Source organism: Micromys minutus (assembly GCF_963924665.1).
Source record: "Micromys minutus genome assembly, chromosome: 4".
Classification (NCBI taxonomy): domain Eukaryota; kingdom Metazoa; phylum Chordata; class Mammalia; order Rodentia; family Muridae; genus Micromys; species Micromys minutus.
The window spans coordinates 75,802,680-75,874,768 of NC_137973.1; the positions used below are offsets into that span (position 1 = coordinate 75,802,680).

At 38.4% G+C, this 72,089-nt stretch overlaps 4 protein-coding genes across 4 annotated transcripts in view; all 4 read right to left on the reverse strand.

Annotated features, from left to right (window-relative positions):
* The window catches only part of LOC308419660 (calcium-activated chloride channel regulator 4A-like), a gene marked incomplete at both ends in the record, with an annotated part of 18,713 nt that extends 16,365 nt beyond the window's left edge, over positions 1-2,348 (reverse strand). The window contains one exon of the mRNA XM_080915395.1: positions 2,187-2,348. Within this exon, the coding sequence (XP_080771521.1) occupies positions 2,187-2,348 (162 nt within the window). The remainder of the gene's footprint in view (positions 1-2,186) is intronic.
* A 15,682-nt stretch (positions 2,349-18,030) lies between these two features.
* On the reverse strand, positions 18,031-41,855 carry LOC308419429 (calcium-activated chloride channel regulator 4A-like; the record flags this gene model as incomplete). The annotated part of the gene is made up of 14 exons (XM_080915155.1): positions 18,031-18,443; positions 18,756-18,989; positions 19,925-20,095; positions 21,926-22,193; positions 22,673-22,888; positions 24,095-24,201; positions 30,834-31,011; positions 31,738-31,965; positions 33,538-33,756; positions 35,597-35,774; positions 36,662-36,770; positions 37,830-37,977; positions 38,121-38,261; positions 41,694-41,855. 14 exons carry the CDS (start codon positions 41,853-41,855, stop codon positions 18,031-18,033), a joined length of 2,772 nt encoding a protein of 923 aa, XP_080771281.1.
* Positions 41,856-63,987: 22,132 nt separating this feature from the next.
* LOC308419433 (sialomucin core protein 24-like) lies at positions 63,988-65,111 on the reverse strand (the record flags this gene model as incomplete). The annotated part of the gene is made up of 1 exon (XM_080915159.1): positions 63,988-65,111. One exon carries the CDS (start codon positions 65,109-65,111, stop codon positions 64,530-64,532), a length of 582 nt encoding a protein of 193 aa, XP_080771285.1. The 3' UTR covers positions 63,988-64,529.
* Positions 65,112-71,931: 6,820 nt separating this feature from the next.
* The window catches only part of LOC308419430 (calcium-activated chloride channel regulator 4A-like), a gene marked incomplete at both ends in the record, with an annotated part of 18,204 nt that continues 18,046 nt past the window's right edge, over positions 71,932-72,089 (reverse strand). The window contains one exon of the mRNA XM_080915156.1: positions 71,932-72,089. This exon is cut by the window's right edge and continues 255 nt beyond it. Coding sequence (XP_080771282.1) covers positions 71,932-72,089 — 158 coding nt within the window.

The window sequence follows — 72,089 nt, forward strand, 5'->3', positions numbered from 1 at the left end:
TTTCATCTTTAGGTGTCTAATAATGGTTTCTCTACATTTTCTAACCAGAAATTCTATTGTATTTTTTCTAAATTCCTTCCCAGAATTCCCATAATGCTTTAGATTTTATAATGAAAAGCTGAAATATCGGAGTTTGCCAAAATGGTTAAGTTTCAAACTTAAAAGATACTTGAACACTAAATACAAAGGAAACTTGAAAATGGAGAACTGTTGTAAGATCCCAAGGAGTCTCAGATCAGGAGTGCTTGACTCACAATTAGACAATAAACCACTGTAATAACAAGAGGGTTATTCGAAGCCTGTGCTTGGGGTTCCAAGCATCACATGCAGGAAAGCCAAAGGCAGAAACCTGGGTAATAAGAGGTGCACTCTTTTACAGCCAAAAACCATGAATTGGGGTGGGGGTGGGGTTGTCTACTACTTTGGGCAGTTTGTTATGTTCCTATAATGGCTCATGTCTTTTTCTTTCTTTATCTTTTTAAAGATTGTTTGAGCAAGCTCAAGGTATCTTAATCAGTAACTGCCAGCAATTTGGCTCCTGAATTCTAATCAGTAATTGGCAGCCATTTGGCCCAACAGTTTTCTAGGTGGGGAGCGGGAAACCAGTGCTGGACATAGTCTGAGCCCTCTCTGCTTCTTTGTTCTTCTGAAATTAATTGGTAGAAATGGCTAAAGCAAAATGAGTTCCTCAGAACATCAGGCCATCAATTATTAGAGTTTTCCAAGATCATGGTGTATATTTGGATGACCTCAGGCCACAAAATTTCCTGCTCATAGAAGCCTTTGTAAGAGGCTAAGTGTCAAAACAAATTAAAACACACTAAACTGTACACATGTTGGCAAATGATTGAATTTCTACTTGTAATGTTTAAGAGAAGACTCCTGAGAATTCCTTTTTGTCTCTAAAAACAGTCTTATCAAATATTCATTTTCTGAATTCCATAGTTTGCAGCTCGACATTTATTTGTGAACACTAAGAATCTATCATTCAGAGTTTGCTCTTATAGGAAAAACATTTCTTGCTTTTAGACTTCAAAGGACATCAGGTAGTGACACCTCTGGGCTGATGGCTGGTTTACTGAGAACATGTGACACTGGAAGCCTAAGGAAACCACCAGGAGAGTTCAGTTCATGCCCATAGGAGATCAACAATGAACACTAGGACCCAGTGTAGTGACCCCAGAGCAAGCAGTAGAGGCTGAGGGACATGGACAATGATCATGTAGCTGGAATGCCAGGTTTTACTTGTATGTGCTGGGAGAGAGTTGACAAACAAAGTCCCAAGTTCAGTGTGTGGGCCTCTTCCTCTCTTTGTAACCACTTTGTGTAACCACCTCCTATACACACCGATTGTCTAGAATTTTTATCTTAGTACACATTTTACATCTCCCTCTGAATTCAGATTTCTATCTCTACTAACAGGATGTTACACAAACAATCCAGTTTAAAACTCCCTTGAGCCAGCTGTTCTAGGGACAGATCTTCCTTTAGCTTCCCTCCCCATCTGAGCAACTTTCTCTACACTTAGTTAAGCCGATGTTGTGCAGTGTGTCTTGCCTCTTAACATTTCCTCCCTACCTTCTCCTTCCTACACAAGATTAAATCAACAAGTGTGTTGTCTAAGAGACTGTACAAATATGTTCAGCATTGCTTTAATCACTCCTGAATCTCCATGTCCAATCCATATACAGCTCCTTCTGCACCTCTGTTCTACATTCATACATTGATCTGGTACATGTGAGCCTTGTGTGGCTTCAGGTAGTCAGCGTGGTCCTAGAATAGTCACCAGAGTGTACACAGCCTCCTCTAAGCTCTTTCATGAAGTCTCACTTCTCAGAAGGAAAGATGCCTTTCCTAGTGTAATAAGTAAATAAGTAAAATTTACTTAAAAATAAGTAAATTCCAAAAAACTGAGTGAGAATCCAACTTCTAAATGATAGACCAGGAAGCTGAAGGTCAGAAAGGTCTCTGCTTCATCTTTGATGTTACCGTGAGAGGATAGCATCTCTTCTAGAAACTCTAGAACATTCACCTAAAATATCATAGAGCCTCCATTTCCCTCCATGCCTTCCAAAACTGTTTTCAAACTTCTCAAAGTATTCAGACATTTCCATAGTAACTCTTATTATCACTAGTAACCTGTTTATTCTCCATTACCCAAATATTCTAAAGCCCATTTTTCTTACCTTTATCTGTTCAATTATTGTTCCATCTTCTGGCACTGCAGGGTCAATGGCAATGATAACGTCTTCATAACCATTCTCATTCAGCCTTACCAAGGAAGTGTCTGACCCCTGAAGCAGGTGCAGGACTAGGAAAAAAACAGCTCCCCTCCAGAACCCCATCATTCCTGCCTGGTCACCCAGAGGGCTTTCTCTCTCTGTTTTTCTTGCTAGGTCTCTCTGTATATATGCCCAACAACCCCTTGTTAGGTAAATGAAGGATGGTGACAGTGTAAAGGTCAATGTTCATGTAGAGAGAACACACAGCCAGGTTATACAATAGGTTTATTGTTTTGGTTATGGTCAAATTGATCAGGAAATTATAAAATACATAGCACCCTATGTTCTTGAGATATAATACCTTGGTCCCAATTTTTAGTTAATTTCCTAAGTCTACACACAGACTTGGTGATTTCTATATCACAGGGTCATAAAATAAAACCGCAATAAAATGTACAGTCTCTAAAGTCCTGCCTCCATTTTAAAGAGAAAATGAATTATTATTTATAATGTCTGTCATCTAAACATTAATGACATAAATAAAAGCCAAGTAAAATGAGCTTGAAATTCAAGACTATGAAGCATCTGATAAATTTAAGGAGATTTTATAAAGTCAAATTATTAGAGTAAACAAGCTAACTAGAGATGGTGATCTCTAGTATAAAGGAATATATATGTTTCTATATTATATTTTGCTGGTCACTGTTAAGGAAAAATAAACAATGGAAATTTTACTTAATCAAATTTGTTATTGGAATGAACACACACAATGCATTTTGTTTACTTTTACCATATCTACAGACAGGGCTCAGAGACTGGAGGAAAGTTAAGCCACTTAGATTTGTTCTTAAATGTTCGTTTTGACTGAGCCCATTTCTGAGAGCTAATGTGCTGTGCTTGAAAGACATGAGTGTTCTTGAAAGACAAAGTTTCACTTTCTGAATGCCCAATTCTTTCTCATCACTTCCCCCTCTCCCTCATCCTCATTAAATCTTTTATGTGAGAAGACTTCCTATAGCCTATGTTGGTCACTAACTTGATATGAATCTCAGGCTGCTTTTCAATTCCTGACCCTCCTGGCTCCTCCTAGGAGTGGGATTACAGGTGTGAACACCTGACCTCTTATTTTTCAAAGAGACAATAAAAGCAATATAAAATCAATGCCTGTCTTTGTAACATGAAGTCTCCTTATTGTGCTATGAAGTCTAAAGAAGGAGGTATTACTATCTCAGCCATGGGTATGTCTCACAGACAGACCTTGTGATAGAAATCCATGCCACATAGTCAAGTTGACACAAACATACTTCACACAACCACACATGCTCCAACATCATCTTTCTCAGACACCATAGTCAAACCCCCTTCTGACTGAGCTGGAATCGCCCCATTCACAACAATAGACCAAAGAATGTACTATGTTTTATATGTTGGTTTCCATTCAGAGAGCCCCTGAAGGCTGTGGGTTACATTTCCCTCCTCTGTTATCTCCTTCATGTCATTATGGTTGGAGCACTTTTATTATTCTCATAGTTTCTTAGTGTTCTCTGTCAATAGTCATGAATTTAAGATTATTGTTTTAAATGTTTATTAATCAATGTACTAATGAATCATTCAATTGAATGGACACTTACAGACACACTTCGACACAGGGTCATATAACATCATAGAGTTAAGGGCTTTGTCTTCTTCAAGTACTTAAGGTCTTGATAGGAGTCTTAGCCTCTGATAACTGTTTTGATTGCTTTACTTTTCATCTGAATGTACCATTGAACTTTATTTCAATCAAAGGACACTCCACTTGATTATTGTACAAGTGACGGTTGGGAATTTTATAGCCAACATTATCTGAAACCAATACATTAATTGCTACCTTTAGTGTCACACCATATAAGTTACCTGTAGCTATTTTTGACACTTTGAGAAATATTTTACATTTATATATTTATGCTTTGGTTCTACATGGGTAATTTTTGTGTTTCTGAGCATGGCTTAATGTGGTAATCTCTGATTCTATCAGTTTCCCCAAAATAACACGATTTCCTTCTTTTTTAAAATGGTCTATATGCCTCAATATTCCATCTATCTCATTTTCTCATTTGTTCATCTGCTGTGGCACCTGGAAACTTTTTTTCTCTCTTACAACTTTATTAAAAAAGAGAAATACATATACAGATTTTTAAAGGCATTTTGGCATAATGTTATATAAATACTTTTTGTCAGTACTTAATTCTTTTAGAGGTTTGATAGCATGCATTGAAACCCCACTAATTAGCATAAGCATGAAGCACATGTAGGACAGAACGTAACATGGAAACACTTTTATTGGTGAGTATAGATTAAGCATAATATTCTTTGAATACCAAAAATTGGCACAAGGCTATATTCTTAACTCTTGGATTATTAGTGATTTAAGGTCCAGGTGTATCACTCTCTGAGAGGGTGCTATACATTTTTTTCCTAAGAAGAACTGAGGGTTTCTTTTTCTTTTTCTTCTCCTCCCCCCTTTTTTTTGGCCTTTGTTTTTCTTGAGCTTCATATTGCCAGGGAGTTGTTTCTGGGGTATTCAGAGCTTTCTGAGCTTAGTATCCAATTATCAGTGACTCCATATTATGTCTGTTCTGTTGTGACTGGGTTACCTCACTCAGAATGATATTCTCTAGATGCATCCATTATCTTAGGAATTTCATAAAGTCATTGTTTCTAATAGCTGAGTAGTACTCCATTGTGTAAATATATCACAATTTTTGTATCCATTCATAAACTGAAGGACATCCAGATTCTTTGAAACTTCTGACTATTATAAATAGAACTGCTATGAACATTGTGGTGCATGTATCTTTGTTGTATGTTGGAGTATCTCTGGGGTATATGCCCAGGAGTGGAATAACTGGGTCTTCATGTAGGACTATGTCCAATTTTCTGAGGAAACGCCAGACTGGTTTCCAGAGTGGTTGTATCAGTTTACAACCCCATCAACAGTGGAGAAGTGTTCCTCTTTCTCCACATCCTCGCCAGCATCTGCTGTCATCTGAATTTTTGCTCTTAGTCATTCTGACTGGTGTGAGGTGGAATCTCAGGGTTGTTTTGATTTGCATTTCCCTGATGACTAGGGATGTCAAGCACTTCCTTAGATGCTTTCAGCCATTTGGTATTTCTCAATCAAGCATTTTTTTGTTTAGCTCTCTACCCCATTTTTTAGTAGGAATGTTTGATTCTTTGGCGTCTTGAGTTCTTAATATACCTTGGATATTAGACCTTTATCAGATGTGGGGCTGGTAATCTTTTACCAATCTGTTGGCTGCCATTTTGTTTTCTTGACAGTGTCCTTAGCCTTACAGAAACTCTGAAATCTCATTTATTCCCATTTCTCAATCTTTGACCTTAGAGCATGAGCCATTGGTGTTCTGTTCAGGAAATTTTCTTTTGTGCCTATGTGTTTTAAGGTTTTCCCTACTTTCTCATCTAATAGTTTCAGTGTACTTGGTTTAGTGTGGAGATCTTTGATCCACTTGACTTGAGCTTTGTGTAATAAGAAAGGCTCTACATTCATTCTTGTGCATGCTAAATACCAGTTGGACCAACACCATTTGTTGAAGAGGCTGTCCTTTTTCCATTCAAAATTTATAGCTCTCTTGCCAAAAACCAAATGACTATATATGTGAGGGCTTATTTCTGGATCTTCTATTCTGTTCCATTGATCAACGTGCCTATCTCTGTACCAGTAACATGCAGTTTTTAACACAATTGCCTTGTAATATAATTGAGGTCAGGAATGATGATTTCTGCAGATATTTTCTTGTTGTTGAGGATGGATTTCGATATTCTAGGTCATTCATTATTCCTGATAAATTTGGTCATTGTTCTTTCTAACTCTATGAAGAATTGGGTTAGAAATTTGATGGGGATTGCATTGAATCTGTAGATTGCTTTTGGTAAGATGGCCATTTTTACAATGTTGATCCTTCGAATCCATGAGCATGAGAGATTTTTCCATCTTCTGAGATCTTCCTCATTTTCCTTCTTCAGAAATTTGAAGTTCTTGTCATACAGGTCCTTCACTTGCTTAGTTAGAGTCACACCAAGGTATTTCATAGTTTGTGACTATTGTGAAGGGTATCTTTTCCCTAATTTCTTTCTTGGCAAGCTTGTCCTTTGAGGAAGGACTGATTTTCTTGAGTTAATTTTATATCCAGCCACTTTGCTGAACTTGTTTATCAGCTGTAAAAGTTCTCTGGTGGAATTCTTGGGGTCCTTTACATATACTATCATGTCATCTGCAAATAGTAATATTTTGACTTCTTCCTTTTTAATTGTGTCCTTTTTTCCCCTGTCTAATTGCTTGGGACAGGACTTCCAGTACTATGTTGATTAGTTAGGGGGAGAGTTGGCAGCCTTGTCTAGTCCCTGATTTTAGTGGGATTGCTTCAAGTTTCTCACCATTAAGTTTGATGTTACCTATTGGTTTGTTGTATATTGCTTTTATTATGTTTAGGTATGGGCCTTGGATTCCTGTTCTTTCCAAGACTTTTGACATGAAGGGGTATTGAATTTTTTCAAATACTTCCTCAGCATTTAGTGAGATGACCATGTGGTGTTTTTCTTTGAGTTTGTTTATGTGGTGGATTATGTTGATGGGTATCTGTATATTAAACCATCCCTGCATCCCAAGGATGAAGCCTACTTGATCATGGTGAATGATCATATTGATGTGTTCTTGATTTTGGTTTGCAAGGATTTTGTTGAGTATTTTTGCATCACTGTTCATAAGGAAGATTGGTCTGAAGTTCTCTTTCCTTGTAGGGTCTTTGTGTGGCTTAGGAATGAGAGTTATTGTGGCCTCAAAAAATGAGTTGGGTAGTGTTCCATATGACTCTATTTTGTGAAATAGTTTGGAGAGTATTGGTATTAGGTCGTCAATAAATGTCTGAAAGAATTTTGTACAGAACCCATTTGGACCTGGGCTTTTTTTAGTTGGGAGGTTTTTGATGACTGCTTCTATTTCTATAGCTGTTATGGGATTATTTAGATGGTTTACCGGGTACTGGATTAACTTTAGTTAATACCTGGTATCTGTCTAGGAATTCATCCATGTCCTCCAGATTTTCCAGCTTTGTTGAGTATAGGCTTTTGTAGTAGGATCTGATGATTTCTTGAATTTCCTTAGTTTCAGTTGTTATGTCTCCACTTTCCTTTCTGATTTTATTAATTTGGATACTCTCTCTTTGCCTTCTAGTTAGTCTGGCTAAGGGTTTATCAGTGAATCAGCTCTTGGTTTTGTTGATTTTTTGAATGTTTTTTTTTTCTTTCTATTTGTTCAATTTCTGCTCTCAGTTTGATTATTTCTTGCCATCTACTCCTCTTCGTTGTATCTGCTTCTTTTTGTTCTAGAGCTTTCAGCTGTGCTGTCAAGTTGCTAGTGTATGCTCTCTTTAGTTTCTTTTTTGGAGGCTTTCAGAGCTTTGAGTTTTCTTCTCCGTACTGCTTTCATTGCATCCCATAGTTTTGGGTATGTTGTGATTTCATTTTCACTAAATTCTAGAAAGCCTTAATTTCTTTGTTTATTTCTTCTTTGACCATCCTATCATTTAGTAGAGCAATGTTCAGCTTTCATGTGTATATGGCCTTTTTGTTGTCTTTGTTTTTTATTAAAGACCAGCCTTAGTTCATGGTAATCTGACAGGATGCATGGGAGTATTTCAATCTCCTTATATCTATTGAGGCTTGTTTTGTGACTGACTATATGGTCAATTTTGGAGAAGGTGCCATGAGGTGCTGAGAAGAAGGTATATTCTTTGTTTTAGGGTGAAATGTTATGTAGATGTCTATTAATTCCAATTGGTTCACAACCTCTGCTAGTTTCACTGCATCCTTGTTCAGTTTCTGTTTCCATGATCTGTCCATTGATGAGAGTGGAGTGTTGAAGTCTCCCACTATTATTGTATGTGGTGCAATGTATATTTTGAGCTTTAGTAAGGTTTCTTTTATGAATATGGTGCACTTGTATTTGGAGCATATATGTTAAGGATTGAGAGTTCCTCCTGATAAATTTCCTTGTAATGAGTAAAAAGTGTCCTTCTTTATCTTTTTTGATAACTTTTGGTTGAAAACTTACTTTATTCGATATTAGAATGGCTACTCCAGCTTGTTTCTTGGGGCCGTTTGTTTGGAAAGTTTTTTTTCCCAGCCTTTTACTCTGAGATAGTGTCAGTCTTTGTCTCTGAGATGAGTTTCCTGTATGCAGCAAAATGCTGGATTTTGTTTATGTATCCAGTCTGATATCCTATTTCTCTTTTTAGGTTTTCCACCTCCAGAGTTGTCTTTTTGTGCTTTCTTTATTGTTTCTATTTCCATTTTCAATTCCTGTATCTCTTTCTTGTGTTTTCTTGTAGTTCTTTCATTTCTTTGAGTGTTTTTCATGTTTCTTCTTTAAAAGCTTTTATTTGTTTATGGTTGTTCTATCATTTTTTTTTATGTGAGTTATTCATACTCTTCTAAAGATCTCCATCATCATTTTGAGGTGTGATTTCAGGTCTGAGTCTTCTTTTTCTGGAATTTTTGGCATTCCACTGCTTGCTGTGATGAGAGAGTTGGGTTCTGATATTGCCAGGTTTTCTTGGTTTCCACTGCTTATGTTCTTTTGTTTTCCTCTTGCCTCCTTGTTGTCTGTGATTATATATGGTCCTGTTGTCAGTGTTTGGTACCCGTTTCTCCCATGATCGTGAGGGCCCGCGGGTTCAGGAGAAAACTGCTTCTGAGCATTTGGCTTTTGGTGGGCAAACAGTGAGCCTGTTATCAGGGACTCAGCTCTGTCTCTGTGGGCTCAGATGTGGGAGCTCTTGTGAGGCTGTTCTGGAATCTCAGCCCTGTGCCCACAGGTCTTGAGTACCACTGACAGGGACCTGGCTCTCTCTCTATTCCACAATGGACCCTTTTTCCAATAGCATGGTACTTTCTGCTCTCTCAGGACTCCTGATGTGCTTTCCCTGGGCCTATGTGTCAGACTACCCTCTTGTCTGGGTGTGAGAGGGTTGTATAGATTTGAACTTTAATCACTGCCTTTCCCGGGAACACCCTGGCCCACTTCAAGGGTCTGTGTCTTACTGTGGGCCTGTGTTCCTAGACTTTAATCCAGGGCTTTTAGGTGGTTCCCGAGTCCCTGTGCCAGAGTTCTCGCTCCACTGAACCGGAGGGCCACGTTTTCCCGCATGTTCCACTTAGCCCTCTCTGTGCTTTGGTTACTCATGGCAAAGTCTCACCAGGCTGTGACCCTGGATCTCTGCTGTTCCAGGTGCCAAGGGGCCCGAGCATTTGGTCCTCCCCCACAGGCTTTCTGGATGGATACCGAGTCCCTGTGGCAGAGTTCTGGCTCTGCTGAACTGGAGGGCTGAGTTTTCCTCGTGCTCTGCCCAGCCCTCTCTGTGCTTTGGTTACTCATAGCACAGTATCCCTAGGCCTGTTTCCCTGGACCTCAGCTATTCTGGCTGCCTAGGGGCCCAGGCATTTGGTCTGCGCCCAAGGGCTCCCCAGGCAGATCACAAGTCTCTATGGCAGAGTTCCGGCTTCTCTGAACCTGAGGGCCACATTTTCTGCTTGCTCTGCCTAACCCTCTCTGCATTTTGGTTACTCACGGCACAGTATCACTAGGCCTGTGTCCCTGTATCTCTGCTGTTCAAGGTATCAAGGGGCCTGAACATTTAGTCGGCACCTGGACACTTGCTCCTGAACTTCTATCAATACTAATGTATAAATTACCGTGTTTGCATGTGTGTGATCAAAACACCTGGGAAACAACTTAAAGAATAGTCCCTCTGGTTCCCAGTTTTAAGGGTTTGGTGTATGATTGCTTTTTCCATGTTCTAGAGTAAAAATCAGCTGTAGGGAGGAGGGACAGACAAACAGGGATATAAGTAAAGTGGGCACCATTAATTTATTTCTGTTAACTGTGACTCATTGGTTGAGGTTCATGGGACTGGAGAAATGGTTTGTTGATTAAAAGCATTTGCTGCTCTTCCCGAGGTCCAATGTTCAGTTCCCAGCACCTACCTTGGGATGCTGTGTATAACCACAGTTCCAGAGAGTCAGATGCCTTTATCTGAAGTATACAAGCAACCTCCTACTCTAGATATATATTCAGGAACGCACATAAGCACATTCATTAGACAAATACAGACTGACCTTTGTTTTATCAAATGTCAGGCTGTGTCAGGGACAAGTTTCCATGCTGGGTAGTTTGAGTTCATATCTAGTGTCTAATAGTTTGAGCATTAAATCTCTGTGTATGATGAGCCTGTCCCTGGGAAACATTTTGGGTGCTAAAGTTTATGAGGTTTTGTTTTTTTTTTTTGTTGTGTTGTTGTTTTTCTTTTCAGATAAACTACCAGCCTTTTGTTTTATTAGATACGGAAGAAAGGTCTCATGAAGTGCATTGGCGTGCAAATTATCTTAGCCTTTGGGACCCATCTTTCTTCCCAGTATGCACAGGAGTCCCTCTTAAATACAGACATTCTCTCTGTGCAAAGCAGAGTCTGTGCTCCAGTGTCTCTCTGAAGAGTATTTTCCTTCTCTGATATTTACCTTGTTTGTGACTATAGCTCTGAATTCAAGACTATAAACAAATAGCTAATGTATGCACATACATTTTAACATGTATATATGTGGTATATTTAGATATTAAAATGTGTGGTTTGAGAGATATGAGAGAAATAAACTGAACTCTGGCAAGAGATAAGGAATTATGATTACAATTAAGGCATGCAAGTTGTATACTCTGTGTCTTGCAGCAATAGGAGGGGTGGTGTTAGATTAGTTGGCTATGGGGTCTAGGGTTCTAGTAGCAGAGGGAGGAGTTGGAACTTAATCCTAAAGGAGGTATTCAAGCAGAGGTGTGATAACATTTTAGGAAGACAAATTCTCTTAGGAAAACAATGTGAACTCCAATGTAGAGGTCTAGTGCTGGGTAGTAAATATCACCTGTGCAGTTCTTGTCAGATATACATAGAAAAAATGGAAATCAAAGAAAGGTTTGGACATAGAGATGTTGGTTTGTAATCGGAACAGGCAGGGAATGGATGTAAGAGGTATAGAGTCAGTTCTTGATGCTGAGAAAGACCATGCCTAAAGAAAAAAAAAACTCACAAATGTAAAACAACAAAAGCACAATGAAAATAAAGTTACATTGTCATAATTTGGCATGAAATAATGTCCTGTCAAAAAATTTGAAAACTAGACCTTATAAGATTCAAGTGAGGACTAATCTCAATCAGAGCCACTTTTCACACTTGTGGTTAATTAATCTTACACCCATCTCTAATCATTTACACATATATTTATATATGCACATATATAGATATACAGCAATTAATGGACTATCCCAAGTAAAACAACATTATCATAAAGCCCCAGAGCTAACAGTTAAGTGTTATCTGGCAAGATCTGTGTGATGCCATCAGCTTTATGAACTAGAGCCACAAACCCCCCATGATCGTGCAGTGTTTCTTAGACTGTTACATATAAAGAAAGGCCAGAGTCACCTACTCTCCACACACTATGTTTTGAGTGTGAAGACGTACAGATAGGAGATCAAACTGATATAGCTATTATGGAAATTGGTGTGGAGGTTCCTTAGAATCCTGGGATGGGGCTACCACACGACCCAGTGACGTCCCTTCTGGGCAGATATTCACAGAACTCCCATGTCCTGCTCTTGATGTTCCCACGTATTGATGGTCATAGTTGTTCTAGTCACAGTTCTTGGGAGATAGAAAGAGGCTGATATCATCGACTTGACGAGTGGATACTGAAAAAGTGGCATGTCTATACAGCTGAGATATGAAAGTATGAATTATGAATTCCACAGGTACATTGATGGAGCCGAAAAAAAAACATTCCCAGCTTTCTTTAAAATATGAGTTTCTGGGGATCAAACTTAGGTTCTCATGCTTGTTGGGCAATCTCTTCACTGACGAGGCTATCTAGCCAACCTTCTACTAATACCTTTCTTTCTGATGTTATTATATTTTTTAGATTTAAAATTTTTCTCATATCATTGCTTATAAGTGGAAATGAATGTAATATTGTCACTCATTCCTCTTGAATACTAGATGTTCAAAGTCACCTGTTTTTCCCACTCTGATTTGTAGAATTGGCTAAATTCTTTCTCTAAGATAAGCAGACCATTTACAAAGACAGTTTTGGTCTTTTGAACCCTTTTATTGGTCTAGACACTTTAGCATCTCCTGTAGAATCTTATAGAACAGACCGGAATGTTCCAAACAACCAAATTATCACTATTATAAGTAAAAATCCATATGGATGTTTAATAGGCTTTCAAAGTAATTTTAATAATTAGCCAGCATTGAGATTCATTAACTTGAGTGTAATTCCATAAGTGCCCATGCCTTCAGCCTGACCTGATTTCACTCCTGCCTTACACTTCCAGTTCCTTGACCACATCAAGCTCCTGCCATATTAGAAAAGGGGTACAGGAACACCCACATTTCAGGTTTTATTTCTTTTCTCTGGTCCATCTCTCAGATTGACTTTCTCCACAAGGCAGGGATCTTGCCTGCAGAGAGGTCCACACCTTCTTAGTGTGTCTAGTGCCCACTCCAGCTTCAGCAGATCTGACTAGGACACTGTCTGCAGTGACTCGGGCTTTGTGATCGATCTTGACCAACCTCTATGGTCAGCCTTCTCCAGCTCTGTAACCTGAACCTAACAGCTACAGATTACATCTCAGAGTGAAGCTGGGGAGACAGCCATGCTCTGAAGGGGAAGTGTGTGTGACCAAGGCATAGAACGCACATCACGGGGAGATGCAGTCTCTCTCTGGTTGTGCCTTCTGCATCTCTATACTTAGATAGAAAGTGGCTCCCAGCCTAATGGGACCGTTGGTGAGTTTCTCCCAGGCAGAGGTTCCTATGCCTCCTTTTACTTTATCTTATCCTTGAGATGTAAAATAAAGATCCAAAGACAAATTGTACTGCTGGGTACTGCCTTATATTCCTTGGGGGATCAGCCATATTCCCCATCCCACAAGCTTGTTTTTCTTACCTACTTAACCAATTCTATTAGTCCTGCAGTGTCAATCCATTTGGCACTCTTTGGGGTTTTTGTTGTTTAACAGCTTTTTCCCATTCCTCCATCCTGGTCTCATGTTTTTCCCATCCTACCACCTCCTGAACAGAATGGCAGACTGGACCCTCTTGCTCAGTCATTCAAATTTTACCTCAGAGAGGGCTTAGAAAACACACTGATAAATATTCTGGCTGTCCTCCAAGACAAACTCAGATATGGGACCTTTGCTCCTATGTAGGCTACACTTGGAAACATTATTTTTCTGAGAACATTATTAAGGGCACTTGATAAATTCTTTGCCATGACATACTGAAGAAATGACTTAACTGGACAGTGGTAAGGCAATGCTGGAGGGAATCTGATGTAAGTCAGATCGACTTCTATGCAAACTTTGAGCCTGGTAATAGAGTTAGTTTAAAAGCTCTTATAGAATCAACTTTGGCAGTGTCCATTACTAGAAACACAAGTACCTCTCAAAGTTAATGATAGTGTTAAGTTTGAAGTTTGTAATATACAGAAATGAGTATGAAAACACATCACCTCTATAATACAGCTGAATCTTACACACCTATTTGAAATATGCCCTGCCACATAGCAAAGTGTACTATATGACTTCACTTGGTGAACCCCATAAACAGGGACGTGTCCATGCTATTATATATGGACACAGTGACTACCTTTGTGAGACCCTGAAGAGACCAGGAATGTGGTTTCTGGAATGATTATTCCTTGCATTGGGATAAAAACATGTTATAAATGACCAGGGGCAAGGTTTCAGTTTAGTAAGTTCCAGAGAACAGATTAGACACAAAGTATCACACAGCACAATCATTCTCAGTTAGCACTCACCAACGGTCTGGTTTTGTGCCTCCATGAATGAGGTCGTCCAGAGTGTCCGATGCTCTCTCATCCAGTAAAGAGTTGGCTGTTGAGAATTTACTGTAGATTCAGCTCTTCGTGAACCATGACTGACCACCTCTCTATGTAACTAATGCTGAATGGAAAAGATAATCAATACTCTAAAATAACAGCTAGTGTTAAATTGTTTGCAGATAGTTTCAGAATGAAAACATCATGGTGAACTTGCTGTTGTTTAAAACTGAGGTGTTAGGGAGGTCTTCTCTGGGATTAAGAAAGGAGTCATTAAGATGGGGTAGATGGAGAAACAGTTGCAGAGATGCTCAGTGGGTTGCTGCTGTTGTTTGTATCAGGAACATTAGGGCAGGCAGGGGCTGCATTTCCAAGGTGAGAGGTAAGATTTTTGATGCTCTTGGACAAGTTTTCCTGTGTAACTTGAAACAGTGTGGTACTATAAAAAAGGGTTACAGGATGAACTCAACTGAAAGCATATGTTAGGTGGGAGAAGATATGTAAGGTTCAAATCAGCCTACATAGCACATAAGGGCTGGGTGGACAATTGAGAGGAAATAAGTCTAAGTTTGTTATTGCAGAAAAAACGAGGATAGTTCAGTTATCTGCTGTTTTCCCGTCTTTTTGAGGGGTGATTCAACATTCCTCTCCAAGAGGAATCATGTTTCCTCTTTGTGGCTTATGAGTCAAGTATCAGGTGGATACTGGTTCTTTGGTCAGCTAAGGGACTGATTTATTCCAACTGATACTCAAGAGAAAGATTAACAAATATTTATTGAGCTAAAAACAGAACTGACCTTTGAGACAAATCGGGAGAATTTGTCTTTATGATTCTGAGATACTCACTTACACAGTTCTTTCCAATTCTATCCCTTCTTCTGAAATGTCATGGTATTTTTCTTTCTGGGTGTTTACTTAAAATTTGCTGTGCAAAAGCACCACATTTTCTTGCCTGTTCATCTGCTGATGGAAATACAGGCCATAGCAAACAGTGCTGCAATAAACAAGTCTGTGCAGGAATCTCTGTGGTAGGACATAGAGTTTTTCTGGTGCATACCCTGGAGTGATTCACCTGGTTCATTTGGTCTTCATGTTTTAAATTTCCCAATGTCCATTCCCAGCAAGCTTGAGTGTAAGACCCTGAGGAGTCTTAGCTCAGGAGCGCGACCCACAGAGCACAATTAGACAATATACCACTGTCATAACAAGAGGTTTATTCAAGGCTGGTGCGTCGGGGTCCCGAGGCACTCATGCAGGAGAGGCGAAGATGGAACCCTGAGTAGCAAAAGGCGCACTCTTTTAAAGCTAAAAACTGCAAATTGGGGTGTGGGTGGGGTTGGTGCACTTGAGCAAGGTAAGGATATCTTAATCAGTAACTGCCAGCCACCTGGCCCAGCAGTTTCCTGGAGGGGAGGAGGCGTGGGTATTTGACTTAATCTGAGCCTGCTTTGCTTTTTTGTTCTTCAGAAATTAATTGGTAGGAATAACTAAAGCAAAAATGAGTTCCTCAGAGTAAAGGGAACTCTTTCTTCACATCTTCACCAGCATTTGGTGTTGTGTGAAGTAGGCCATATTTGCTTCAACTTGGTGTTATGGAAGGGTTGTAAGTCCGATGTGCAATGTAAATCTACTTTCCTCATCCCCCTTCTCTGTCTCCTTAGCTCTTTTCCATCAATATGCTTGGGACCCCAGGTGTGCCTCTGAGTGACAGAGTAACACGAACCTTTACCAGATCTTGCTTTCTTTTCCCTGAAAAAAGTCAATAGTCTATAGCTTCAACAATTCTCTAAGATGAATGAAATGTACACAGGTAGGTGGATTCCAAGAATAAAAGAGGTGTTTAGGTTAAATTGGAATATAAATAGGTGGTGTCTAATCTTTTTTTTTTTCCTTGAAAGTATCTTCTTGGACCAAAAATAAAGACACTTGCTGCCAGAAAAGCTGCTACAACGTCAAACAGAGGAGGTAGCAACCTGGTTTCCAGAAGCAGCTCAAGAAGGCAGAGACCCGTGCTGAGTCTGCTGAAAGATCAGTAGCCAAACTGGAGAAGACCATTGATGACTTGGAAGATAAACTGAAGTGCACCTAAGAGGAGCATCTCTGTACACAAAGGATGCTGGACCAGACCCTGCTGGACCTGCATGAGATGTAGACCTTTCACATCCCTGCCCTGCGGCTGCTTCTCCCTCTGACCTTGACTCCGACTGAGGCCAGCCTCCCTGAAGCTGACTTTAAAACTGAGGGCTGATTTTTTTTTTTTAAACTGAAGGGTGCTTTCCCTCCTGCTACCTCCTCTGCCCCCCCTTTTTTTTCACAAAACTGTGTCAGCCTCTTCCCAGACTTCAAGCTGGAGAGGCTTTGGAACAATATTTAAGGGAATGTGAGCACAACGCAGTGTCTTCAGTGCAGTTGTGATATGCACAGCGTGATATCTTTTTATCTTAGCAACCATTTTAACATGCCGAGCACTTCTGCAGCTTGGAGCAGCACATCTTAGCCCAATGGCTGCTGTCTCGCCATGGAGGGAAAACCCAGGAATGGGCCTGCCTTACTGAGAGGCAGCAGAGCCCAAGCAGGCTCCATTGTGGGAGACCTCAGTGTTGCTCAGCAAATCTTAGCCAAACAACAGGGGGATTCCAGGAAGTTAGCCAGAAACAAAAACCGTTCCGGGCTGTGAAGGTCCTCAGCTTTCATATCTTTGAACAACTTAACACTTAGTTTTTACTTTTTCCATCAGATGTGACCAAATAAGACGGTGAGACGTCTGAGATGCCCCCAGCTCCCAGGGCCTCGTGCATGTGAGGCAAGTGGGCTACGGTTCAGCCCTGAGCCCAGGCTTCTCTCAGCTCCACCCCTTTCCCAACTGCTCAAAAGCGGATCATGCTGCCCCTTAGTGTTGTGGTGACCTCTTAGTGTCCGCCTGTCCCCAAGGGGGAAAGAGAAGGAAAACTATCTGTGTGCCCTGATTTAGCCACAAAAGAGTCATCTCGTCGCCATACTCTGAAGCTGCTGTCTCTGAAGTGCCATCTCACTGGGCTTTAAATCAGTCAGGGCTGGAAAAATCGTTAATGGCTTATGTAACAAAAAAAACTTTAAAAAAAATTTAGGTTATTTTGAAATTTTGTTTATTGGGGGGTCGGGCTACCTTAGCCAACCCATTGGCTGTGATATACTGAATATTGACAAGTGACATTTTTAATAAAGAACCCATTCCTACATTAAAAAAAGACACTTGCTACCAAACATGACAACAGGAGATTGGTTCCTAGAACCTACATGATGAAAGAAAAGAACCATTCCCACAACTCATCTTCTGATCTGCACATACGTATATGTATGCATATGTATACACAGACATACATATACAGATAAATGCACACACACAAAAGGAAAGAAAAATAATTACAATGATATCTACCATATCCATGAATTAAAACAAGTATAACTTTCAATGAGAGAGTATGGAGTTCTGCCTTTCAAGTTACTATTATTCCATTAACTAATATTGGTAAAACCAAGAACAAATTTCTCTTTTTCCCTCTAAATGTTTATTTTTCTCTTTTATATTTTATCTTGGCTACTGAAATAGACACTTTGATTTCTTCCTGCAAAGTTGAAGTATCATTTCAGAAAATTTCTGCATCAGAAAAAAAAAATGCACAACTACAGATCAATTTCAAATACCAGTTTTATTAATGACTAGGACAAGTGAGTAAAATTATAAACATTAATATTGGTAGTTTTCCACAGAATGGGTGTGCTGAAAGTGTTATTTTAGATCTTTATGAAATCAATTCTGAGTTCATGATCACATGGGATATACTTTAACAACTCAGAAATTCCTTTTTATTCCTGGCTCTCTTCAAAATGTTGTTGCAGCTCCGGACGAGGACCTTTTCTTCTTTAAGACACACACAGTGGTACTTACAACAATGCAGACAAGCACCACAGCACCCAGCACGGACAGCACCACAGTAGAAACACTGACTCCGGACTGTGGACTTTCCTCTGGGACAGGCTCTGCCTGAGGGGTGAACAGTGCAACCTGTGCGATGTTGGACAGGCTGGAGCGCAAACCGCCTTTGTCCACACTTTCAATGGCAATGAATATGTAGGTTCCGTTTTCTTCTGAGACAATGTCTGGCTTAAAGGTAAAGGTTTCCTTGGAGTTGGCTTCTTTTGGTTTCAGGTTAGTTGTATTGACCTGAAGAGACTTATTAAAATTGTCTCTGAGGTCAATGATGTTTTCACTTGTTCTTATGATATACTGTTGAACTAAGAAAAACCTCATGTTAGTCACAGCATCATACCATATTAATTCTTTTCTACTTGTCCTCACAAATATTTAGTCATGCAATGCATGTTCACATCAAAGTCATTTTACTGTAAACGCTGAGTTCTGAATTTTAAACACAGTCATGCATGAAAAGCAAGACCTGTTTGGTAAACTATAAAACATCAGATCCCCAAATTCCTACTTGGCTGAGTCGTCGTTTGTAAGTGCTGTCCTTTAGCTGACCTATCTGCTCTTGTGTCACCCTGGACATCTCTCACTTATGTCAAACCCACTTGGGTCCTTGTTCTTACCTGTTCCAACATCAAAGTCATCTCCTGGTGCTGTCCATGTTAGACTGATCTCTTCCCCATCTAGTGTGGCTTGGAGGTCTGTAATTTGACTGGGTGGGTAATGATCAGGCAACGGACCAGTTGGAACATTGGACATCACAAAGGCCCCTCCAGATGCTGTCCTGCTGAAATTCTCCAGAACCGGCTGAGTATTGTCAGTTGTTTCAGGTCTGGGTGGGTTTGCTTGAATTTCTCCTGCATTTAAAGTTCTCTAGTTAAATCGAATGAAACTCTATACTGATTTTAGAACTCAGTCAGTAAGCTTCCAGATCCTTCCTGTCTTTCTTATCTTCTCTTTACATTCCTATAGTTGCATTTTTTATAATGTGCAAAAATCCATTTGTGGGGAAATCCTTCCTCCAGAATTTTTACCATGATGTCATCAAACAAACTGGACAGTCACTTGCTTTGAAATGAAAACTGCACTGAATGAGGATGTTATGTGATTTGCTTTATGAATTAACAAAACAAAATAAATCCAAAATAAAAAATTCTTGTATGAAACCTAGGCTAGCCTCAAATATACTTATGTAGCCAAGGATAACCTTATCCTGCTTTCTGCCTCTTTATCCTAATTTCTGATGAGATCACCATGCCTCCCTAACCTTTGCCTTAAGAAAAGTATTGTTTTATTTTTAAAGATAATTCTGACTAGAACTGTGTCTGAGGAAACCAACCCCAGTTCTTACCTTAACACTCTGATGGCTTCTGTCCCTCCATGACAAAAGTGCTAAGAAGTTACCATCTCACTCCATTGCTTAACTCCCCAACCCTCCTGATGAGGAGCAAGGTAAGCCAAACATAAAAACATTGAAACCAATGTATCTCAGAGGACAACTACCCCGCTGGCTGCACTTCTGTTGACAGCATAGTGGGGCATTTCCTTTGTCCTGAGCTGAAAGGTGGACACATTGTTGCTGATGGTTTAAGGATATTCCACTCTAACAAATACTAGCTGATTAGTTTTCATAGTTTGTTGATTCTGAGGCTTATATTGGGTCAAGGGAGAGACAATTGTATAAGAAATTGGGGGCGGGGAAGCTATCTTTTGAACTGTAAAATGTTTGCAGCCTCCACCCTATGAAATCATGAAAATGACTCACTGGGTTTCTGCACTGTGAGCCTCTTACCGTCCACTACCCAGCCTGGTATGTACGCCGCTCTGCTCGACGGATGGCGCGAACTTCTCCTGGCCGAGTTTGTTCCTCCATCTGCTCGGACTTTTAAGCTATACCTGCCATTATCCGAATAAGCTGTGAAGTACCTGGAGTAGACCCCATCATCCTTGAAAGCATCAGCCCCTTGACAAAAGCACAAAGAAGTGAGTCACAATCACTGTAACAGATGGAAGTTGGTGTGCATTGTCATACAGGCACGACCTTCCATATGCATAGTGTGTATCTGAGCTTACAGTTCCACATGTGCACGGAGGATACCTCATCGTTTTGCAGAACAACACACTATTGATTTGTGTACCCCTGAATCACTTTGGTCTGTGTATATCGGCATTCATATGATGTGTTTACCCACATGATAAGTGTTCATGTATCATAAACCCTTTATCTCCCTGTTCCCTACCACCTTATGCAGAGGCCATAAGTCTCTTCTAACCATTTCTCTTACAACAGACTTTCAGTCCATCAAATTAATCTTCCTGTGCTATCTTATGTTTATATATGTAAGGCTCTTTCTGAGGTAAATGAATCTTTATGTAAGATTTAATTGTCATCTTTTCTCATAAACAAGCAAATTAACTTTTTGCTTCATGATCATTAAATTTTGTTTCTTTCTCTTTTTGTTTTGTTTTTGCTCTCCCAATTAATTTTAATATAATCAATCGGGAACAAATTACTTTGCTCTTGGAATAAATATTTTGGAAAAAAATCTCAGAAATGTTACAACATGAGGCTATTTTTACAATGATGAGATTACGGGTCACCTAATAAATTTAAAACAGTGTCCCCATTCTACTCAGAAGAGAGAGCAACGTTCTTGCATCAGCTGCAACTGTGTTCTTCTAAAAGTCTGGTTTTTTTTTAGACATGCCAATTTCCCAGACTACCTAAGGAAGGACTTTGCAGTCTAGTTCAATCAGGTTCTTCACATGACTCCCCTGTACACAGAAGCACGCAGTGCTGGCCTCAGATACTGGCTGTCTGTTTTTTTTTTTTTTTTTTTTTTTTTTTTTTTTTTTTTTTTACTAGTAAAGGAATTTTGAATAATTTGTTCACCAATGAACTAAATGTTTATTCTGTAGTCTAGTAAAATTCGAAGAAGAGAAGCAAGGAACATGAAGTTGCATGCACTGCAGAGAGGCCTGGGAATCCACTATAGGTAGTTGTGGATTTATTGTTACAAGGAAAGAAAACGTGTCATTTCTCCAAGGACAGACAAATATAGCTAAAGACAAGTTTGTAGAATGACATAAAACGATGTCCTGAAGCATACTGAGAGGGGTGATTACTTGTTCTCGAGTGGACCAGATTGATTATTTTATATACCGACTTCAACAGGACGTTCACAGGAGAACACAAAGCACAGGGAAAGAGTTTTCAGCACCACCTCCCTACGGAGCAGCCATGACAGTTCCTTGCTTCCAGCCAGGCAGAGCTGGCACCCGATGCCTCAGTGTCCAGTTCCCTATCTGTGATATCTCTAGCTTCTCCTGAGTCCCACCTTTCAGGACTCTATCTGTGCTTGTTTCAGCTGTGGTGAATCACTCTTGCTTCTTTCCTTTCAGCTTTCAGGGTTCCAGGCTCTGTTACCCTCTTCCTCCCTAGAGACAATTCATGAACCATCTGCTTTGATCACATACTGTTACTGATGCTCCCCTAAGAAACACGTACCTATGAATGAATGCTTGTGCTCTCAGTCTCCCGAATGAGCCTCCCTTAGCTGGAGATTACAAACATCATTTTGGCAGTGAATGACATATACAGAACTCTTACTATGCATGACACTTGCTAAGCACTTCGGTGTTACTTGATTGCATATTCAGCCAGTCTTGATATTCCTTCCTAATCTGTGTTAATTCTCAGGCGGCCATCTTGCTGTACCCACTGCACCAGGGATACTTTGACACATTTGGAACTATAAACATGTAGGCTTATTCATGATAGTCTGTGAATTACCTGCACCATTGTCCAGCAGTACCAGCTCCTCTGTTTTTCCACTATTTGATTCTATGGTAGCTGTCACTCGGGCTCCAATGATGGGAGTGTACCCTTGAAGAACTTCTGCGTACACAATCATTGGGCTAGGGAAACTGTTAGTGTCTGTGTTGACTTTAGCATTTACAGTGATTGGTGGCACAGATGGATTTGCTGCCCGAGAGCTTACTGTAATTGTCAGTATCTCTGAGCTTACTTTGGCTTCAAGGTTGTAAGTCCAAATGCCGACCTAAAATTTTCAATGAGACATACAGCAAGCATTTAGACTCTAATGACATGCTTTTTCCCATTATGTGATTCTTAAATAAAGAATAGAAGTAAAAAATCTTAAGAAATTGGGTTGGATGTCATTAGAACATTCCTGATTCTTCAGGTACTGATGCTGAGACAGACTCTGAATCTGCTAATTTTATGTATGATATTTGTATTTTTGATATCTCAATCTGAAATAATGGAAAAAGATGGCATGCCAGGTCATCGGGGCTCTCCATGTTTCTTCCTCTTCTCAGATACCATCTCTTTCCTATCAACCCGCACTTCTTTTTCCTTTACCAGATACTGTAGCTCTCAGGATCACATAGACAAGGGAAGGGTATACATTTTACTTTCATTTTGAAGATGGTAAACTTACTGTACTCACATGTATGATGTGCTTAGAGCCTCTTTGGAAAAACATCTTTAGGGGACAATAAAACACTAGTGGCTTACCTGAGCTGTTCCTGGGATACTGAGATAGGCCATTTTGGAAGCTGTGTCCACTGTGAAATTTGTGATTTCTGTTCCTTTGGGATCCCTGAGATAAATGGCAGGGGCTTGTTGGCTCCAGGTGACAAGGAAGACTGTGTCCTTTCCCACGGTGCTGTCAATTACTACAGTGTCATTCAGCCAGAGACTATTGGTCAGTATGGCACCCTTGCTTTCAAGCTGTTTAAATGTAAAACAAACAACAATAAAAAGAAAGAGAAGAAAACCTTAATGACTAGATAAAAATAGTTTTATTATTTTTCTCCTATATGATTCCTCATTTTTTGATCTAAAAATAGTCTTACATGTGCTTTTCTACCTTAGCTTCCTCTCTTTCGTTACTACCAAAAGATGTGCCATCCATGTGAAGGCTTCTTGGGATGTGACAGGTGAAAGGTCAGTGATGCAGGCTCTGAAGAAAGGGCAGGGCTAAGAGGATATTTAAGGTGGAAACAGCAGAGGAAAAGTTGGGACTGTGACCCTCCAATACTTTCATGGTTGTCTGGGGAAATGTTGGTGTTGATTGTTGGCTGTAAAAGATGCTAAAACCCACACAGAATTAGTATAGAGTATGTGTGTAGGTGACACTTGCCTTACTCAGTCACCTCACTGATGAAAGGAAAGACAATGCTTGGGTGGTCACAGTATTTTAATTAGAACAGAGTAAAGGCTTCCCTAGTGAAACACAGACAGGTCTGTAGCTGGGACACAGCTCAGTGGTAGGAAACATGCCTAACATGTTAGAGGCTCTAGGTTCAGATTCTACAAGGTCTTTAAAGGCAACTGAGACACAAGCTCCTGGGGAGATTGCTAATGAGGAATCTTTAAGTCAGTTTTCACACAAAATTCAGTGTGAAGGTTTGGATATGGAGTCCATCCAAAGGAGTGAAAACTGATTTTGAAGGCAAGAGTCCTGAGAAGAGAGAAAGCCAGCTATAGATAGGTTGTCTTCTTTGAGGGGCCATCGAAGTGCCTTTACTCTCTGTTGGAATTTCTTACTTGACAAGAATCATTGTTACAAATCATTTTTATGTCCCTAAGTCCAATTTCTCATCAACTCAGATGATGGTACCATGCTTGTAAATGGTCAGTATTTACCTGTCTTTTCTACTCACCATGCATATGAATGCAGAGCAACTATGAAAATTTGTGCTTTCTTATTATTTCAGAACTTATCATAAATATCTCAAATGAGAAAAGCAGAATTTTATTTCTATTCCTCCTACACATTAAAAACCACCAAACCCAACCAAAACCCCCAATTCAACACCTAAAGTCTTCAATATTCTACATTTAAATTAAATCCTTTTTGGCTGGTTTTATGTATTCTGCCCTTTCATCTTTTCTTGGTTATAGCAAAACCTCTAGGGATGGGAAAATGTTCACCTGAATTGACTTCTCATTTATATCAGCATTTTCTGAAGCCAGGGACCCAAACGCATCAATGAGTCCATTGTTCTGGGCCAGATCTGTAGAAAGCAGATGTTTTCCACCTAAAATATGAATGGATGTGATAAGTGGTTTTGTAGATTAAGAGTTCGTGCCATAATTCAACGATTAACAAGATAACAGTTCAAATAAAGTCAAATTTTCCATATGGAATAAATTAAATTTTGAGAAAGTCTTTAAGGTCATCTCTGAAATGAAATTTAGTTTAATTCATCATAACTGAAAAGAAAAAACCTCATTATCTGAATATAGCAACCTTAGTTGCATGAGGTACTTTATCTAGTTATAAATACGAAGAACACTGAATTCTGCATGTTTAAGTTCATAGACTTTTGTATAGCCTTTTAGGGAATCTATGAAGGTGTAATAATTGCTGAATGAAAGTATCTTGACAATAACCAAATATTGGTTAGGATATACGTGAGAGCAATAAATTGTAAAGTGACCATAAATGTTTTTGGAAATGTAGATGTTTCTATAAACAGCCCCATATGTTCATATTTGGTACCATCAAAATCAAATTAGTATAATAATTGATAATTGTATATTGGTTTTGTATTCTCAACTATTTTTGAGAGGGTAGTAGGAACTTGTAATTTATTTTCATCACATCAGTATATTAAAATAAGTTACTACAGTTGCTCTGTTCCCAGCGGGCCACTTCCGGGGTGCACAACAGCCACTCGGAACATCCGCCACCCGGAAGAGGGGACACCCAGACAGACAGGACTGGTGAGAACCCGGTGAGAATGGATTCCGACTAGCCAGGGGGCAGAGAGATCTCCGAGGAGCATGCATAAAGTGTGCACCCGCTTGGCTTGATCCAGCGATTCAGGAATCCAGCAGCAGCATTGGGCCTTCTGTTCCCAGGCGGTGGCTTCCTGGGTACACAACAGCCACTCAGAACATCTGCCACCAGGAAGAGCAGAGATCCAGGGACACAGACCAGGTACAAGGGAGAGGAAAGAACCAATCACTGACAACAAGATGGCAAGAGGAAAGCAAAAGAACATACCCCAGGGAAACCAAGACAACCTGGCAACACTAGAACCCAGCTCTCCCATCACAACAAACAGCGGAATGCCAAACACTCCAGAAAAAGAAGACTCACACATGAAATCCTACCTCAGGATGATGATAGAGATCCTTAAACAAGAACGGGAAGAAAAGCATAAAGAATTAGAAGCTTTTAAAGAAGGAACAAGAAAAACACTCAAAGAACTCAAAGAACTAGAAGAAAACAGAACCAAAGAGATGAAGAAATGGAAGAAGGAATTTAAAACGGAAATGGAAACAATAAAGAAAACACTAAAAGAGACAACCCTAGAGGTAGAAATCCTAAAAAAAAAAAAAAAAAAAAAAAAAAAAAAAAAAAAAAAAAAAAAGAAAAAAAGAAAAAAAAATCAGGAGTTACAGATGCAAGCGTTTGCAACAGACTACAAGAGATGGAAGAGAGAATATCGGGGGGACGAAGGCAACATTGAAAACATAGACAAAACAGTTAGAGAAGATGCAAAAACCAAAAAGCTCCTAACCCAAAATGTCCAGGAGATCCAGGACACAATGAGAAGACCAAACATAAGGATAATAGGAATAGAAGAGGGGGAAGAATATCAACTAAGAGGTACAGAAAATATCTTCAACAAAATCCTGGAAGAAAACTTCCCTACCCTTAAAAATGAGATGACCACGAGCATAAAAGAAGCCTACAGAACTCCAAATAGGTTGGACCAGAAAAGAAATTTCTCCTGACACATAATAGTCAAAACACCAAGTGACCAAAGCAAAGAAAGAATACTAAAAGCAGTAAGGGAAAAAAGTCAGGTAACATATAAAGGCAGATCAATAAGATTCACACCCAATTTCTCAACAGAGACTATGAAAGCTAGAAGAGCCTGGACAGACATCATGCAGACCCTGAGAGAGCACAAGTACCAGCCCAAGCTGCTATACCCAGCAAAACTATCAATCACCATAGATGGCGAGACGAAGATATTCCAAGTCAAAACTAAATTCACACAATATATGACCTCAAACCCAGCACTACAATGAACTATAGGTGGAAAACTCAATACAATGATGGGAACCACCCCATAGTAAAAACAAGAAAACTTCTAAGTAAGAAAACCAAAAGAAAAAAGACATATAGTCAAAATTCAACCTACCAAAACAACAATAGCAGGAAACAGCAACCACTATTCTTTGATATCTATAAACATAAATGGACTAAACTCCCCAATAAAAAGATGTAGGCTATCAGACTGGATACATAAACAAAACCCAGCATTTTGCTGCATACAGGAAACTCATCTCAGAGACAAAGACAGACACTATCTCAGAATAAAAGTTTGGGAAAAAACCTTCCAAGCAAATGGTCCCAAGAATCAAGCTGGAGTGGCCATTCTAATATTGAACAAAGTAGATTTTCAACCAAAAGTTATCAAAAAAAGATAAGGAAGGACACTTCTTACTCATTACAAGGGAAATCTGTCAGGAGGAACTCTCAATCCTTAACATATATGCTCCAAATACAAAAGCACTCATATTCATAAAAGAAACTATACTAAAGCTCAAAAAATACATTTTACCCCACACAATAATAGCGAGAGACTTTAATACCTCACTCTCACCAATGGACAGATCATGGAAACAGAAATTAAACAAAGACACTGTAAAATTAGCAGACACTATGAACCAACTGGAATTAATAGATATCTATAGAACATATCATCCTAAAACAAAAGAATACACCTTGTTCTCTGCACCTCACAGCACCTACTCCAAAATTGAACATATAATTGAACACAGAATGAGCCTCAATCGATACAAGAAGATTGAAATACTCCCATGCATCCTTTCAGATCACCATGGTCTAAGGCTGGTCTTTAATAACAACAAAGACAACAAAAGCCCATATGGAAATTAAACAATGCTCTATTAAATGATAGCAGGGTCAAAGAAGAAATAAAGAAAGAAACTAAGGAATTTCTAGAATTCAGTGAAAATAAAAACACGACATACCCAAAACTATGGGATGCAAAGGAGGCAGTACTGAGAGGAAAATTCATAGCTCTGAGTGCTTCCAAAAAGAAACTGGAGAGAGCATACATCAGCAACCTGACAGCACAGCTAAAAACCCTAGAACAAAAGGAAGCAGATATACCCAAGAGGAGTAGACAGCAAGAAATAATCAAACTTAGGGCAGAAATAGACCAAATAGAAACAAATCAACAAAACCAAGAGCTGGTTCTTTGAGAAATTTAACAAGATTGATAAACCCTTAGCCAGACTAACTAGAGGGCAAAGAGAGAGTATACAAATTGAACAAAATCAGAAAGGAAAGTGGAGACATAACAACTGAAACTAAGGAAATTCAAGAAATCATCAGATCATACTACAAAAGCCTATACTCAACAAAGCTGGAAAATCTGGAGGACATGGATGAATTCCTAGACAGATGCAAGAAACCAAAGTTAAACCAGGACCAGGTAAACCATCTAAATAATCCCATAACACCTAAAGAAATAGAAGCAGTCATCAAAAGCCTCCCAACAAAAAAATGCCCAGGTCCAGATGGTCCAGTGCAGAGTTTTAGCAGACATTTATTGAGGACATAATACCAATACTCTCCAAACTATTCCAAAAATTAGAATCCGATGGAACATTACCTAACTCATTTTTTGAGGCTATAATAACCCTTGTTCCTAAACCACACAACGATCCTACAAGGATAGAGAATTTCATACCAATCTCACTTATGAACATTGATGCAAAAATACTCAACAAAAACCTTGCAAACCGAATCCAAGAACACATCAAAATGATCATTCAACATGACAAAGTAGGCTTCATCCCTGGGATGCAGGGATGGTTTAATACAAAGAAATCCATCAATGTAATCCACCATATAAACAAATTCAAAGAAAAAAACCACATGGTCATCTCACTAGATGCGGACATAGCGTTTTACAAAATCCAACACCTCTTCATGTTAAAAGTTTTGGAAAGAACAGGAATCCAAGGCCCATACCTAAACATAATAAAAGCAATATACAGCAAATGAATAGCGTTAATATCAAACTTAACGGTGGGAAACTTGAAGCAATTCCACTAAAATCAGGGACTTAACAAGGCTCCCCACTCTCCCCCTACCTATTCAACATAGTGCTAGAAATCCTGGTCGGAGCAATTAGACAGCAAAAGGAAATCAAAGGGATACAAATTGGAAAGGAAGAAGTAAAACATCACATTTTGCAGATGACATGATAGTGTACTTGAGTGACCCCAAAAATTCCACCAGAGAACTCCTACAGCTGATAAACAAGTTCAGCAAAGTGGCTGGATATAAAATTAACTCAAACAAATCAGTAGCTTTCCTATATTCAAAGGACAAACATGTGGAGAAAGAAATTAGGGAAAAAATACCCTTCAAAATATTCACAAAAACTATGAAATACCTTGGTGTGACTCTAACTAAGCAAGTGAAGGACCTGTATGACAAGAACTTCAAACCTCTAAAGAAGGAAATTGAGGAAGATCTCAGAGAATGGAAAGATCTCCCATGTTTATGGATTGGAAGGATCAACATCTTGTAAATGTCCATCGTACAAAAAGCAATCTACAGATTCAATGAAATCCCCATCAAAATTCCAACCCAGTTCTTCATAGAGTTGGAAAGAGCAATGTGCAATTTCATCTGGAATAACAAACGACCTAGAATAGCGAAATCCATCCTAAACAACAAGAAAATATCTGTGGGAATCACTCTCCCTGACCTCAAGCTATATTACAAAGCAATTGTGCTGAAAACTGCATGGTACTGGTACAGAAATAGGCACGTGGATCAATGGAATAGAATAGAAGATCCAGAAATGAGCTCTCATGTGTATGGTCACCTGATTTTTGACAATGGAGCTGTAAACATTCAATGGAAAAAGGACAGCCTATTCAACAAATGGTGTTGGTCCAACTGGCACTCAGCATGCAGAAGAATGAAAATAGACCCTTTCTTATCTCCTTGTACAAAGCTCAAGTATAAGTAGATCAAAGATCTCCACATTAATCCAGGTACACTGAAACTGTTAGAGGAGAAAGTAGGGAAAACCTTAGAACTCATAGGCACAGGAGAAAATTTCCTGAATAGAACACCAATGGCTCAAGCTCTAAGGTCAAAGATTGACAAATGGGACTTAATGAGATTGCAAAGTTTCTGTAAGGCTAAAGACACTGTCAGGAAAATAAAACAGTAGCCAACAGAGTGGGAAAAGATCTTTTCCAACCCCACATCAGATGGAGTCCTAATATCCAAGGTATACAAAGAACTCAAAAAGCTAGACACCAGAGAATCAAACAACCCTATTAAAAAAATAGGATACAGACTTAAACAAAAAGTTCTCAACCGAGGAATATCAAATGGCTGAGAAACATCTAAGAAAGGCTAAAGATCCTTAGCCATCAGGGAAGTGCAAATCAAAACAACCCTGAGATTACACCTCACACCAGTCAGATTGGCCAAGATCCAAAACTCAGGTGACAACAGATGCTGGCGAGGATGTGGAGAAAGAGGAACACTTCTCCACTGTTATTTGGGTTGTAAACTGATTTAACCACTCTGGAGATCAGTCTGGCCGTTCCTCAGAAAAATGGACATAGTACTACCTGAAAACCCAGTTATTTAACTTCTGGGCATTTACCCCAGAGACCCACCAACACACAACAAAGGTACATGCACTACAATGTTCATTGCAACTCCATTTATAATAGCCAGGAGCTGGAAAGAACCCAGATGTCCTTCAGTAGATGAATAGATACAAAAATTGTGGTACACTCAGTCATCAGAAACACTGACTTAACAAAATTCTTAAGAAAATGGATGCATCTAGAGAATATCATCCTGAGTGAGATAACCTAGTCACAAAAGAACAGACATAATATACAGTCACTGTTAATTGGATACTAACCCCAGAAAGCTCTGAACACCCCAAAAACAACTCACAGACTGTGTGAAGTTCAACAAAAAGAAGAATATATTTTAATTGAAATAGAACTGTATCACTCCTAGTCTCTCTCCTATCCTCTCAATTTAATAGCCTCTTTTCCAATATTGTTGTTACATATATACATATGTGTATGCATATATACCCACAAATACTTAATTACCTTAAATACCTAAAAAATGTATGCGTATACTTTTATGCAAAAATGGCGAAAATTTGTACATTTATCTTTGCTTTTTAAAATAAAGTAAAAAAAAGAAAAAAAATAAGTTACTATAGTCAATGTTAAATAAGTTATCATATTTCATCATTGACTTTTATTCCTGAAAAACCTCTGACTATGTTCAAGGCCTGTCTCTGATGCCACTTAATTGCATATACTTCCTTTCGCTTTCTTCCTAGCTACAAGATTTTGGGAGAATGGAAGGATTGTCATTATCAATTAAATATTATTCTATTCTCTTCCTGTTACAAAGGAATATGATTGGTATGTTTTGAATGGCCATTTTGTGTGTCTTTTCCAGCTTACTGGACACAGATTGTGAAGAGGACAGATGTTGGGTCTGTGTGACCCTGGTCTCTAATTTCTGGCATGGCTCTTGCAAAAATGAGCTTAGAAGAAAAAAAAATTGAATATCAGATGAATATTCATATACAATTGTAAGTTTGTAATTCCTTACCTGTTAAAATACTCATGTTTGTTACAGATTTATCAGCTGATTGTCCCAAGGCAATGAAATGAACTACAGCCCCACTGTCTTTCACCTCATTAATACAGTCTTTGGCTGTGCTGTCCTCTCCATCACTCAATAGCACGATCTCGGTTCCATCTGTTTGGAATCCTCCATTTTTAAATACCTGCAAGCATAATTCAAAATACCATTCACATAGTAGATCAGCTCTCTTGACTAAAAACTAGAAAAAAGAAACTATAGAAAAAGTATAGGATAATGGTAATTTCTGTTTAGAATCCTAGAGTCTATGCTTACTAATCCTTGAAGAACATAAACAACTTTGCTGTCCCTCCCCCTCCCTTCATACAGGGGATTTTAGTTTAATTGAAAGAAGGGTGGGATCAGGAATTAGAAAAAATTCACAGGGAGTAAATGACATTTCCCCCCAAAACCCAGGCAAATAGATACTTAAACTGTTGAATACATTTTCTTTCTTTGCTATCCTCTGATAAACCAGCCAGTTTATACTAAATCAATAGAATATACAGCTAGGTCTAGTGAGCAAGCTCATCAGCCCTGAAAGGTAATAGACTCCAAATTAGAAACCCTTAAATACTGAGATAGCAGGGATCTAATGTCTAAGCACCTTGAAGTTACAGAAGCAATAGGTTCTCTTTATTCATGCTGGCCTCAGATTGTCTAGCTAAAGATGATCTTGAAATTTTGGTCATGGTGCCTTGATTTCCCAAGTGCTAAGATGGCATATACGTCAAAGTTATTTTTGTCCTGTGTGCTTTGTCTAGAACCTTTTCAGATTAGGTAAATTTAGGAGACAGTTAAGAACAATAGAACTTCAATTTGTCCAAAAATCAAAACAGTGATTCACGTACATGTGCAGTGGGATTTTTACCTGAAATGCAGATTTGATTCCAGAGCAGATGGATGTCCCTCCATTGGCAACTGTAGGTAAGGTTTTCAAGAGCTGGTTTCTCTCCATGTCACTGTTTATTTGGATCAGTTCACTCTTAATTGTGGCCTGGCAAGTAAAGTGTACCATCCCTACCAAGGTCCTGTTTTCACTTATCTGGCTTATAAAGTATTTTGCTGCTTGGTTCATTCGATTGAGGCGATCATAAGACTGAGAGAAAAATAGTATTGAGAATAAATGAGTTGTTTTCAACTGCAAGATGAGAGCAGATATCATAAAATAGTGCATGGTTCTTATTGGCAAGAAGTAGACAACTATTAATTAATTCAACCAGACTCTCTTGTTCTTTAAACAGAGCTGAACTGAGTAGTTCTGCAAGGAGCTCGCTGAGCTTCCATTAACTCCCAATAGACCAGCCTACTCTGCCCTTAATACCTTTAGCATTCCCCCTGCTTCCCTCTTAGTGGGGCAACTGCATTGACTTTCGGGTAACTTACCAGTAACCATGTCTCTCTTACCTAGATGACTGCCCAGATTGTATACTTAAAACTTTACTTCCTCCAGACCCTCCCTGCATACCTAAATTGGCTTTTATTTTCTTAAACCACATCACAACAAAGTCTCCTACATATCTACATTTTTGCTTTCCTGCTCGTCTATCCCTTTCTCTCTTCTGATTTTTATTACTTAAAATTTTTTTTTTTTTGGTTTTGTGAGTGTGTGGGTGTGCAATGATACTTGTAACACAGCACACATGTCATGGTATACATGTAGAGGTGAGAGGACAACTACATGTACACAGTGCTCACCTTTCATCATTTGAATTCCAGAGTGTGAACTGAACTTGTTAGGATTAGCTGAAAAAGCCTCTTACCACCAAGCTCTCCCTTCTGCCTTTGTCAAAACCATCATCATCATTAATTATTATTATTGGTGTGTGTTTTGTGTGAATTAGTGTCTGTGTGTGTATGTCATATTGTTCATAAGATAGTCATCAGGAGTCAGTTGTCTTGTGATTTTTGAACTCATATAGATTGAATATTTTTCCTGCTGAGCCATCCCAGCCTTTATACATGGATTACCGGTACCATGATTTATTTTATGATACAGGGTCTAACTATGCAACCCAATGGAATTCGAACATGTCTAGTCTCCTAAATACTAGGATTATAAGAACACACTTCCAAAGCTCATCCTAAATGAACTATAAACTTCTCATGTACACGCAGCTCTAAATTCTAGCACACTGCTGGCTATTCACTGCATGATAACAGAAGGAAGGAATGACTGCCTGTAGCCTTTGTTCTTCATGGAGATACTTATCTTTTTATTCATGAGAAGAGCACCTGAACATGTCAGAAATAAGATGACGTCATGTGGGCATTCTGCAAATTGACCCTGATGCTTGAGCTAATGAGTTTATGCACACACTTACATACTCAATTCTCATGTCTCTTCAGCATTTTATATTCACATTCTAAAACAGCCTCCTTTCAGTATCTTGTTCTGACTAACATCTATCACAGTTCTCATCCAACTATACATTTTCTGGAACAAAAATGAATACCCTTGGATTAGCTTTTTAAAAATATATTTCTCTAAGTATATATTTTTCAATATCTTTCTGGTCATGATATCAGGAAATAATAGTATTTTATGGCATCATACAATTAAAAAAGCCACTCAACAAGTGGTGTTTAGGGTTTATATTTGCTATTTGATCATCCCTGTTTCTATACTCAAAACAAAAACAAACAAACAAAAATGAGCCCCTGAACTCACAGCCATGCTCCCAGACACATCAAGAACGAGGCACACAATTCTTTCACTGATCCTCAGCAGCGAGAAGAAGGGTGGTGAGGGAAGCGTCTCCATGGAACTGCTGTTCTTAAAATCCTCAGAACTGCTGATCACTTCCCACGTGCTTCTGTAGTTGCACTTCAGGTTATGTACAGTTGGAGCCTCTCGATTATGGTTTTCTTCCTTACAGAATTCAGTCACCTAAGAGTGTAGTGAAGTGCAGAAAATTACTATTTCATCTATGCAAATGACCTGAAAAACAAAGCAAGGGTATATCCAGTGTTAGGATGTAAAAGCAACTATTCTTGTTTAGCAACGTGGCTGTAGTTGATACTTTGCTAAGGTATATGAGCTCACAAGCCATGGAAGGTGGCTCAGTTGAAAGTATCAGGCACATTTTCCCTTCTTATGAGTGGGTTTTAGGTTCAATTAGACAGTTGTTGGTTGCCACGAACATGTGAGTGCCATACATTGCATCTTTGTGTATATCTTGCCAAGAGGATCATTGAGGTTTGTATGTATTTTAACAAGAGATCTCTTTAAGTACTTTGTTTTCTTGTCAGCTTGCAAAGTATTGGAACCCTGGAAAATAGACCACAGGACAGAGACTTTCTAGTCAGAACCAGCTCAAGTCATCTGAGTCCTTTGTCCTATATGTGTGGCATAATCTGCAATAGGGGCTGATTATTAAGTCCTGCAAGTCAATCAAGGATGACATCAATAATTTATATGTTTTTGGAGTCACTTGGAGGACTACCCTGAAAAACTATTTGAAAGTTTTCTTTTGCATGGTAGTAGAGATTTTGCCATTCTCTAGGTCTTGTGTGGATGCTCTGTTAAACCAAGTATTTAAATGTGTGTTTGTACGCATGCGTGCATGCGTGTTTGCACAGGCATGTACATACCCATGCATATATTGAATGGTAGGTATATAAAGTATAACATAATATGACTTCTTGAGGCTTAATTAAACAACTTTGATGTTATTTGTCCCTTATTAATCTTTCTTATATACACAGATAAATGTACTTGCCACCTCTCATCAAAGAAGTCTCTGTTTTCAGCAAATGGAGACCATGATAGAAAACTACAACTGGACACAGTGCAGAGGTCCACAGATCTTGTGGAGCCCCAGTGGATACATCTACACTATGGTGTCTGTGTCTATGACTTAGGGAACATCATGATGAGGAAGTGGAAAGATTGTAGGAGCCAAAATACAAGTAAGTCTTCAGTAAATTAGTCTCTACCAGAAATAGCTACTGCCACAAGACTTAAACAGAGTCATCATCCATGGTCATGTCAACCTAGAAGAGGAGACTTTCAAGGGTGCATACCCAAGACAAAGAGCCACAGGCAGCTGACCATTGGTGAGAGAAAGATTAGCCTCTTCCTGAGATGAGCCCCCTTATTGGTTGTCTAATGCTGAATGGTGCCTTGGACTGCACGCATAACAATTATGAAAATAGACACAGAGAGGAGTTTTCAAATATATGTGTGCCCAAGCACAATAATAATAATCAAAGAAAAATCAGTAATTGAGAGTGAAGGCAGGGGAGTGGTGTGAAGGAGTTTTTATGGGATAATTTAAGTTAATTAAAGACATATTTTTTAAAAAATAAAGGAGAATATCTATAGATATTAGCAAATATGCATCTTCAAGTCAAATACTCTTAACACTAAAGTATACTTATTATTATAATAGTTAACAACAATTATCTGGCGATTAATAAACAACAGTGTGAATATTATGAAATAGAGAATGAATATTTACTGGGTGTCAATGTTCAATCAACTCCATATTAACATATTTAATCATCATGTCATACTTAGCATCTATCTCAGATAGCGTGCTTGCCTAGAAATGTGCAGTTTCTTACTTTCAACACTATCATCCTCCTCCTCTTTCTCTTCCTCCTCCTCCTCCATATCATATTCATCATCATAATCATTTTTATCATTATTATTATCACCATAGTTTTAAAATTAATGATATTAAACAAATCTTTTGATTGTAAATTCTGGTAACTGGTTTACTTACAGAATTGATACTTTGCATGAACATTATAGATGACTTCTCTGATTGATCTTTATCAGGAAAGAATTGACAATCCTTTTCATATAACTTTGTAGCAGAATCAGTTCTGCACTTTCTGGTTATACAGGTGCCCCCGTGGCATTTATAGACTCTGTTTATACCCTTGATCCCTGTAGTGCACCTGGAAATATAAAAGTAAATCTAAGAGACAGTGTAGACATTCACTTTCAAAGTGGTTCTGTTACCCCTGAACTTTGTGGCATTTTATTTCTTAGATATGTGCCATGACCTTCCTACACTGCTGAAAAAGTGTAAGAGGGCCAATCAAAATAAGCATTTATTTTTCAAGAAACTGAATGAAAAATAAAAACCCAAAGGTTATATTCAGTTATAGACAGTGGAGTTCTCAGCTGGAAAGAAAACTGTGTTCTCTCCTTAGACATTCGCAAAGCTGGTCTTATACTAACTGCTCTGTATGCTCCTGGTTGACAGAGCCTGTGGACCATTTATTTTGGCTATACTGTGGTATTCTTTTCCAGGAAGACATCCTCTGAAGAGTGGGGTATCACATAACTACATGTGCTTTGACTAATGAAGGGGCATCTTTTTATCCAGGACAATGTGACTGGAATCAGAGAATGAGGGACTGCCAAGAAAGGCCATGTCCTGAAGGAGGATGGACTTGTGAGTGTTATTGCACAGGAGGACCATGGCCGGCAGTGATCAGAATATCTGTGATCAGATACTCCAGGCTTTAGCCAGAATGCATCTCATTGGCTTGCAGTTCAGATTCAGGAAGTGGATTCTCAGTGAGTTCTGGCATCTGTGGGAAAGATGTGTAAATGAAAAGTCAAAATGCCAAACAAATGGTTGGCATTGAAGCTGTGTGTATTTTTGCAAGACAATCATTGTCTTCCAGGAAAATGGTCTAAAATAAGCATAAATCAGGCTTGTGACATTGCACCTGCCACCTGCCTTGGGACAGAACATGGATGCTTGTCACTGGATAAGACTATAGGGCAGTTAGGAGCCAGGGGTCATTTAAGGTACTTAGGAGTCAGGGCATGCCTTGTTGCTTCGATTTTCTTGGATGAAGCACTGTAGAAGGGCTGGTCTTCATTGTACTCATCAAACACTCCCCAGCGAAGATGGGCCCATTCATGGACCAGCACTTTTCCTGTAAGACAGTTTTTCAAATACATAATCATATTTCAGTTGGTAAATTTGATGTCTCAGAAATTTCCTGGCCACTGAGATGGTTCAGCAGGTAAAAGTGCTTGCCTTCAATCCTGACAACCTGAGTTCAGTCCTTGAACCCCGTGTGGAAGGGAACAACAACTGACTCTCACGTTGTCCTCTGCCCACTATACCACCCTCCAGAGAGAGAGAGAGAGAGAGAGAGAGAGAGAGAGAGAGAGAGAGAGAGAGAGAGACAGAGAGAGAGACAGAGACAGAGAGATAGAGAGAGACACAGAGAGAGAGACAGAGAGAGATAGAGAGTCAGACAGACAGAGAGACAGGCAGATACAGAGACACAGATAGAGAGAGAGAGATAGAGAAAGAGAGAGAGAGAGAGAGAGAGAGAGAGAGAGAGAGAGAGAGAGAGAGAGAGAGAGAGAGAAGGGAGAAAGGAAAGAGAGGAAAGAGAGAAAATACATTTGGGTTTAGGTTTTCTGTAACTCTTAAAGTTTACATTTTGATTATAAAAAGACTTGTATTTAATGGTATGCATTGCTGTACAGAATATTAATTGTTTTATTCTACAGCATGTTAAATCAATGAAGCATTAGAGAGCCTATGTCACAGCCACAGTAAACTAGGATTTGATTTTCAGTTCTTGGGCAGTCAAAGGTCTCATATATATAAAGAGTATTTGTAACTTCCCAAGTACCTACCCTGCCAACAGCCCAATCAGATATACATAAATATACTATATAGATATTTTAAGAATAATTTAGAAATAAACCAGACCAAAAATTCTCCTGAAGGGGTTGATATTGACAAAAGATCGAGATATGATATCATAGATTGTGCAGATTATATCATGTAATACATTGAGAATTTGAAAAATTCTGAGAAAATTTAATAAGTCCTTAAAAATAAGTCACTTATTTAATGTCACAAAGCTAATAGAGGAATAGAGATTCGAACCCAAGAATTTATGCTCTAATCTACTTATTTCATACAGAACAGGGTTGCTTGATGCAAACACCTGACATTTTAACCAAATTCCCACCTGGATCTCCATACTCGTTCTGTTTTCTCCCCAGTAGAAAGTCAGGGGTGAAGTGGATGTATGCTGCCTTCTCTCCACACTGTGTGAACTGCCTGGTGTAGGGCTCATCCCTGCCCTGGAGGGCAGGCGGTGCCACTTTAACATCAGCCTGGAAAGGTTTAAAAAGATCATTAACATTCGAAGAGTGTAAAAGACAAGAGGTAGAAAAACTCTGATCAATAAATATGTAGCAAAACTAGCAAGAACCAGAAAAAACTGTTTTTTGTTGTTGCTAGAGAAAGAAATACTTACATGCTTGTAACTCTCTTGTTTTGGCCTCCTGTACTGAGCACTGTTGTTCCAACTCTCAGGAATTAATATGGATACGTTTTTGAAAAAGAATCTCTTTTCTGTAGCTTCAAAAAGGTATGTAGACGCTTTAGTCACCATGTCCTATCAGCAACGGAAAACAGACATGTAAAACTGTGCATGAGAGTGAATCACGTCTCAGACGCTCTTCTCAGGAGGACCCTGCTAAGTTGTTACTAGGAAAGCAGCCATTCATCAAGATCATTCATCAGCAGGCTCTGCTGCACTTCTGAGCTCTGTCAATCCAAAACTCACTTCACTGTCCCTGGAGATGCTCTGGGTCCTCTATCATCTTACCTCAAAAGACAGCTTTCTGCGTGTACTTAGTGATTAAAATAATAGATTTATGTAGCTTTATATCTGGAGCTTAGAATCACTTATTTGGCACTAATATTTGTGTGAACAATTCTTGGTTGGCTTATGGGATGTCTGAAGCCTGGTGACTTTTCTCTTTATTGGACTGAGGACAAGATATAAACCACAAACACTCAAACACAAGCAAGCTAGGAGAACAATCAATTAGAGTCCTTATCAGGTGAGGGCTTTCTTTCCATATTCCTGGAAGTGGTGACAAGTTTGGGTACTTGGAGGGCTGGGGAATAGGAAATTTTATAGCACATGGAAAACAGTGATCATGGAATTGTTACTCTGCCATCAGTATGAAAATACCCAATTTTCCCCATACACTGTGTCCAAAGCTACTTCAATTTATTAGAGCACTTCTATCTCCACAGAGCCATTTTCTAATAAGGAGAAACATGGATAAAAGGAAATTAAGGTGACTGGTCTTATAACCAGCACTGGCAGAGGGAAGTAAAACATAAATAAATATAAAGCAAAAGAAAGTAAATGAAAGCAAACATGTTTCATTTTGCAGGAGCCATCTCTTTCTCAGTGCTGTGTTTATCAGGGCAGAGCCTTTTGATGCTTTCAGCTGAAACATAAGCACAAAGCTCATGAAGGTCACAATCTCTTATCCTGCTTCACCCTGGTATCCTGGTATTCTGACTCACATGCATTGTGAAGAGTCAGGGAGCTGATTAGTGAATAATCTTGAGATTAGTCAGAGTGTCAGAGTCCAGAGAATGAGGATCCAGTGCAGTATCGCTGTAATATCTGTAATGAGGGTCATTAGTTGTGTAGGACACACAGTAGAAGGATAAAATAATCCTCCTTCTCCCTGGATGCCTTTTTGTTCAAAAAGATATATCTAAGATTCTATGTACTTCAGGAATAGAGTGCTCTTCCTACATGTGAGATAACAGAGTCTTGGTGGTTCAAACTGAGTCATGAATTGGAATGGGAGGCTTGCTGTGTATAAGTGTGTAGGTTGTAAATTGTATAACTCCAAGTGACTGCATTTCCTTAAATGTCTCCATGGCTCAAGTGGCCATCTTAGGCAACAGTGTGTTTGTAGGCCATGAAGTGCTATCAGAGACCCCATAGGAAACTTTCATCTTAGAGATACACCAGGCACCCAATAATAGCTTCTCAAAGTTTTTAACCAGATATCCTATTGTATGCCTAGTATGTTGCTCCCCAGAATTCCTATAATGTTTTAGATTAAAAAAACCTGAAGTATCAGTGCTTGCAGAAATGGTCACGTTTCAAACACAAAAGAAACCTGAATACTAAATATAATGGAAATTTGAAAATGAAGAAATTCAGGCCATCAATTATAAGGGTTTTTCAAGATCATGGTGTGTAAGTAGATGGCCACAAAACTGCCTGCTGATAGAAGACCTTGTAAAAAGCTAAGAGTAAAAAACAAAACAAAACAAAACAAAACGCTATTTGTTGGCACAAGACTGAATTTCTACTTGTAATATTCAAGGAATACTATGCCGAGAATTCCTTTTTTATCTCTAAAAATAGTCTTACAAAATATTCATTTTCTGAATTCCATAGTTTACAGCCCAACATTTATTTGTGAACACCAAGAATCTATCATTCAGAGTCTGCTCTTATAGGAAAAACATTTCTTGTTTTTAGACTTCAAAGGACATCAGGACTCCTCTGGGCTGCTGGGTGGTTTACTGAGAACATGTGACACTGGAAGCCTAAAGAAACCACCAGGAGAGTTCAGTTCATGCCCATAGGAGATCAACAATGACCACTAGGACCCAGTGTAGTGACCCCAGAGCAAGCAGTAGAGGCTGAGGGACATGGACAATGATCATGTAGCTGGAATGCCAGGTTTTACTTGTATGTGCTGGGAGAGAGTTGACAAACAAAGTCCCAAGTTCAGTGTGTGGGCCTCTTCCTCTCTGTGCGACCACTTGGTGTAAACACCTCCTATACACACTGATTGTCTATAATTTTTATCTTAGTACACATTTTACATCTCCCTCTGAATTCAGATTTCTATCTCTTCTAACATGATGTTACACAAACAATCCAGTTTAAAACTCCCTTGAGCCAGCTCTTCCCGTGGACAGCTCTTCCTTTAGCTTCCCTCCCCATCTGAGCAACTTAATCTACAAGTAGTTAAGCCAATGTTGTGCAGTGTGTCTTGTCTCTTAACATTTCCTCCCTACCTTCTCCTTCCTACACAAGTTTAAATCAACAAGCGTGTTGTCTATGCCTCTTTACAAATATGTTCAGCATTGCTTTAATCACTCCTGAACCTCCTTGTCCAGTCAATACCCCCATCAATAACCACAGCCTGGCTCCTTCTGCACCTCTGTTCTACATTCATACATTAATCTGGTACATGTGAGCCTTGTGTGGCTTCAGGTAGTCAGCGTGGTCCTAGAATAGGCACCAGAGTATACACAGCCTCCTCTAAGCTCTTTCATGGAGTCTCACTTCTCAGAGGGAAAGATGCACTTCCCAGTGTTCTGGGATCTGCTGCTGTGTGAGCCTCTCCCATCTTCAGGAAGGCAGGCATCCTCTCTCCAGATTATCCAGGTTCCCTGATTACATAAGCTGCCATTGCCCACACAAGGCTCTTGTCTTGGTGTCACATCATGAGTGGGGGCTTCTCTGAGGGCTTCCCTGAAGGAAATAGTGACTTGCAGTTTTTCCTCTTACAGCTATGCTCTGTCTCCCTCTCCTTAGGCAGCACGCCCCACAGAAACCTACTAAATCATACCTACACCCCCACTCACTTTGGTATTACTGATGACCCAGAAACAGAAGTCATACCTATAATTTTTTTCTCTTAATATGGGACTCTTTTTTCAATGGTATATAAGCATATGTGTCCGCATACACAATAAATAAGTAAATCCTAAAACCAGAGTGAGAATCCAACTTGTAAATGATAGACCAGGAAGCTGAAGGTCAGAAAGGCTCTCTGCTTCATCTTTGATGTTACCGTGAGAAGATAGCATCTCTTCTAGAAAGTCTAGAACATTCACCTAAAATATCATAGAGCCTCTATTTCCCTACATGACTTCCAAAACTGTTTTCAAACTTCTCAAAATATTCAGACGTTTCCATAGTAACTCTTACTATCATTAGTAACCTGTTTATTCTCCATTACCCAAATATTCTAAAGCCCATTTTTCTTACCTTTATCTGTTCAATTATTGTTCCATCTTCTGGCACTGCAGGGTCAATGGCAATGATAACGTCTTCATAACCATTCTCATTCAGCCTTACCAAGGAAGTGTCTGACCCCTGAAGCAGGTGCAGGACTAGGAGGAAAACAGCTCCCCTGGAGAACCCCATCATTCCTGCCTGGTCGCCCAGAGGTCTTTCTCTGTGTTTTTTTGCCAGGTCTATATATATGCCTAATAATCAGCTGTCAGCTGATTTAGTGACAGTGACTGTGTAAAGGTCAATGTCTGTGTACAGAAATCACACAGCCAGGTTATACAATAGATATTTTTGCTAATAGTTAAAATAATCAAAAAATTATAAAATACACAGCACCATGTCTTCGTTAGACATAATACCTTGCTCTCCATGTTGGTTAATTTTATAAGCATACACACAGGCTTTATAATTTCTATAGAACAGCATCGTAAAATAAAAACCGCAATAAAAGGTAAATCTTCTAATACCCTGTCTTCATTTTAAAGGGAAAATGAATTATTATCTAACTGTCTGTCATCTAAACAATTATAACACAAGTAAAAAGCTAAGTAAAATGAGCTTGAAATTCAAGACTCTGAAGCATCTGATACATTTAAGGAAATTTGATAATGTCAAATTTTTAGAGTAAACAAGAAAACAAACCACTTATAGTGTAAAGGAAAATACATATATGATATTTTGCTGGCCACTGTTGAGGAAAGATAAACAATATAAATTTTAATTAACTGAATTTGTTATTTGAATGAACACACACCATGTATTCTGATTACTTTTACCACATCCCCAGACAGTGCTCAGAGACCGGAGGTAAGCTAAGCCACTTAGAATTGTTCTTAAGTATTTGTTTTGACTGAGCCCATTTTTACAGCTAATGTGCTGCTCACAGAGAATTGTTCTTGAAAGACAAAGTCTTCTCACTTTCTGAATCTTCTATTTTTAAGCCCTGAGTTGCATAACTTGTGCATTTAAAGTTTTGTATATTGTTATACTTGATCTTAACTTTGTTTTTAAAAAGCACCGTAAAAGAAGCAATAAAGTAAATGTAGTATGTATTTCTAATTAACATCAAGTATAGTAAAAGCCCAGTTTTACCAAGTAGTAAAAATAAAATTCTGAAATATTGTTCATTTCAGTTTGGGCATTAATTTCATGACTCCAAATTACTGAAATTTTAACTTACATAAGAAATAGAATCTTTCCTCTTCGTCAGATCTTAGTGATGCTGAGTGAATCTAAGAATAGAGTACACATGAGATCAGTCCTTGCCAAAACCTTTATTATACCGGTACACGTAAAATTAGAAACAAGTCACCTTAAAAATATTTTTTTTCCTTTAATGTAAGAAACCTAAAGATGTTCGGTGTTCCACAGTTACGCATGTCAGAGCAGCGGGAGGAGTGTGCAGGACAAGCTGTTGGAGCCAGTGTCCATCTGCTGTATGGATTGTGGAAAGCACCATTATTAGAATAAAGTAGGAGATCTTCTTCACTGCTCTGCAGTCGATTACCTTTCCTAGTTAATAAATTATTAATATCTTGAACCTAGATTTTAGTGTATAATAAAAATATAAAGTTAAGCACCTTCTCATCTTGACTATAGATAATATTTCAGACATGATGAAGACCATCAGGCAACCTTTTTGGAGAGTATAACTGTGTATATAAATGTGTAATTGTGTGTGTGTGTGTGTGTGTGTGTGTTTGTGTGTGTGTGTAAAAGTGTGTGTTTGAGTTTATATGTATAGACAACAGAATTATTGGCCTGAAAATTCACAGGCAATAAACACCCTTATTTCCTTTTTTGGGGGGGGGGATGGGTCTTCCATCCTCTGGTAAACTTGGATGAATTGTGAGGACCACACCCTTGTATCCACTGTAGTTGAGATGGACCATCAAGCTTTTTACATCATGCAGGAAATGCAGGGTAATGGACAGAAGGATCTTCAGACCTTACACAATGTTCACACATAATATAGTGAGATGCTGTTGGCACAGAAGGGTATTTGTGTGTGAACTTTGATTTGGAATTTGAATCAAGTACAGAATATTTGCATATACGTGTAGAGTAAAGTCCCCATATTTTTTGCTGTCCTTCCTTATTGCTCCCTTTCTAGAGACTTAGCAGCTTAATGTCAATACAGATTACGGTAAACATATTCATCCTCTCGAAGGCACCCAGTATTTACCAAAGTAAGCTATCCTTTTGGATTGTTAGTGTTGTCATCTTCATACTTGCCCGGAGCCAAGCTGTCAGTTGGCAGACTAGCAGCAAGCAACCCTACAGATCAAGCCCAGCTGAGGTTGAGCATGAATAAACTAGAAAAATCCATGGTGAGGCTTGCTGCCCTAAGATAGAGGACCCACGGGGGCCCACGTGAGTTTCTCAAAGATGGGTAAGCCAAATGCTGATGTCAATGGGCACCTAAGGCAGGCGTTAATTTTAAAAATAATTTTGGGAGATATGTTGGGACTGATGCCTACCTTCTCTAAAGGGTTAGCTGAACTGCCTGCTGGTATTCCTAGACAGTGGGAATACCACATGCCCTCCATTCAAGTCTAGATTGGTCCAGTCACAAGCTGATTCATGTATGTATTCCTGTTGTATTTACTACAGCAAAGATAAAGACTCACCACAGGGGGTGTCGCTTCCACTGAGCAGCTTGGAAACTTTTATCCTGCCTTTGTAGCTGTATATCTTAAGAACTGGATTCAGAGAGCAAAGCAGCATTTTCTGGTCATAAAAATAATTGAGTTGTGACTTTCATGTTCAAATGCTCAGACCTTTGCCCTATTTGAAATATATTGGCAGTGCATGTACCTTCACTCCCTCTCCCAAACACCCTCTCAACCTCAGCACCTTGGCATTTCACTACACTGGGAAAATGCACCTTCACTGAAGCAGAGTCCTCTTCTTCCATTGATGTCAGACCACACAATTCTCTGCTACATATTCACCTGGGGCCATGGGTCTCTCCATGTGTACTCATTGGTTGGTGTTTTAGTCTTTGGGAGTTCTAGAGGGTTTGGTTGGTTGATAATGTTCTTCCCATGGGCTTGCAAACACTTTCAGCTCTTTTAGTCCTTTCTCTTAGCTGCTCCCTTGGAGTCCCCATGTTCATTCCAATGGTTAGCTGGAAGCACCCTCAACTGTATCTGTGTGAATCTTGTAGAACCTCTGCAGGGGCAGCTATATCAGGATTCTGCCAGTAACTACTCCTTGGATTCAGCAATAGTGCTTGGGTTTGGTGGCTGCATAAGTAGTGGATCCCAGGTAAAGCAGCCTCTGAATGATTTTTCTTCAATCCATGTTCCTCTATTTGTTCCTATATTTCCTCCCACAAATGGTTTGTCCTCTTTTCTAAGGACTGAGGCATTCACATTCTGACCTTCCTGAACTTCGTAAGGTCTGTGAATTGTTTCTTGGGTATTCAGAGCTTTTTGGGCTAGTATCTGGTTATCAGTGAATGCATACCATGTGTGTTCTTTTGTGACTGTGTTACCTCACTCAGTATGATAGCTTCTAGCTCAATCCATTTGCCTAGGAATTTCATTAAGTCCTTGTTTCTAATAGCTGAGTAGTACTCCATTGTGTATATGTACCACAATCTCTGTACCCATTCCTCTGGGGTTCTTTACTAGCTTCTGTCTATTATAAATAAGGCTGCTATGAACGTGGTGGAGGATTTGTCCTTGTTATATGTTGGAGTGTCTTTTGGGTATATGTCCAGAAGTGGTATAGCTTGGTCCTCAGGTAGTAATATGTCTAGTTTTCTGAGAAACTGTCAGACTGATTTCCAAATGGTTGTAACAGCTTGAAATCCCACCAGCATTTGAGGAGTGTTCCTCTTTCTTCACATCCTTGCCTGCATCTGTTGTCATTTTAATTTTTTATCTTAGCCATTTGGACTGATGTGAGGTGAAATCTCAGGATTGTTTTGATTTGCATTTCCCTGATTAATAACAAAGTTGAACATTTCTTTTGGTGATTCTTGACATTGGGTATACTTTTTTTAGCTCTGTACCCCATTTTTAATAGGATAATTTGATAATCTGGAGTCTATGTTTTTGAGTCCTTTGTATGTATTGGATATTATCCCTCTATCAAATGTAGGATTGTTAACAATCTTTCCACAATCTCTTAGTTGCAGTTTTGTCCACTTGAAACTGATCTTTGCCTTACAGAAACTTTGCAATTTCATGAGAGACCATTTGTCAATTCTTGATCTTAGAGCTTAAGCCATTGGTGTTCTGTTCAGGAAAAATTTCCCTATGCCTCTGTGTTCTAAGCTCTTCCACACTTTCTCTTCTATTAGTTTCAGTGTACCTAGTTTTATGTGGAGATCTTTGATTCACTCGGACATGAGCTTTGTACTAGGAGATAAGAATGGATCGATTTGAATTCCTCTGCATGCCGACTGCCAGTTGAACCGGGACCATTTGTTGAAAATGCTGTCCTTTTTCCATTGAATGTTTTTAGATATTTTGTCAAAGATCAAGTGACCATAGGTGTGGGTTCATTTTTGGGTCTACAATTATTTTCCTGACTTTTTCTGTACCAGGACCATAAACTTTTTTTTATCATAATTGATCTCTCAGACCTTCATAGAATATCAAATATCAAACTCCAAACTATTCCACAAAACAGAAACAGAAGCAACACTACGAAGACCATTTTTCAAAGCCACAATAATGCTCATACCTAAAATAAAAAAAGACCCTACAAACAAAGAGAACTTCAGACCAATTTCCCTCATGATATCAATGCAAAATACTCAATAAAATTTTTGTAAACTGAATCAAGTTTTAAAGTTGATTCAAATTCAATCAAGTTGTAAACTGAATCACATCTAAATATGAACAGGTAGACTTCATCCCAAAAATGCAGGGATGATTTAATATACAAAAATCCGTCAATATAACTCATTATATAAACAAACTCAAAGAAAAAACCCACATGATCATCTCATTAGATGTATCAAAAGCATTTAACAAAATTCACCACCCCTTAATGTTAAAAGTCTTGGAAAGATCTGGAATTCAAGGGCCATACCTAAACATAGTAAAAGCAATATACAGCAAACCAGTGGTCAACATCAAACTTAATAGTGAGAAACTTGAAGTAATCCCACAAAAATCAGGAATTAGACAAGGCTGCCCGCTCACCCCTTACCTATTCAATATAGTTCTGGAAGTCCTAGCCAGATCAATTAGACAGCAAAAGAAAGTCAAAAGGATACAAACTGAGAAGAAGAAGCTAAACTATCTCTATTTGTAGATGATATTATAATATGCTTAAGTGACCCCAAAATTTCACCAGAGTACTCCTACAGCTGATAAATAACTTCATCAAAGTGGATGGATACAAAATTAACTCAAACAAATCAGCCTTCCTCTACTCAAAAAATAAACATGCTGAGAAAGAAATTAGGGAAATGACACATTTCACAACAGTCACAAACATTATAAAATACCTAGGTGTGACCCTAATTATGCAAGTGAAAGATCTGTATAAAAAGAACTTCAAGTCTCTGATGAAGGAAATTGAAGAAGATCTCTGAAGATGGAAAGATCTCCCATGCTCATGTATTGGAATGATCAACGTAATAAAAATGGCCATTTTGTGGAAAGCAATATACAGATTGAATGCAACCCCCCTCATAATTCCAACTCAATTCTTCATAGAGTTAGACAGTATAATTTGCAAATTCATTTGGAATGACCAAAAACCTAGGATAGGGAAAACTATTCTCAACAATAAAAGAACTTCTGGCGGAATCAACATTCCTGACCTCAAGCTACTTAGATTTAAGTTTTGTGCCATTTGCCTAAAGTCTATACTTTGAAAAAAATAAGTGCAATAAGCTATTTTTTAAAAAAAACAAAGACTAGAAAGAAACTAATTTTAAACTTCTTTTTTACTTGTTTGTGTTATAAACAGTAGTTGTCAGTAGAAGAATCAAGGGACTGTGGGATGCAATATTTGAGTTTCAGGACCAAATATTGCTACCTATTTTTATCCATAGGATGAAATGTTCATAGTCAAGTTTGACTTAAAACCTAACTATAGAAATTTTACAGTACTTAATTACTAATTTTCAATAAACTTAAAGCTCAATATCTTTCTACGACACTTCCAACTAGATTTAAAGTCAATGTTGACAACAATAAAGATATTATTGTCAGAAAATTCTATAATCATCATTTCTCTATTTCTTTAACTGGTCTTCATTAAAACAATTTTTGTGATTTCCTCCTGGCTCTTCCTTAACATTTGGAAGTGATTGAAAGGGTCTAAGTGTAGTAACTGTAGACATGGTTTTAAAAACTTATCTCCATCACTCTGTCTGAAAATCCTCTCTCATTACCTCCCTCTCTCTCTCACCCTCATTAATTCTTTTATGTGAGAAGACTTCCTACAGCCTATGTTGGTCACTAACCTACATGAATCCCAGACTGCCTTTCAATTCCTGACCCTCCTGGCTCCTCCCAGGGGTGGAGTTACAGGTGGGAACACCTGGCTCCTTACCTTTCAAAGAGACAATAAAAACAATATAAAACTAATGCCTTTGCAACATGAAGTCTCCTCTTTGTGATGTGACATCTACAGAAGAAGATATTATGACTCAGCCGTGGGTATGTTCACAGACTCAGACCTTGTGACACAAACCGAAGCCACACACCCAAGCTGACACAAACCAACACCACACACCCACAGGTGCTTCAACACCAACTTTCTCAGACACCATAGTCAAACTCCCTTCTGATTGAGTTAGAATCAACTGTTTTACAACCATGAAAGTAAATAATGTGCTAAGTTTGGCATCTTAGTTTTCATTCAGAGAGCCCCTGAAGCTTGTGGGTTACCTTTTCTTCCTTTCCTATCTCCTTTCTGTCATCATGGTTGGAGTGCTATTATTATTATTATTATTATTATTATTAACAATAAATTTTAGTATTTTCTGTCAATTGTCATGAATTAAATATTATTCTTTTAATGTTTATTAATTGATTTACTAATGAATCATTCAATTGAATGGGCACTTACAGTCTAGCAGACAAATTTCTACACAACATTTACACAATATTATAGAGTTAAGGGCTTTGTCTTCTTCAAGTACTTAGGTTCTTATGTAAAGTCTTGGCCTCTGATAACTGTTTTGATTGCTTTTCATTTCATCTTAAAGTAAGATTGAATTTTATTTCAATCAAAAAACACTCTACTTGATTATTGTACAAATGACTGTTGGGAATATGATAATCAACATCTGAAAAGAATGCATTAAGCATCACCTTCAGTGTCACATTATGTAAGTTATTTACATCTGTGTTTTACACTTCAGGAAATATTTTGTTTAGACATCTTCAAATCTAATTCCTTGTGGTTTGTATTCATGCAGAAACATCACCAAGAATCAAGTTGGAGAGGAAAGGGTTTATTCAGCTTATATTTCCACACTGCTGTTCATCACCAGAGGAAGTCAGGACTGGAACTCAAGCAGGTCAGGAAACAGGAGCTGATGCAGAGGCCATGGAGGGATGTAGCTTAATGACTTGCTCCCCTGGCTTGATCAGCCTGCTTTCTTATAGAACCCAGGTCTACCAGCCCAGGGATGGTACCACCCACAATGGGACTTCCCACCCTTGATCACTAACTGAGAAAATGCCCTACAGCTGGATCTTATGAAGATATTTCCTCCAGAGTGTCTCCTTTCTCTGTGATAACTCCAGCTTCTGTTACGTTGATACACAAAACCAGCCAGTACATCTAGTATATCTCAAAAGAAAGTTGCTTCCAACACAAGCTCACAAGTAAACCTAGGTTATCCTGGGTAATTGTCCTCCAAGTGTAGTGTATTGCTCATTGAAGTTCTCTAAGATCCAGTCTAAGGATCTGTAAAATTAAAACTACTTGGAGAACTATAAAGTTATTTGGGGCTGGGACCCAGCACAGTAAGTATAGTGCTAGGTCAGCATGAACCAAGCTCTAGGTTTGATCCTCAACAACTTATAGAACAGGTATGGTGACATATATCTTTAAATCTGCAGTTGAGATTGAGGCAGGCAGAGCAGGAGTTAGAAGCCATTTTCTGCTGTATAGCTTGGGATAAATGGATCTTGGCTTAAAAAATAATGTCTGCTTAATATTTACCATTTGATAAGGAAACATGAGTGTATTAATTAGAATGTAAAATGTTAAGGTGAAGTAATAATAACCAATTTTATTAGATTTAATATTTTAATGTCCTATTTGAGCAAATGGCATGTCTGAATGAAGGAAAACGATTGTGCTAAATGTACAAGCTGAATAAGTTATACTTTGTTTTCATGAGTGATACCTTTTCTTAAAGAACTATTGACAAGTAGATTATAAGTTCTCAGACTCAGATTCTTGCTATATATTGTCTCAAAAATGGACTTTGAAAAAATTGTTATTTTTTTTTTTGCACTGAAGTTAAATCTTGTCATATATTATTATTGAGATGGGGACATGGTTTAGAGGTAAAGTACTTGCTGTGCATGCACAGGGACCTGAGTTTAGAGCCACAGGATTGTAAAAGCAGAGTGTGACTGTCTGCCTCGAACCCTAGCAGTAGATGAATCCCAGGGTGCTAGAAAGCCAGTCTATTTGAAACTGTGAGAGGCAGTTTCAATTAGGCACCTTGTGTCAAAAATATGGTGAACAATAACAGAGAGATCTACTTGAAGTAGACCTCTGACCTAGACATGTGCATGCACAAGCAATTGCAGTGGAACATACAGACACACACACACACACACACACACACACACACACACATTTACAAGTAAATATGGGTATTTTTGTTTGTATTTGTAAGTGTTATACTCTCCCAACACTTAATACTTTCTGATAAAATTGGTGGCTTCTTTAAATTTTTGACATTTTGTATCAAAACATGTCAAACTTTGGAATAACTAGATCCTTCAATGATTCAATATTTTAAAATAAGCAGAGCACTGATTATTTTTAAAAGTTCATAATTAAATGATCCATCCTTATACAGGAGAGACCAATGAACATTTATTTAATAGAATGTATCTTATTATTATTATGATTTCTAAATTAGTGAATGTTTAAAATGTCTCTCTTGTTTTTTTTTTTTTCCACCTGGAGCAGCAGAGAGCCTGGGGCACAGGCACGGTGTGGTCGTGCTGCAAGTACCCAGAGCACAGAGAGTACTTGGTGGTCCTTGTGGGAAAAAGTTCTTTCCACCCCACAGTGAGAGCTGGGCCTCTGTCAGCTGGAATTGGGATCCGCCCAGAAAGGCCGTGCTTGTGGACCAGATGCACAGGAACTTTTCCACCTGGACCAGCAGAGTGCCTGGGAACAGGCCTGGTGAGGTTGCACTGCTATGAGTACCCATAGTGCAGAGAGCGCTTGGAGGTTCTTGTGAAAAAGGGTCTTTTCTGGCCCACAGTGAGGTCCTGGCCTCTGTCATTCAGTCTCAGAATCTGCTCAGGAAAGGCAGTGCTCAAAGATCAGTTCCACAGACACTTTTACACCTGGACCAGAGGTGATTCTCACACATAAGCCTAGGGAGGTCACACCAGTAGTTCTCAGAGAGCAGAGAGTGCTCTTTGGGAAAGGATCCTTTGTGGCATAGAGAAAGAGCCAGGTCTCCACCAGTAGGACTCAGGACCTGTGGGCAGAGGGCTGAGTTCCTAGGACCACCTCACAAGAGCTCCCACACCTGAGCTCAGAAAGGCAGAACTGAGTCACTGCCATCAGGACTCACTGCTTGCCCACAAAAAGCCTAACACTCAGAAACAATTTTCTTTCTGAGTCCACGGGCCCTCAGTTCCACAGGAGAGACAGGCACCAGTCAGAGTCAAGATTACCTATAATCACAGATAACAAGATGGCAAGAGAAAAGTGAAAGAACTTAAGCAATGGAAAGCAAGGCAATTGGGAAATATCAGAACCCAGTTCTCCCACCAGAGAAAGCAGTGGATTGACAAATACATCAGCAAAACAAGACTTAGACTTGAACTCATACTTCCCAATGATGATAGAGATCTTTGAGAAGAGTGTGATTACCTCCCTCCAGCAATTACAGAACTAAATGAAATAACTCAAAGAACTACAGAAAAACACAACCAAACAGATGATGGAACTAAAAATGAAAATAAAACCATAAATAAAACACAAAAAGAGACCCTCCTGGAGATAGAAAACCTAAAAAAGAAACAAGAAGTCACAGATGCAAGCATCACCAACAGACTACAAGAGATAGAAGAGAAGATCTCAGGGGCTGAGACAACATAGAAAACATAGACAAAACAGTCAGAAGATGCAAAACCCAAAAAGCTCCTAACCCAAAATGTGCAGGTGATTCAGGACACAATGAGAAGACCAAACCTAAGGATAATAGATGTAGAAGAGGGCAAAGAATATCAGCTAAAAGGCACAGTAAATATCTTCAACAAAATTGTAGAATCAAACTTTTATACCCTTAAGAATGAGATGGCCATGAACATAAAAAAAAAGCCTACAAAATTCCAAATAGATTGGAACAGAAAAGAAAAATTTCCTGACACATAATAGTCAAAACACCAAATGTTCAAAAGAAAGAAAGAATACTAAAAGTAGTAAGGGAGAAAGGACATATAACATATAAAGGCATACCAATCAGAATTATACCCGACTTCTCAATAGAGACTACAAAAGCCAGAAGATCCTGGACAGACATCATAAAGACTCTAAGAGAACACAAATGCTAGCCCATTTACAATATACCCAGCAAAACTCTCAATTACAATAGATGGAAAGGCCAAGATATTTCAGGACAAAACTAAATTTACATAATATAATTAATTAATTAATTAATTTTATAATTTTGTAGGGCTGAACAAAAATCCACCCCTACACAGGATGATAGATAGAAAACCCAACACAAGGAGAAAAATTACTCCCTAGAAAAGGCAAGAAAATATCTAAGCAAGAAAATCAAAAGAAGAAAGACACACAGACATAATTCAAACTCTAACAACAACAGGAAACAACAATCACAATTTCTTAATACCTCTTAAAATAAATGGAACCAATTCCCCAATAAAGCGACATAGTCTATCAGACTGGTTACATAAACAAAATCCAGCATTTTGCTGCATACAGGAAACTCATCTGAGAGAAAAAGACAGACAGTACCTCAGAGTAAGAGGCTGGGAAAAAAACTTTCTAAGCAAATGGTCCCAAGAAAAAAGCTGAAGTAGCCATTCTAATATTGGATGAAATAGATTTTCAACCAAAAATTATCAAAAAAGAAAAGGAAGGACACTTTTTATTTATTACAGGAAAAAAAATCTATCAAGCTTAATTCTCAATCCTAAACATATATGCAGAACTGCACCCATATGCATACTAAATAAAGCTCAAAGCAGATATTGTACCACACACAATAAAGATGAGAGACTTCAACACCTCACTCTCATCAATGGACAGATAATGGAAGCAGAAACTGAACAGAGACACAGTGAAACTAGCAGAGGTTATGAACCAATTGAAATTAACAAACATCTATTGAACATTTTATCCTAAATCAAAATAATATACCTTCTTCTCAGCACCTCATGGCACCTTTTCCAAAATTGTCCGTATAGTAATTCAAGAAACAAGCCTCAATAGATATAAGGAGATTGAAATAATCCCATGCATCCTATCAGATGACCATGGGCTAAGGCTGGTCTTTAATAACAACAAAGACAAAAAAAACTACCCACACACACAGGGAAGCTGAACAATGTTCTACTCAACAATAATATGGTCAAAGAAGAAAAAAGAAAGAAATGAAGGATTTTCTAGAATTTAATGAAAATGAAAGCACAACATACCCAAACCTAAAGGGTGCAATAAAAGCAGTACTAAGAGGAAAACTCATAGCTCTGAGTGCCTCCAAAAAGACTGGAGAGAGCACACACTAGCAACTTGACAGCACAGCTGAAAGTTCTAGAACAAAAAGAAGTAGATACAACCAAGAGGAATATATGGCAGGAAATAATCAAACTCAGAGCAGAAATCAACCAAATGGAAACAAAAAAAAACTATACAAAGAATCAACAAAACCAGGAGCTGGTTCTTTGTGAAAATCAACATGATTGATAAAACCTTAACCAGATTAAGTAGAGGGCATCAAGAGAGAGAGAGACAGTATCCAAATTAACAAAATTAGAAATGAAAGGAGAGACATAACAACTGAAACTTGAAGAAATTCAAGAAATCATCAGATCCTACTACAAAAGCCTGTACTCAACAAGATTGGAAAATCTGGAGGAAATGGATATATTTCTAGACAGATACCAGCTACCAAAGTTAAATCAGGACCAGATAAAGCATCTAAACAATACTGTAACACCTTGAGAAATAGAAGCAGTCATCAAAAGCCTCCCAACCAAAAAGAGTCAAGGTCAGGATGGGTTCAGTACAGAATTCTATCAGACATTTATTGATGACCTAATGCCAATACTCTCCAAACAATTCCACAAAATAGAGTCAGATGGAATACTACCCAAGTCATTTTTTGAAGCCACAATAACTCTCATTCCTAAACCTAAAGATCAAAAATTCAGATGACAGAAGATGCTGGTGAGGATGTGGAGAAAGAGGAACATTTCTCCACTGTTGGTGGGGTTGTAAACTGGTACAACCACTCTGGAAATCAGTCTGGCAATTCTTCAGAAAATTGGACATAGTACTACCTGACGACCCAGTTATTCCACTTCTGGGTATATACCCCAGAGAAGTTCCAACATACAACAAAGACACATGCACCACAATGTTCATAGCAGTCCTATTTATAATAGCCAGAAGCTGGAAAGAACCCAGATGTCCTTCAGTAGATAAATGAGTACAGAAATTGTGGTATATTTATACAATGGAGTACTACTCAGCTATTAGAAACAATTTCTTTACGAAATTCCTAGGCAAATAGATAGATCCAGAAAATGTTATCCTGAGTGAGATAACCCAGTCAAAAAAAAAAAAAAAAAAAAAAAAACCAGACATAAAGTGCAGTCACTGATAATTGGATACTAGCCCCGGAAAGCTCTGAAAGCCCAAGAAACAACTCACAGACCATATGAAGCATAAAAAAAGAAAGGCCCTATTACAAAATGGGGTACAGAGCTAAACAAAACGTTTTCAGTTGAGGAACACCGAATGGCCGAGAAACATCTGAGGAAGTACTCCACATCCTTAACCATGAGGGAAATGCAAATCAAAACAACCCTGAGATTCCACCTCACACCAGTCAGATTGGCCAAGATCCAAAACTCAGATGACAGCAGATGCTGGCGAGGCTGCGGAGAAAGAGGAACACTTCTCCACTGTTGGTGGGGTTGCAAGCTAATACAACCACTCTGGAAATCTGGCGATACCTCAGAAAATTGGATATAGTACTACCTGAAGACCCAGCTATTCCACTTTTGGGCATATACCCCAGAGACACTTTAATACACAACAAAGATATATGCACCACAATGTTCATAGCAGCTCTATTATAATAGCCAGAAGCTGGAAGGAACCCAGATGTCCTTCAGAAGATGAATGGATACAAAAATTGTGGTACATGTACACAATGGAATACTACTCAGCCACCAGAAACAATGACTTAACCAAATTCTTAAGAAAATGGCTGCATCTAGAGAATATCATCCTGAGTGAGATAACCCAGTCACAAAAGAACAGACATAATATGCAGTCACTGATAGTGGCATGCTAACCCCAGAGGCTTGCACTCCCCCAGAAACAACTCACAGACTGTATGAAGTCCAAGAAATAAAGAAAACAAAACAAAACAAAAAAATATTTACAAAACAAGAAAACTTTTACTATTTCCATGTTACATTTTATTTTACATGTACTCTAGCTCATTGTAACTATTAAGTTTTCAAGGCATGCAATCAAACCTTGAAAAAAATCAAGTACTGACTAAAAAATATATTCATATAGTTTTATGTAAAAATTATGTTAAAATCTGAAAAAAAGTACTGACAAAAATGTATAATTTTAAGCAAAAAATGTTTAAAATCTGTACATTTATCTTTGTTTTGTAAAATAAAGTTGTTTAAAAAAAAAAGAAAGGCCAAATTTGAAAGCCTCAGTGCTTCTTAGAAAAAAAAAAATAAGTGTATAGCACCCTCTCAGAGTGGGGTACACCTAAACCTTAAATCATCAATAATTCCAGAGCTAAGAATATAGACTTGTGGCAATTTTTGGTATTTAAAAATCATTATGTTTAATCTTTACAAACCAAGAAAAGCTTGAGTATTTCTACGTTACCTTTTGTTTTGCATGTACTTTATGCCCATTGTAACTAGTAAGATTTCAATGCATACTATCAAAGCTTTAAAAAAATCAAGTACTGACAAAAATGTATCCATATACTTTTATGCATATATGCTTTCAAAAATCTGTACATGTATCTTTGTTTTTTTAATGAAGTTGAAAAAAATTAAAAATATAATAAAATAAAAGAATAAAATGTCTCATTTTGTCTGTGTTAGAACCTGAATTCTAATCAGTATGTACTGCCTGTTTAAAATCATGCATTTATCATGACATATTCACAAAGGTCTGTAAGACATTAAGGGCACATTAGCCCTAGTACCAAAACTGAACTCTCTCCTCCATGGCTGGTCCAATCTATTCCTCTATAGATTCCATTTTGCTCTTATGTATTTATCCTTTGGTTCTACCTGTATAATGGTTGTGTTTCCTAGTTTGGCTTGTTTTGCTTATTACGGTGATCTCGGATTCCAGCAGTCTCCCTCAAATAATATGATATTCTTCTTTTTTAATGGTGTATACCCCTCAATATTACATATGCCTCATTTTCTTATTTGGTCATCTGCTGTGACACCTGGACACCTACTCCTGAAGTTTTATCAACACTAATGTATAAATTACCGTGTTTGCATGTGTGTGATCAAAACACCTTGGAAACAACTTAAAGAATAGTCTCTCTGGCCTCAGTTTTAAGGGTTTGGTGTATGATTGCTTTGTCCATGTGCTAGAGTGGAAATCAGCTGTAGGGAGGGGGAGGGACGGACAGACAGGGATATAAGTAAAGTGGGCATCATTAAATTATTTCTGTTCACTGTGACTCAGTGGTTGAGGTTCATGGGACTGGAGAAATAGTTTGTTGATTAAAAGCATGTGCTGCTTTTTCCGAGGTCCAATGTTCAGTTCCCAGCTGTGTATAACTACAGTTTTGGAGAGTCAGTTGCCTTTATTTGATGTCTACAAGCAACTTCCTACTGTAGATATATATCCAGGAATGCACATAAGCACATTCATTAGACAAATACAGACTGACCTTTGTTTTATCAAATGTCAGGCTGTGTCAGGAACAAGTTTCAGTGCTGCGCAGTTTGTGCTCATATCTAGTATCTAATAGCTTGAACATTAGATCTCTGTGTATGATGAAAAATATTTTGAGTGCTAAAGCTCATGAGGTTTTGTTTTGTTTTGTTTTGTTTTGTTGTTTTTCTTTTTAGATCAGCTACCAGACTTTTGTCTTGTTAAATACAGAGCCAAAGTTCTGTGAAGGGGATTGACATGCAGCAAAAAATTATTCTAGCCTTTGGGATCAGTCTTTCATTCCAGCATGCACAGGTGCCCCTCATCAACGCAGATATTCTCTCTGTGGAAAGCAGAGTCTGTGCTCCAGTCCCTGTCTCTCTGAAGAGTATTTTTCTTCTTTGATATTTACCTCACTTGTGACTATAGCTCTGAATTCAAGACTATAAACACATATTTAATGTATACATATATATTTTAATATGTATGTATGTGGTACCTTTAGATATTAAAATATATGGTTTTAGATATAGGTGAAAAATAAATTGAACTCTGGCAAGAGATAAGGAAATCTGATTGCAGATAAGGTTTGCAAGTTGGATATTCAGTGTCTTGCAGCAATAGGAGGGGTAGAATTAGATTAGTTGGCTATGGGGTCTAGGGCTCTAGTAGCAGAGGGAGGAGTTAGAACTTCATCCTAGAGGGAGGCAATTAAGCAGAGGTGTAATAACATTTCAGGAAGACAAATTCTCTTAGGAAAACAATGTGAATTCCAATGTAGACCTGCAGTGCTGGGCGAGGAACATCACCTGTGCAGTTATTGTCAGATATACACAGACTAGATTGGAAACAATAGAAAAATTTGGACATAGAGATGTTGGTCTGTAATCTGAATATGTAGGAATGGAGGTATAAGGTTTAGAGTCAGTCATTGACACATGATATAACTTTACCTAAAGGGGAAGAAAAAGCACTATGAGAATAAATTTATATTGTCATAATTTGGCCCTGTCAGTGAATTTGAGTAGTAGACCCTGTAAGATTCTAGAGGTGATTGATCTCAATCAAAGACAGTTTCACATTTATTGTTAGTTATGACTTAACTCTTATATCCATCTCTAATCATTTATACATATGTTCACATATGCATATATATATGCAGCAATTAATAGAATATCCCAAGTAAAACATATTTATCATAAAGCCCAGGTGCTAACAGTTAAGTGTTATCTTGCAACATCTGTGTGATGCCATCAGTTTTGTGAACTAGAGCCACAAACCCCCCATGATCATGCAGTGTTTCTTAGACTGTTCATATAAAGAAAGGCCAGAGTCACCTACTCTTCATATGTTTTGAGTGTGAAGACATACAGGTAGGAGATAAAACTTGTAGAGCTATTATGGAAATTGGTGTGGAAGTTCCTTAGAACCCTGGGATGGGGCTACCACACGACCCAGTGACGTCCCTTCTGGGCAGATATCCACAGGACTCCCATGTCCTGCTCTTGATATTCCCACGTATTGATGGTCATAGTTGTTCACAGTTCCTGGGAGATAGAAACAGGTTGATGTCATTGACATGACGAGTGGACACTGAGAAAGCGGCATGTCTACCCAGCTGAGATATGAAAGTATGAATTATGAATTTCACAGGTACATAAATGGAGCTAAAAAATCCTATTTGCAGCTTCTGTTTTTAAAATATGAGTTTCTGGGGATCAAACTTAGGTTCTCATGCTTGTTGGGCAATCTCTTCACTGACGAGGCTATCTAGCCACCTCCTAATACCTTTTTTTCCCTAATGTTATTATAATTATTTTAAATGTTTTTAAATTCTCTCATTTCTTTGCCTATAAGTGGAAATAATTTAATATTATCACCCATTCTTTTTGAACACTACATGTTCAAAGTCACATGTTACTTCAACTCTGTTTTATAGAACTGACTAGATTCTTTCTCAGAGATAAGCAGACCATATACAAAGGACAATTTTGGCCTTCTGAATTTTTTCATTGGTCTAGACACTTCAGCATCTCCTGTAGAATCTTATAGAACATATTGGAATGTTCCAAACAACAAAATTATCACGATTATAAGTAAAAATCCATACAGATGTTTGATAGGCCTTCAAAGTAATTTTATAATTAGCCAGCTTGGAGATTCATTAACTTGAGTGTAATTCCTTAAGTGCCCACACCTTCAGCCTGACCAGCTTTCACTCCTGCCTTACACTTCCAGTTCCTTGACCACGTCAAGCTCCTGCCATATTAGAAAAGGGGTACAGGAACACCCACATTTCAGGTTTTATTTCTTTTCTCGGGTCCATCTCTCACTTTCTCCACAAGGCAGGGATCTTGCCTGCAGAGAGGTCCACACCTTCTTAGTGTGTCTAGTGCCCACTCCAGCTTCAGCAGATCTGACTAGGACACTGCAGTGACTCGGGCTTTGTGATCGATCTTGACCAGCCTCCATGGTCAGCCTTCTCCAGCTCTGTAACCTGAACCTAACAGCTACAGATTACATCTCAGAGTGAAGCTGGGGAGACAGCCATGCTCTGAAGGGGAAGTGTGTGTGACCAAGGCATAGAACGCACATCACGGGGAGATGCAGTCTCTCTCTGGTTGTGCCTTCTGCATCTCTATTCTTAGATAGAAAGTGGCTCCCAGCCTATGGGGACCGTTGGTGAGTTTCTCCCAGGCAGAGGTTCCTATGCCTCCTTTTACTTTATCTTATCCTTGAGATGTAAAATAAAGATCCAAAGACAAATTGTACTGCTGGGCTCTGCCTTATATTCCTTGGGGGATCAGCCATATTCCCCATCCCACAAGCTTGTTTTTCTTACCTACTTAACCAATTCTATTAGTCCTGCAGTGTCAATCCATTTGGAACCCCTTTGGTCTATTTTTGTTGTTGAACAGTTTTCCTTTCCTCAGTGAGATCCCATTCCTCCATCCTGCTCTCATGTCTTTCCCATCCCACCATCTTCTGAACAGAATGGCAGACTGGACCCTTTTCCTTACTCATTCAAACTTTCCCTCATCGATGGTTCTGAAAATACACTGATAAATATTCTGGCTGTCCTCCAAGACAAACTCAGAAATGGGACCTTTGCTCCTATGTAGGCTACACTTGAAACATTATATTTCTGAGAACATTTTTAAGGACACTCTTAAACTCCTTGTCATGACATACTGAAGAAATGACTTAGCTGACCCAGGATTAGGCAATGCTGGAGGGGATCTGAGGTAAGTAGAGGGACTTCTATGAAATTTGTGAGCCTGGTCACAGAGTTCTATAAATGGACACAAGAGCTACCTTTTTCTGTGTGAATCAGTGATACAGTTTCTGTGACTGTAAGCAGATGTATTAATGTTTCTTTTTCACTGGCCCATCCTTGACAAGATCTAATGCTGACCTCCACCTGGAACTACACAAAGAACCAAGTGTCTTTCATAATGAGCCTAAGTTCAAATGCTGCTTGACTAGCCGCAGACACTCCCTTCTTTCTGAAAGATGAACAATGGTACATTATCAATAGAAAACATGCTACAAGCTGGGCTAAGGTTGTTCTGCGTTTCATTGTATACCTGTGAACACACAGGCAATGGGCTAATCAATTATGGCCAAAAGGCAACTTAAAGCAAACATGCAGAAGTTTGGTGATTTTAATATCTCTGTTGGAACTTTTGGGGTCACTTAAATATACTATCATATCTTCTGCAAATAGTGATATTTTGACTTCTTCCTTATCAATGTGAATTCCTTTTACTTCTTTTTGTTGTCTAATTGTTCTCACCAGGACTTCCAGTCCTATATTGAATAGGTAGGGTGAAAGTGGGCATCCTTGTGTAGTCCCTGATTTTTATGAGATTGCTTCAAGTTTCTCTCCATTTAGTTTGATGTTGACTACTGGTTTGTTGTACATTGCTTTTACTGTGATTAGGTATGGGCCTTGGATTCCTGTTCTTTCCAAAACTTTTAACATGAAGGTGTGTTGACTTTTGTCAAATGCTTTCTCTGCATCTAGTGAGAGGATCATGTACTTATTTTTTTCCTTTGAGTTTGTTTATATGGTAAATTTCATTGATGAATTTCGGTATATTTAACCATCTTGCATCCCTGGGATAAAACCTACTTGGTCATGTTGGATGATTGTTTGATATGTTCTTGAATTTGATTTGCAAGAATTTTATTGAGTATTATTGCATCGATATTCATGAGAGAAATTGATCTGAATTTCTCTTTCTTTGTTGTGCCTTTGTTTGGTTTAGGTATAAGCATAGCTTTTGGATATCAAAGATAAATGTACAGATTTTAAGCATTTTTGCATAAAATTATACAATACATTTTTGTCAGTACTTGTTTTTTTTCTTTAAAGGTTTGATAGTGTGATAAAGATCCCGCCAGTAACAATGAGCAAAAAGTACATGTAAAACAAGATACAACCTGGAAATAGTCAAAGTTTTCTTAATGTGTAAAGTTTTTTTTTTTTTTTTTTACAATGAGCAGACAGTACATGTAATACAGGGTACAACCCGGAATTTGTCAATGTGTTCTTGGTGGGTAAGGATTGAGCATGACTATTTTTTTTGTTTTGTTTTGTTTCGTTTTTTTCTTGGACTTCATAAAGTCTGTGAGTTGTTTCTGGGGCAATGTGAGCCTCTCGGGTTAGCTTCCCACTATCAGTGACTGCATATTATGTCTGTTCTTTTGTGACTGGGTTATCTCACTCAGGATGATAGTCTCTAGATGCAGCCATTTTCTTAAGAATTTGGTTAAGTCATTGTTTCTGGTGGCTGAGTAGTATTCCATTGTGTAAATGTACCACAATTTTTGTATCCATTCATCTTCTGAAGGACATCTGTGTTCTTTCCAGCTTCTGGCTATTATAATAGAGCTGCTATGAACATTGTGGTGCATATATCTTTGTTGTGTATTAAAGTGTCTCTGGGGTATATGCCCAAAAGTGGAATAGCTGGGTCTTCAGGTAGTACTATGTCCAATTTTCTGAGGTATCACCAGATTGATTTCCAGAGTGGTTGTATTAGTTTGCAACCCCACCAACAGTGGAGAAGTGTTCCTCTTTCTCTGCAACCTCACCAGCATCTGTTGTCATCTGAGTTTTGGATCTTGGCCAATCTGACTGGTGTGAGGTGGAATCTCAGGTTTTTTTTTTGATTTGCATTTCCCTGATGACTAATGATGTCAAGCACTTCCTTATATGCTTCTCAGCCATTGGATATTCCTCAATTTAGAACTTTTTGTTTAGCTCTGTACCTCACTTTTTTTTTTGACTAATAAACACGTTTATTTTAAATCAGTTTGGTACACATACATATTAGTTTTGTAGTTTTTTAATGAACTCAAATAGAAATTTCTAAGTACAGCAGTGTCTGCTTGTGCAGCAAATAGAGGGAAGGTTAAACAAGGTATGTGATAGAACTAGATCCTCAGGACAAATCAGATGAAAACTCTGAAAAGGTTTCTATTACCTTCTGGATTAAAAACCCAAAATCATTAATGCTCAAAATACTACCTTGCTAAACAAAGATGGGAGAGAGTCAGGGCAGCTGTGAATTCTGTGGCAAGAGCTTATGTTGAGACTTGCAAAATGTCACTAACTTCCTACTGTTAGAGCGGTGCTCAAAACTACAGGAGCTTCAAATTAAGTTACATTCTCATTAAACTTGCTACATATGCTGACATTTATATGGGACAAGGAGTCACATGGAAGCAAATGACAATTAAACCAATTCTGCCACCTTTGTAAAGGAATGGAAACTCTATGTACTTTCAAAACATTAGCACTCACTTAAAACTAACAGCCACAGCACTGAAATAGATTTTTGTGAGGAACCTAGACTATTATAATGAAAACGTAACTGTGAGGTAAACCTATCTTTCCCCCAAAATCTTTGAAGCCAGAGTTTAAACAAGTAAGGCACTTAAACATTAGATATATGTACAAATGTGCAAGTAAAACAAACTTCAGCTGTACCAGCAGGTGACAAGGAAATCGAGACTTCATAAGTTTCACTTTATGAACCAACCCACATCAACCTGCCGTTTCTATTATAAAACCCTGAAAACCAAGTGCTAAACTCTGCTACTGGAAAGAAACGAACACACAAAAACTTCAATGATGTAGGAAACCAAAAGCCTATTTCCAATTACAGCCTCTAGACTAGTGCAGTGCTGGAGGCAAGGAAGAAGTAACCCCCAAACTAAAAACCTAGTGCTTTACAGAAGCTACTGAAATAAAAGTATGCATGATTATAGCACATGGGAACTGAAACCAAGAAGGAAGAAAAGTAGTAAAGGCCAAAGAAAAAGCCTGTTCAGCCAGGGTATCATCACTGGAAGTCTACAGCAATCTCTTTCAAACCCTCAGGCTTTTAAGTTACACAGGTCACATCTATTAGGAAACAAACTGATTGTCTCATTTAAAGAACTAGAAAATGATTCTATCCACAACTACTTCATTCATATCTCATGTAAGATACTTTTCGGGAAAACCTGGTGGGAATCCTTAAGGTATACTAATATTTGGATACATTGTGTACAAAGAAAGATAAATCAATTTTACGCCTATTCAACAGCCCTAAGAAAAATGTTAGATGGTTTGATATAAGGAATCCTTTCAGCTTAGAATTATTTTTTAGCTTCTATTTTATTTCTCAGCCCTGGAAAAAACAATGTTTTTTAATTAAATATTAACAGTATGTTATCTAAATGCAGGTTTCTGCTGCTCACACCAAGTTACATTCTTAGACCAAGCTTTGCCTCCCAGTGTGAACACATTTTCCGTTTTGCCGACATCTCGGTCTGTCTTAAGGCACTGTTCTGATTTCCTAATATGGTACTTTATGAACAAGACCTGTTGCATATTAATGTCTGTGTATCCTTTCCTTATTCTAAATCTGGAATGCCCCGTGTGGCATCTTATTTCCAATCTATAAAATACAACTTATCAAGCACAAAATTTTACTCTAGGGATAATTTAGTACTAAATAAATGTAATCTCTGCTTGAAGAGATGGCCCTCAATCTGCCTGACGGGTGGTCATTTGGCACTCTCCGCCATTCTGGCCCTAAGTTACATCTGGAGTTAAAATGAACTAACAGACTTCAGGTTTCTAGAGGACTACATTTAAACTGCAGAGTCAGAAGCCGCCTGCATAGAACAGCACTTTCCACAACTTACAGGAAGTTACATTTGGCATGTCAGAGGAAAGAACACAATCCCACAGCAGCAGCCATTTTAAACAAAAGACGACAGCCACATGGATTCATGCAGAATATTTTAAATATTCCTGTTGAGCAAAAAGGTTTAACTGACTTTTCTTCAAGGATAATGCTCCAAAATATCCTGTATGCATCCTTTGGAAATGTAAAGATCCTGGAACAGCGTCTTCCATGTGGGACTTGTTGAATATTTTGGTTTCATTGAGTTACACAAGTTAACTGACAGTCCACATTAATTTAATGGGTCTGTTTACAGAGTATGGTAATTTTGTTCTTTAGATTTACAGAACTTATAGAGAAAGAAAATTACAGCCTGCACACCCAGGACAAGGACGATCCCTCCAATGAAGCTGGCTGCATCAAAAGTGGACTTCTGCTCTGGCTGTGAGGTTGGAGTCAGGGTGGTGTTTGCTGTACCTGATGTGACAACTGAGGGAGTAGGTGTAGTAGGAGAGGAAGGCTGAGTTGTGGGTTTAGCTGTAGAACTGGTTGGCACTGGAATGATAGGAGTTACAGAACATTCAGTGCTGTTCACCAGGGTACAATTACTTACTTCATTTGAACAATGGGTCTTATTTTCTTCTTGGCAATATATCCAAAAGCAGGTAATATTATTAGTAATGGTGGCATTAACACAGGAATCACAGCTGGTGAAGTTCTCACAGGTTTCTGGCGGCTTGGTGGGCGTGAGCGTCGTCGGGACCACTTTGCTGGTCATGGTCGGCGTGTCAGTCACGTTTGAAACTTCGCTGCCGTTCTGCTGCGCAGCCGACACGCAGAGCGCGGCAAGGCAGGTGGCAGCCCAGAGCAGTCGGCGGGAGGCGCCCGACATCGTGTCCTCAGCCCAGGCGTCCAGGAGAAAAAATGTACCTCACTTTTTAATAGGGTTGTTTGATAATCTGGTGTCTAACTTCTTGAGTTATTTGTATACCTTGGATAATTGGCCTCTCTTGCATGTGGGGTTGGTAAAGATCTTTTCCCAATCTGTTGGATGCTGTTTTCTTTGCTTGACAGTGTCCTTACCTTTACAGAAACTTTGCAATCTCATTAAGACCCATTTGTCGGTATTTGACATTAGAGCATGAGCCATTGGTGTTCTGTTCAGGAAATTTTCTCCTGTGCCTATGTGTTCTAAGGTTTTCCCTAAGTTCTCTTCTAAAATTTCAGTGTACCTGGTTTATGTGGAGATCTTTGATCCACTTGCACTTGAGCTTTGTACAAGGAAATAAGAAAGGGTCTATTTTCATGCTGAGTGCCAGTTGGACCAACACCAATTGTTGAAGATGCTGTCCTTTTTCCACTGAATGTTTACAGCTTCTTTTTCAAAAATCAGAATACCATATATGTGTGGGTTCATTTCTGCATCTTTTATTCTATTCCATTGATCCATGTGCCTATCTCTGTACCAGTACCATGCGGTTTTTAGCACAATTGCCTTGTAATATAGCTTGAGGTCAGGGATAGTGATTCACGCAGATGTTTTCCTGATGTTGAGAATGGATTTCGCTATTCTAGGTCTTTTGTTATTCCAGATGAAATTACACATTGCTCTTTCTAACTCAATGAAGAATTGAGTTGGTATTTTGATGTGGATTGCATTGAATCTGTAGATTGCTTTTGGTAAGATGGCCATTTTTACAATGTTGATCCTTCCAATCCATGAACATGGGAGATTTTTCCATTTTTTGAGACCTACCTCGATTTCCTTCTTTATAGGTTTGAAGTTCTTGTCATACAGGTCTTTCACTTGCTTAGTTAGGATCACTCCAAGTTATTTGATATTTTTTGTGACTATTGTGAAGGGTATCTTTTCTCTAATTTCTTTTTCCACATGTTTGTCCTTTGAGTAGAGGAAGGGTAATGATTTGTTTGAGTTAATTTTATAGTCAGCCTCTTTGCTGAACTTGTTTATCAGCTGAAGAAGTTCTCTGGTGGAATTTTTTGGGTCACTTAAGAACACTATCATGTCATCTGGAAATATTTTTACTTCTTCCTTTCCAATTTGTATCCCTTTAATTTCATTTTGCTCTCTAATTGCTCCGGCCAGGACTTTCAATATTATGTTGAATTGGTCGGGGGAGAGTGGGCAGCCTTGTCTAGTCCCTGATTTTAGTGGGATTGTTTCATGTTTCCCACCATTAAGTTTGATGTTAGCCATTGATATGGTGTATATTGTCTTATTATGTTTAGGTATGGGCCTTGGATTCCTGTTCCTTCCAAGACTATTAACATGAAGGGGTGTTGAATTTTGTCAAATGATTTCTCAGCATCTAGTGAGATGATCGTGTGGTTATTTTTTTCTTTGAGTTTGTTTATATGGTGGGTTACATTGATGGATTTCTGTATATTAATCCATCCCTGCATCCCAAGGATGAAGCCTACTTGGTGATGGTGAATGACCATTTTGATGTGTTCTTGGTTTCTGTTTGCAAAGTTTTTTTTGAGTATTTTTGCATCAATGTTCATACATGAGATTGGTCTGAAGTTCTCTTTCTTTGTAGGGCTTTTGTGTGGTTTCAGAACAGGGATTATTGTAGCCTTAAAAAATGAGTTAGGTAGTGTTCCATCTGATTTTATTTTGTGGAATAGTTTGGAGAGTATTGGTATTATATCATCAATAAATGTCTGATAAAATTCTGCACTGAACCCATCTGGACCTGGGCTTTTTTTTTTTTTTTTTTTTTGGTTGGGAGGCTTTTGATAACTGCTTCTATTTCTTTAGGTGTTATGGGCTTATTTAGATGGCTTACCTGGTCCTGGTTTAACCTTAGTATCTGGTATCTGTCTAGGAATTCATCCATTTCCTCCAGATTTTCCAGCTTTGTTGAGTATAGGCTTTTATAGTAGGATCTGATGATTCTTGAATTTCCTCAGTTTCAGTTGTTATTTCTCCACTTTCCTTTCTGATTTTGTTAATTTGGATACTCTTTCTTTGCCCTCTAGTTAGTCTGGCTAAGGGTTTATCAATCTTGTTAATTTTCTCAAAGAACGAGCTTTTGGCGTTGGTGATTCTTTGGATGGTTCTTTTTGTTTCTATTTTGTCTAATTCTGCCCTAAGTTTGATTATTTCTTGCTGACTACTACTCTTGGGTGTATCTGCTTCATTTTGTTCTAGAGCTCTCAACTGTGCTGTCAGGTTGCTAGTGTATGTTTTCTCTAGTTTCTTTTTGGAAGCACTCAGAGCTGTGACTTTTCCTCTCAGTACTTCTTTCATTGCATCCCATAGGTTTGGATTTGTTGTGTTTTCGTTTTCATTCAATTCTAGAAAATCCTTAATTTCTTTCTTTATTTCTTCTTTGACCCTGCTATTGTTTAGTAGAGCATTGTTTAATGTGTATATGGACTTTTTGTTGTCTTTGTTGTTATTAAAGACAAGCCTCAGTTCATGGTGATCTGAAAGAATGCATGGGAGTATTTCAATCTTCTTATATCTATTGAGACTTGTTTTGTGACCAATTATGTGGTCAGTTTTCAAGAAGGTGCCATGAGGTGCTGAGAAGAAGGTGTATTCTATTTTTTAGGGTGATATGTTCTGTAGATATTTATTAATTTCAGTTGGTTCATAACCTCTCCTAGTTTTACAGTGTCCTTGTTCAGTTTTTGTTTCCATGATCTGTCCATTGGTGAGAGTAGGGTATTGAGGTCTCCCACTATTATTGTGTGGGGCACAATGTATTTTTTGAGCTTTAGTAGAGTTTCTTTTATGAATATTGTTGCTTTTGTATTTGGAGCATATATGTTAAGGATTGAGAGTTCCTCCTGACAAATTTCCCCTGTAATGAGTAAAAAGTGACCTTCCTTATCTGTTTTCATAACTTTTGGTTGAAAATCTACTTTATTCGATATTAGAATGGCCACTCCAGCTTGCTTCTTGGGGCCATTTGCTTGGAAGTTTTTTTTTCCCAAACTTTTACTCTGAGATAGTGTCTGTCTTTGTCTCTGAGATGAGTTTCCTGTATGCAGCAAAATGCTGTGTTTTGTTTATATATCCAGTCTGATAGCCTATATCTTTTTATTGTTTAATTGAGTCCATTTATGTTAACAGATATTAATGAATAGTGGTTGTTGTTTCTAGCTCTTTTTGCTTTTGGAGTTTGAATTGTGCCTGTATGTCTTTCTTCTTTTGGTTTTCTTGCTTAGGAGTTTTCTTGTATTTTACTAGGATGTAATTCCCCTCATTGTATTCGGTTTTCCACCTATAATTCATTGTAGTGCTTTGCTTGTGGTCAGATAATGTGTAAATTTAGTTTTGTCTTGGGATATCTTAGTCTCTTCTTCTATGGTGATTGAGAGTTTTTTGGTTATAGCAGCTTGGGCTGACACTTGTGCTCTCTTAGGGTGTGCATAATGTCTGTCCAGGCTCTTCTAGCTTTCATAGTCTCTGTTGAGAAGTCGGGTGTGATTCTGATTGGTGTGTCTTTATATGTTACATGAGCTTTTTCCCTTAATGCTTTTAGTATTCTTTCTTTGCTTTGGGCACTTGGTGTTTTGACTATTATGTGTTGAGAGGAATTTATTTTCTGGTCTAACCTATTTGGAGTTTTGTAGGCTTGTTTTATGCTCATGGTCATCTCATTCTTAAGGGTAGGAAAGTTTTCTTCTACGATATTTTTGAAGATATTTACTGTGCCTCTTAGTTGATATTCTTTGCCCTCTTCTATTCCTGTTATCCTTAGGTTTAGCCTTCTCATTGTGTCCTGGATCTCCTGGACATTTTGGGTTAGGAGATTTTGGTTTTTACATCTTCTCTGACTGTCTTGTCTATGTTTTCAATGTTGTCTTCGGTCCCCGAGATTCTCTCTTCCATTTCTTATATTCTGTTGGAAATGCTTGCATCTGTGACTCCTAATTTCTTTTTTATGTTTTCTACCTCCATGGTCGTCTCTTTTAGTGTTTTCTTTTTTGTGTCCATTTTTATTTTAAATTCCTTCTTCCATTCCTTCATCACTTTGGTTCTGTTTTCCTCTAGTGCTTTGAGTTCTTTGAGTGTTTTTCTTGTTTCCTCTTTAGAAGGTTCGAATTCTTCATGCTTTTCCTCCCATTCTTGTTTAATGATCTCTATCATCATCTTGAGGTATGATTTCGGGTCTGAGTCTTCTTTTTCTGGAGTGTTTGGCATTCTGCTGTTTGCTGTGATGGGAGAGCTGGGTTCTGGTGTTGCCAGGTTGTCTTTGTTTCCCTGGGGTACGTTCTTTTGCTTTCCTCTTTCCATCTTGTTGTTTGTGTTTATATGTGGTCTTGTTGTCAGTGATTGGTTCTCGCCTCTCCCTTGTACCTGGCCTGTGTCCCTGGATCTCCTGCTCCCTGGCTACTCGGAATGCCTTCTCACCAGGCCTGTGTCCCAGGATCTCTGCTGTTTCTGGTGGCTGATTTTCTGAGTGTCTGTTCTGCACCCGAAGGCTTCCAGCTGGGAACAGCCCAATGCTGGGTTACTGGTTCCCTGAACCAAGTGGGGGGAAGGGGGCGCACTTTCCACGCTCAGCAGAGATCTCTCTGTACCCTGGCTACTTGGAACACCTTCTCTCCAGGCCTGTGTCCCTGGATCTCCTGTAAGATGCATTTCTTACACTAAGACAGTAATGTGTAAGGTTATGAATGAAGACTGAGTTCAGTGTTTTAGAATTATATTATTTTGCCCCTAACATTAACAAAACAAGCAACCAAACCAAGCCAAACATCTTTCTCTAATATAGTCTATATTATGTGTCTATTCTTGGTAAAAAAAAAAAAACATCAAGCCGACCAATCATTTGACCAATCTCTAATCAAATTATATTGTTGAATTGTTTCCGGGAAATGTGGTTCTGATTTTTTGAAAGTAGGGTGAGAAAGGAGAGCGTAACTGTGGGTGTAATCCCTGGTGCCATGTTATGCCAAACTCTCTGAGGATGTTAGGAGATCCTGCCCTTGCTTCACAAACACAGGGAACCGAGAGGAAGCTGAGGAGTCTTGTGACCTTGTGGCCACTCACTTCTTTATCAAAGCCACGGATTCAGAAGCACAAAAATGACTTCTGAATACAATGACACATTTGTTAATGACCTTAATGGGATGTGTTTTATTAAAGAATGAATGAAGAGCAAGAAAACAGAGAAGCTATGCACACATAATTGCTTCAGTCATTTTGAAAACTGCTGCATAGAGTAGTTGAGATTCAAAGTAAATAATGGTTAATGGAAGTTCAATTTGAAGCAGTAAGGAGTATTTGAGAAACATACTATATTATGTTATTGTATATTATATTAATTATATCATATTCTATTAAAACAGAGCTGACCACTGAGAGAAACCAGGAGACAATTTATCTTTATTATTCTGAGATACTTGCTTACATAATTCTTACCAGCTCTATCCATTTTTCTGAAATGTCATGATCATATATTTCTTTCTGGGTGTTTATATAAAATTTGCTGTGCAAAAGCACCACATTTTCTTGCCTGTTCATCTGCTGATGGAAATCCGGGCCATAGCAAACACTGTTGCAATAAACAAGTCTGTGCAGGAATCTCTGAGGTAGGGCATAGAGTTTTTTGGGTGCATACCCTGGAGTGATTCACCTGGTGCATTTGGTCTTCATGTTTTAAATTTCCCAATGTTCATTCCCACCAAGCATGAGTACAGACCACTCTTTCTTCACATCCTTACCAGTATGTGGTGTTGTGTGAAGTAGGCCATATTTGTTCTAATTTGGTCTTATGGAAGGATTGTATGTTCGACGTGCAATGTGAATCTACTCTCCTCAACCTCATTCTCTCTCTCCTTAACTTTTTTCCATCAATGTGCTTCGGTCCCCCAAGTGTGCCTCTGAGTGATGGATTAACAAGAACCTTTAACAGATCTTGCTTTCTTTTCTCTGAAAAAGGTCAATAGTCTATGGCTTCAACAATTCTATAAGATGAATGAAATGTACATAAGTAGGTGGATTTTTAAAAATGAGGTGTTTATGTTGAACTGAAATATAAACAGGTGGTCTCTGATCTTTAAGAACAATATCTTCCTGGACCTAGAATAAAGACACTTGATGCCAAACATGACAACAGATTTTGATTCCTAGGACCCATATAATAACAGGAAAGAACCCATTCCCACAACTTGTCTTCTGATCTACACATGCACATGACAGCACATACATACATATACACATAATGCATATACATACATTTGTGCACACACACAAAATAATTAAATGTAAAATAATTAAAACAGTATCTTCCATATCCTTGAGATAAAGTAAGCACAACCTTCATTATGATAGTGTAGAGTTTGGAATTTTGAATTTCTATAATGCCTTTCACTAATATTGGTAACACCAGACTAAGTTCCTCTTTTCCTTCTAAATGTTGATTTTTATTCTTTATATTGTATAATGTCTATTTAAGTAGACACTTTGAATTTCTTCCTGAAAAGTTGAAGTATCACTTCAGAAAAGTTCCCCATCAAGGAAAAAAATGCACAGCTAATTCAATATAAAAACCAGTTTTATTAATGACTAGGACAAGTGAGTAAAATTATAAACATTAATATTGGTAGTTTTCCACAGAATGGGTGTGCTTAAAGTGTTATTTTAGATCTTTATGAAATCAATTCTGAGTTCATGATCACATGGGATATACTTTAACAACTCAGAAATTCCTTTTTATTCCTGGCTCTCTTCAAAATGTTGTTGCAGCTCCGGACGAGGACCTTTTCTTCTTTAAGACACACACAGTGGTACTTACAACAATGCAGACAAGCACCACAGCACCAAGCACTGACAGCACAATAGTAGAAACACTGACTCCGGACTGTGGGCTTTCCTCTGGGACAGGCT